This window comes from Bubalus bubalis, chromosome 19 (genome assembly GCF_019923935.1).
Source record: "Bubalus bubalis isolate 160015118507 breed Murrah chromosome 19, NDDB_SH_1, whole genome shotgun sequence".
Taxonomy (NCBI): Eukaryota; Metazoa; Chordata; class Mammalia; order Artiodactyla; family Bovidae; genus Bubalus; species Bubalus bubalis.
Genome location: NC_059175.1, coordinates 5,108,880 through 5,180,168, shown reverse-complemented (window position 1 = coordinate 5,180,168; position 71,289 = coordinate 5,108,880). Strand labels below are relative to the sequence as shown.

Below are 71,289 nucleotides of genomic sequence, written 5' to 3'. Positions count from 1 at the left end.
GGAACAACAGACTGGTTCCAAATTGGAAAAAGAGTACATCAAAGCTGTGGATTGTCACCCTGCTTATTTAACTTCTATGCAGAGCACATCATCTGAAATACAGGGTTGGATGACTCCCAAGCTGGAATCAAGATTTCTGGGAGAAATATCAGTAACCTCAGATAGGCAGATTACACTACTCTAATGGCAAAAAGCAAAGAGAAACTAAAGAGCCTCTTGATGAAGATGAAGAGGAGAGTGAGAAAGCTGGAGTAAAACTCAGCATTCAAAAAACGAATATCATGGCAAACAGATGAGGAAAAAATGAAAACGGTGACAGATTTTATTTTCTTGGGCTCGAAAATCACTGTGGACAGTGACTGTAGCCATGAAATTAAGACTCCTGCTCCTTGGAAGAAAAGCTATGACAAACCTAGAGAGCATATTAAAAACCAAAGACGTCACTTTGCTGACAAAGGTCCATATAGTCAAAGCTATGGTTTTTCCGGTAGTCATGCATGGACATGAGCGGTGGACCATTAAAAAGACTGAGTGCCGCAGAATTGATGCTTTCAAACTGTGGTGCTAGAGAAGACTCTCAAACTGTCCCTTGGACAGAAAGATCAAACAAGTCAATCCTAAAGGAAATCACCCCTGAATATTCATTGGAAGGACTGGTGCTGAAGCTGAAGCTCCAATAGTTTGGCCACCTGATGTGAAGAGCTGACTCATTGGAAAAGACCCTGATGCTGGGAAGGATTGAAGACAGGAGTAGAAAGGGACAACAAAGAATGCAATGGTTGGATGGCATCACCAACTGAATGGACATGAGTTCAAGCAAGCTCCAGGAGATGGTAAAGGACAGGGAAGCCTGACGTCCTGCTGTTCATGGGATTGCAAAGAGTCAGACACAACTGAGTGCCTCAACAACAAACAACAAGAATACATAGGAGACTATGTTAATTCCATTCATTTATTCATTTCACTGAGCCACTGGAAAACAACAACAACTGGGAGAGAAAAGTTTCTTTTCGCAGGAAGGTGAGGCTGGCCGCAGGATGCTGGAGCTGCTGAAGCAGCGTGCCATCACATGGGATCTGCCAGGGACCATCTTGCAGTGTATGGGGAGGGCTTGAGACAGGTGTGCCAACCGAAGTTATTTTTGCCAAAGTAGTTTGGGTTCAGGTTTCCCCCACTTCTTGTCAAAGAGATTCCAATGAACACTCCATTCTTGCAGCCGTCACAGTCAAACAGAAAGGACCCGCATGCAGCAAATAATTACACTTCAGTGTCATAAGGGGTAAAACAGAGGTGTACGTGGGGTATTTTGAAGAGAGGGGTTGGGTTCATTTTCTTGGAGGCAGATAAAGAAGTTCTGCAACATTTCCTGGAGGAGGGCCCCCCCACTCACATAGCTACCACGGGGCTAGTCACACTGACAGGCTCCGTATGTACCAATGCAAGAGATGACAGAGTCCTAGGACAAAACTGGTAGAGACCAGGTGACCCCGCTTTAAATCTGCCCCCTTCCTAACTTCCTTAATTCTGGAGTTTTTAGAACTGGCTGCCCTGGCATCTATCATACAGAAACAGAACCTCCTTAGCAAAAGCAGAGTCTTTTAATAGACCTCCAGAGGTTAATGGGCCTGCCAGATCTTTGACATTTATTGGATTTTACGAGCCAGCGGATACAACTCAGAGAGCCGATCAGATGTTCCAAATCAATGGCCCCTTGGGGTACTGTCTTCACACAGAACCACAGCAAGGTGACCTTGGATGCCTGAGTGGGGAATGAGCAGAGAGAGGAGGTCAGCTCCCAGGAACTGCTAAAGTTCAAGCCCTGCTCGGCGCCTGTGGCCTCCCTCCACCCAAGGTGCTTTGTCCACGGAGTGTGTAATCGTGCGTCCCTTCCACCTCACCCTGCCTGCACAGCCACAAGCACCAGTCTCCTTTTCAAAAGCCCCTCCCCAGGGAACTCTACCCAGTGCTCTGTGGTGACCTAAATGAGAAGGAAATCCAAGAAAAGGGGAGATATATGCAAACATACAGCTGAGTTACTCTGCTGTACGGCAAAAACTAACACAATATTATAAAGCAAGTATGCGGGTGCGTGCTCAGTCGCTCAGTTGTGTCCTACTCCGCGACTGCATGGACACAGCCTGCCAGGCTCCTCTGTCCATGGGATTTCCCTGACAAGAATACTGGAGTGGGTTGCCATATCTTACTCCAGGGGATCTTCCTGGCCCCGGGACTCAACCCGTGTCTCCTGCATTAGCAGGCAGATTCTTTACCACTGCATCACTTATATTCCAATAAAAATTAATTTTTAAAAATCCCTTGTTTTATTCTACAAACATTTATGGGAAAGCTTCATTATGATGTCACTTAATAAATGAACATTTCCAGGACTGCTACTCTGCACCAGGCACAGTTCAAGCAAAAGGGACCCAGAGAAGATTGCGACTTGTGCCTTGCCCTCCAGGAGCTTAGAGTCCTATGGGAGAGCCTTCCAGAAACCCAGAGTCTGTCTGTGCCCTGGCGCGGGCCTGGCAGGGGAAACCACAGAGAGAGCAAAGGCAGTAGAGAGGAAGGCATGCTGATCTGGCAGGATTAGGGCAGCCTCCCAAGCAGAGGGCATTCTGGCTGAGTTCTCAAAGCTATGAAGGAGCTCACCAGGCAGGGAAGAAGAAAAAGGGCATCCAGGTGTACAACATGGAAAACAAGGTATATAACAAATACAAAAGTGCAGAGACCGAAAGATTCTGTCACTGGGCCATGCAGACTATGGCAGGGACACGGTGCTTTCCTCCCTTAGCAAAAAAGAAAAAAAAAATCTCTCTCCCTCACTTTTCACATTTTTCTCAGCTTGGCAAAAAGAAAAACTTAAAGGCTGGAAAGGTCAGGGAAAAGATACTCTCTTACATTGCTAGCAGCAATGAAAATTACTATGGAGCTTTTCAGAAAGCAATTTGGCAATATCTGCCCAATTTAAAATACACATTAAAATGTTGTTGTTCAGTCGCCCAGTTGTGTCCGACTCTTTGCAACCGCATGGACTGCAGCATGCCAGGCCTCCCGGTTCCTCACCACCTCTCGAAGTTTGCCCAAGTTCATGTCCATTGCATCGGTGATACCATCCAGCCATCTCATCCTCTGATGCCCTCTTCTTCCGCCCTCAATCCTTCCCAGCATCAGGGACTTTTTCAATGCATCGGCTGTTTGCATCAGGTGACCAAAATACTGGAGCTTCAGCTTCAGCATCAGTCCTTCCAATGAGTATTCAGGGTTGATTTCCTTTGAGATCAACTGGTTTGATATCCTTTCTGTCCAAGAGACTCTCAGGAGTCTTCTCCAGCACAACAATTTGAAAGGATCAATTCTTTGGTGCTCTGCCTTCTTTTTGGTCCAGCTCTCACAACCATACATAAGCCCTGGGAAGACCACAGCCTTGACTAGCGGGACCTTTGTCGGCAGAGTAACGTCCCTGCTTTTCAGCACACTGTCTAAGTTTGTCACCGCTTTCCTGCCAAGAAGCAATCGTCTTCTGATTTCAGGCTGCAGTCACCATCCACAGTGATTTTAGAGCCCGAGAAGAGGAAATCTGTCGCTGCTTCCACCTTTCCCCCCTCTATTTGCCATGAAGGAATGGGGCCGGATGCCATGATCTTAATTCTTTTAATATTTAGTTTTAAGCCAGCTTTTTCACTCTCCTCCTTCACCCTCATCAACAGGTTCTTTAGCTCCTCTTCTGCCACTCTAATGGCAGAAAGCAAAGAGGAAATACATTTAAATATAAATATATTTTAAAATATATACCTGACATTTGACCCAGAAATTCCTTTGAGACTTGTGTGTGTGTACACACACACACACATATATTTATATTTAAACACACAAATAAAACACCAGTATGAAAGGCTATATTTACATTAATATTATCATAACACTGTTCACTGTGAGGCAATAAAAAGGAAATCACCCAAACAGCTATTAATAAGAGACTGGTTAAATAAAATATGTCATACCCATGCCATGAAATTCCATGGAGCCACAAAAAAGGCTGAGAGAGACCTCTCTAGTTACTGGCCTAAAAGAATAAGCCTGGTATATGGTAGAAGCTCTCTTCTGCAATGTAACTTGGGTAGGAGTTAGTCAGTTAAAAGTCATGCAAAAGACACATTGTTTTTTATATTTTTAAGCTTAAAACCTATGAATGAATATTTCTGGATTTTTAAATAATTTCTCCTCTTGTGTTAAACTGCAAAGTGTTGTCACAGATTCCTCCTATCCCCGTGTGCACATTCCTTTGTAACGTGACTGCTGTTTCTTTCATCAAGAGGTCATTTCCGTTTCCTACATCTTGAAGCTGGGATGACTTTGTGAGGTCCTTTTACCAACAGGATGGAGCAGAAGAGACTGGGTGGCTTAAACAGCAAACATTTCCTTCTCACATCTCTAGGAGCTGGAAGTCTGAGATCGGGGTGCCATCTTGGTCAGGTTCTGGTGAGAACCCTCCTCCTGCTTTGTAGAAGGCTGCCTTTTGCTGTGGGCTCACAGAGTGATGCAAGAGAAAGGGCTCTGGGACGCTAATCCCATCACCTCATCCAAACCTAGTTACATCCCAAAGACCCCGCTTCCACATACCATCATACTGGGGGTTAGGGCTTCAACATATGAATTTGCGAGGGACACAAACCTTCAATCCACAGCAATAGGTTATTATTGTTTTAAACCAAAACATTTTGTGGTGGTTTGTTACAAAGTAAAAGACACCATATTATTTCTGATCTTTACCATTGCCTTGATTGCAAATATTTTTAGAAAGCTACATTTGGCAAATCTTTCCTAAGCTTTTAACTTAATTTTCATAGAAACGAGATGCTCTTTCTTTTATATGCTCAGTGCATTGATTTATAAAATATCTAATTGCAGAGATACAGTTACAAGTGCAACAGCATAACCAGATTTAGAGACCCACACAACCTGACTCCTGTAAGCCCAGAAGTCAACAGAGGGAGAGAAGGGCTCCAACACACTAGAAGGGAGCCTGCTGGCCAAGAGCGTGTCCGCCCTCCAGAGACACCCAAGGATACGTTTACATGGGGAACAGAGAGCAAGGCGAATCCAGCAACTGTCTGTAATAGGAGTTGGTAAAAAAAAAAAAAGTCTTTATCCTATGGTTAGATAAGAAAAGCAACTACGGAGAAATTTATATATCGTGTCCCTATTTTAGAAAAACAAAAACAACATATTTATACATAATAGCAAGAGCATGAAAAGCTACGCATCAGACTGTTATTGTTACTTCAGGGGGATTAAAGGAGAAACAAAGAAGGGAAGAGAACCAGGAAGAAAAAGACAGAAAGTGCTCGTGACATTAAATAAAACTGAACACATACAGGCCATAATCATACTGATATCAATATGTAAAACTTGAATAGAAATACTAAAGGTAAAATGGACAAACAAAACGATGAAGAACAGTGAACAGATTTCAGCTGGAATTTCTCTTATTTAAAACAGTTTTTATAAAAAAAAAAAAAAACAGAAAAACAAAGCCATACTCTTAGATATGTGCTACAGTACTTGGTGATTGCTGTGCCAACAACATATTATTACATCCACTGGAAATCAGTTATCCCTGCTCTCTGTTTGCATGTTTTTGTGTATTTTTAATAATAGGCACTATATTCTAGCTGGCTTTATTTGCATACATTTTTATATTCTGTGATTTGATTATAAGGTGTTTGTGGGTAAAAGAATTGTCTTACACAACTGGGTATCTTGAAAATGTCTGTTCATAATAGGTGATCCGCGAACATTTGTTAGCTGAAAAGAAAAAAAAAGGGAAGGGTTTACTATGATGGCAAGTTACTGAGGGAGAGATTCAAGAAGTTGGAGAGTCTGACTTTTTTAACAGCCCTGAGTGAATGCACTGGTGGGAGTACCATAAATAACAGTAGGGCCAGACTCCCAAGTGCTTAAACAATGAGGAAACGTGCTCTCACATAACTAATATCCAGAGGAAGAGCAGCAGCAGTTCAGGACATTACATCCAGACTCCAATGCCCCAAAGAAAATAAGAATGGTTTCTTTCTCTTTCTTTCCTAGGAGTATAGAAAACTGTCCCAGAAACCCCCATCAGACTTTCTCTCATGTCTCATTGGCCAGATCTGAGTCACATGCCCAAGCCTAGACCAATCACTGGTAAGTGGAAGAGGGCTACCATGATTGGCCGAGACCATCCATAGATCAGTACAGGGTTCCCTATGCACATGGACAGCATGCAATTCTATCACATGAAAACTTACGTGGTTTTGACAGCATCTCAAGGGTCAACACTCTGTTCAACAAGACTTCACTTCTTATATATCTGCATGCCATGGCAAGGTTCAATCACTATCAATGTTTCTCAACACCCCCTCTGTTTCTATACTCATCTCATAATGCACCAGTAACTGCCGGGGTCCAGCCCCGGCTGATCCAGGGTATTCGAAGCGGGGACGGCGTCGGCGACTTATTTATTTATAAATATTTATCAAAGATTTAAAGAATAATAGAATGAGGATAGCTCAGTGAGGAAATTCAGTGGAGAAAAGAGGCTGAATAAAATTCCAAAGCAGGGTATAACGTCACCTACGAAGGCCGCAGGCGTCCTCCCGTTCTCCCGAAGGAGAAGAGACACTAAGGCCTCCCCGGTCAGATCTTAGAAGCCCAGGCAAAATTAGTAGGCTTGACGAGCTTCCCCGCCTCAGAGGAAAAATTCAGCCAGAAGGTGAAAGAAAGAACGACATGGGGAGACCAAATTTCAGTGAACAAGGCCCGCACTTTATTTTCCAAAGTAGTTTTTATACCTTAAGTTATGCATAGAGGATAATGGGGGAAGGGGTAGAGTCATGCAGCAAGCCAGGCTTTTTTCCTGTAAACTTATCATATGCAAAAGTTCAGGTGATAGACATCATCTTCTGGCCCGGAGGCCTGTTAACATTTTAAGAAACTTATCTTTCTCTAAAGGTGATTATTCCAAAGTCAGGCGCCAGCCTTCCAAAAGCATTGAACAAAGCTGCATTTTACATTTCTATACACCCATTATATCAATCAATACACTGCCAAGGACACAGTAGGTAAGGAGTATGGAGGCTTAGCAGCAAACATTGGCCCAACAAGTGAAAAACCCTTCACCAATACATTTTCTAATCAATCTTTTAACTACTCAAAGGAATCTGTGTTTAGGCAGTTTAGAACATCTCCTGCCTCTCACAGTTGGGAGGCTCTGAACAATCACATGTGGCCGGAAAAACCCATTCAGGCAGGCTAGAGGATTTCCAAAGGAGTTTGTAGGTTAAACACTGTCACACCCAGGAATTATTAACTGGAGCTGTGAGCTAACTCTTTTTTCAGAGAGAGGTAGTGGGGGACAGCCCCCCATAAAGTCAGAGGTGTAGGTGAAAGCACAAAGCAGAAAGTAGGCAGACTCTGGTTTTGGGGGTAGATGCTCGAGAATTTCCAGGGGGACTCCTGAGGCTCGATCCCGCCTTTGCGTATGCCGAGCCTCCTTCCTCATGACCTTTGTCATGGGCGGAGTGCCTCACGCTGGCTCCCGGAAGTGATAGAATTCCAGTTGAGCTATTCCAGATCCTCACTCAATATGCAATATGCCGGCTCCCAGCAAGTAACAAAGGGTTTGTGGAACAGCCCTGGTCAATGGATCACACTTTGAGTAACACTGGCCTAGACTAATCAGAATCTCTTTCTAGACTTGGAATGGGGTCAGCTTCCCCCAACTCATGTGGGGCAGGATGAAGAGCTGAGAAAGTCAGGGAAACGTTGGCAAGGCGTGAAGGTAGAAAGTAAGTTGGGTAGACAATTCACAGTGCTCCCTGCACCACACTTCAACAGCAGCTACTGGGTGTGACCAGGTGAGATCAGGTCACGTTCCATCCACAACTTTGAGCACAACTTACACACACTGAGATGGGGTCTTCTTCACTGGATCCCACTGCCTTGTCCTTCTCTGGGGCAGTATGAGTTAAGACTGTCACTCCTGAGCAACATCCAAGACTGAAAGCAAAGAGTCCGGTCCCAGTGGCTTGGAAGGGAGAAGAGGACTGTTTGGCGTATCTGGCCTGTGTCCGTTAGGATAGGTTAGGTTATGCTGCAAAAACAGAAAACTCCAGACCTCAGTGGATTATGACAACAAGAGTCAGTGGGCTATGTGTCCAGCAGAGTCCACTGACTCTGCTCCAGGACTTCCTCAGGACTCAGGATGATGGAGAGACCCTTACCTGCAGCATGGCTGCTTTTGTGGCAGAGAATAAATGAATATGCAGAACCGCACAATGACCCTTACAGCTGTCCCACAGAAGTCACACACTTCATTTCTCTCACGTTTCAGGTTGAAACAGGTCACATGGGCAAGCCTGATGTTAATGAAGCAGAAAAGTATCATCTTACCCAGGCGAGCAGGGAGTTCAGTCTCTCACGGCCCCTCTTCTGAGCCCGAGAGCCATTTCTGTGAAGAACAGCTCTCTCCTCACGTCATGTAGACTGAAAGTCCTTCCTGGCTGTGGACTCCATTATTACTTTGATGTGATCTTCCTCACAGAATAAATGCTTTGTGGTGACTTCCCAGTTAAATAAATACAGAGCTGGGAAGTGAAGACACTCTGGTAGGTTCCATCCAGATGTTTTCATAGCATCATTACAGTAACTTTCTAAAGGCAAGCACAACTGTTCCCCCTTTACAATGAGGGAAACTGAGGCTTAAAGATGGTGAATAACTTTCCCCAACTCTTAAATGATAATAACTATTATCTATCATTAATAGTATTTTAAAAAACTGCCTTTATCAAGAATTACTGTATATCACGCACTGTTATGTACTTCACTTGAATAATCTCATTTAAAGTTCAAAACAGTCTTATGACATAAATACTATCATTTTATTTATTCTAGTGAAGAGGAACTAAAAAGCCTCTTGATGAAAGTGAAAGAGGAGTGTGAAAAAGTTGGCTTAAAGCTCAACATTCAGAAAACGAAGATCATGGCATTTGGTCCCATCACTTCATGGGAAATAGATGGGGAAACAGTGGAAACAGTGTCAGATTTTATTTTTGGGGGCTCCAAAATCACTGCAGATGGTGATTGCAGCCATGAAATTAAAAGATGCTTACTCCTTGGAAGGAAAGTTACGACCAACCTAGACAGCATATTCAAAAGCAGAGACATTACTTTGCCAACAAAGGTCCATCTAGTCAAGGCTATGGTTTTTCCAATGGTCATGTATGGATGTGAGAGTTGGACCGTGAAGAAAGCTGAGCGCCGAAGAATTGATGCTTTTGAACTGTGGTGTTGGAGAAGACGCTTGAGAGTCCCTTGGACTGCAAGGAGGTCCAACCAGTCCATCCTAAAGGAGATCAGTCCTGAGTGTTCATTGGAAGGACTGATGCTAAAGCTGAAACTCCAATACTTTGGCCACCTCATGCAAAGAGTTGACTCATTGGAAAAGACCCTGATGCTGGGAGGGATTGGGGGCAGGAGGAGAAGGGGATGACAAGAGGATGAGATGGCTGGATGGCATCACCGACTCGAGTTTGAGTGAACTCCGGGAGTTGGTGATGGACAGGGAGGCCTGGCGTGCTGCAATTCATGAAGTCGCAAAGAGTTGGACACAACTGAGTGACTGAACTGAACTGAACTGTTAGGTGAAAAGACCATGGCTAAGAAAGGTAAAGTTGCTCAACTTGCAAAAAAGAAGCAGAGTCTGGTACTTTCCTGATGTCCAGTGATTGGGACTCTGTGCTTCCTCTACAGGGAGCTTGGGTTCAATCCCTGGTCAGGGAACTAAAATCCCACATACTACACAACATGGCCCCCAAATAAAATAATTTTTAAAAGGAGCAGAGTCCAAGCAGAACCCAGATCTGCTCAAGTCCAGAGCACACTACCTGTCAAGGATGAAGACCCACGTGAGGGCATCCCAGCCTCCCCGGATAAGGCAGGAAGGAATGCAGAAGATGGAGAGGAGAGGAAAGGGACTCCTGAGGAGGCAACAGGAGTGTAAGAACAGGCTGAGTGCCATGCGCACTCCAGAGCATTCCACTGCCGGCCCTGGTGTTCCCTGAGAGCCCTCTGTATCTCCTCTAATGTGTTATTTTTGCTTCCTGATCAGTTGGCCACAGGATTCCCTAACTGTGGTGAATGTATGCTGTTTTTCCTGCCCAGAATCCCTTCACTTGGAAACAGTACCCTGATTTCCTTTGGGTAACAGCTCCTCCCACTTGGGTCCATGTGGGTTTTAGTCATCTTGAATTAGGATTCTTTATTCTGTGCAGTCACCTGTGGCTTCTCATAGTTCTAGAAATGCCAGGCAGACAATCATGGTTTGGGGAAGGAGAAGGAGGGGCCAATGGCTGTCCCTCTCCAAACCCCATAGTACAGAGGCACAGGGTGGAGATGGGCAAATCTGTATAGAAGCCATTGGTAACTGAGTATTTATTTGGGTGGCTCATTTAAGGGTGAATTCACCATTTCATGAGTCTACCAGGTGGGCAAAGACCACTTCCCTTTACAAAAGCTGAAATTCACCTCCCAGCCTCCAGTACAGCTAGGTAGATGACACATGAGCTAGGCTACTATCAGACATCCCTTCTAGGGACATCAGCATTGGCACATTGGCACCAGTGACACAGAGAAGCAGGGACTGTATGGCAAAGATGACAGTCATGAGCCGAATCCTGTTCCCAGTGGCAACATCAGCCTGGGATGCACGGTCCAGCCCTGCTGGTGCCAGAGGCAGCATCTGAGACCAGCAGAAGAATAGCTGTGTGGTTTTGGAAGTTGTTTTCTAGCTAAGTGACTTTTCAAGCCTGGGTCTCTGGCCCTTGGAAGAACTCTGGAAGCCAGCCAACCAGCAACATTTAAGAAATCCTTTTATACTTCAACTGGCCAGGTTTGGTTCCTGTTTCTGAGCAGGGGCAGAGAATGCAGAGCCAGTCTTGAGCAAAAGGATGCAAGGACCGGTAAGGATCTCCGGAGCTCACCCTACGCGTCCTTGACTGCAGTCTGACCCCTGGAGACCAATGAAGAACTTGAATTTCTTACGCAATCCCAAGGGAAGGAGAGATGGAGCCAGGAGCGAGGTTCTAACCCTTCTGCTAAACTGGGCCACTGGGGGCTATGGTGTGCACGGTGAAATGACCTGTGACCCTTTCTGTGCACCAGGAGGGGAAAGTTAAACAACTCCCCTTCAATACCTTAATAAATACATCCCTGGATGTGAATTTTGGTTAGCTGTAGGAGGGAGGGGGTAAGGATGAGAAGAATGGGGACAATGGAACCTCCCCTGGCACCGAGGAAAGGGTGAATCCCTTGCCTACTCCACTCACGGGTTCTGGGGCTAAGTGAACTGGACATACGGGTTAAACGGGTCACCAAGGGCCCTTCAGGAAAAGGAAGACACAGCAGTCCTGGGGTTCAAAGAGTTCCTGGTTCCCCCTGGCTACAGGTCCTCCTGTGCCTGCACATACCACAGAGTCAGGCTTCCAGAAAGCCTGGGGCTTTAAGCAGGCAGAGTCTGGTGGATTCCAGACATTCTGAGCCACAGACGGCAGCCCCCATGCCCCCAGCTAGGAAAACCTTCCAAAGCTCTCTTGGAATTCGGCTTATTTGTCCGTAGGTTGTTTTGAGATTTGCAGTAGAGAATCAGGGTCTTAATTCAGAAAAGTCAGGAATATACATTTAAAATGCCAAAAAGCAAAAGCTCATTATTGCTATGCCAAGAGAGAGGCAGCCATCCCACACAGAACCCCTCAGCTCCAAATTTACAACTGCAGCCAACTTCTGAAGTTCAAGTCCTCCTACAAGGCTGGGGGCCCTGGCTGGAGGAGGAATTCAGTTGTGGTGGGGGGGGGGGGGTGGGCTGTGACTAAAATGTTCTAAAATTGATTGTTCTGATGTTTTCACAACTCTGTGACTAAACTGAAAACCATTAACTTGTATGCTTTAAAAGGCAGACTGTATAGTATGTGAATTACATCTCAATAAATCTGCCGCGATATAACACAAAAGGAGCACGAACAGGGTAGACTGGCTTTGACTCTCAGCTCTACTCTGGGTTAGCTGCGGGACGTAAAGCTAGTTCCCTAACCTGGCGGAGCCTGGTTCTGAAATCTCAAGTGATAAGAAATGATCAAGTTATACTTCTGTCCTGGACTCAATATGAAGAGGAGATGAGAAGCCGTCTGTGACACTGCCCAACTCAGTAAGTGGGTGCCTTATCAAATCCCGGTTACACACCAGACACTAGGGGCCCAGAGACGGATGAAGCTGCACTCCTGCCTTCACAGGGGAAACAGTTCAGGGTGGGAACCGGGCAGGGACCTTATAGTTGGTGCTATGATGTCAGTGCGCTGACTCGGAGGCCAGGCTGCGCAGGTGGGGCTGGCTGGAGGGCACATGGGACAGACTCGCCAGACACCTCCCCTGACCCACAAGCCCCGCAGCCTGGCACTGCCATCAGCCTCCTTGCTCCCGCCAAGGCACTGCTGGATCGGAATAGAGTCCTGGGCACCTACTTGGGTGCCTCTGTCCTGCCTGTCTCTCCACCGAGACTGGCAGCTCCATGAGAGCAGGGCCCTTGTCTGTCTTGGTTCTCAGTGACCCTATGTCCCGTACTTAGTAAACACTCCTTAAATATTTGCTGAATGAGAGAGAGAGCATCAGGATGATGCTTGCAGGAGGAGTAGGAACTCACCAAGGGAAGAAGCCTGGGTCCTCCGGACTGAGAGGACCAGAGACCATTCGGGGGAAGGGGAGGGCAGGGGCAGGGCAGTGGCAGGAGAGGAAGATGCACAGCCCCAAGACGAGACCTGCCCTTCACTCTGGACTATGGAGTTGCCCCCTCTCTGTCAACTCCAGTCTAGGAAAAACCCCCACAGATCGCAAGAGGAGTGTGGAGTGCAGTCCATGTGTTTCCATAGCAACCATCACCATGGCACCAGAGGCTAGGATCCAACTTCCGGCATTGCTGAGGCCCCTGGAGTGCCTGTTCCCCTTCCCTAAGCATCCTCCGGTTCACAACACAGAAAGGAGACACAGCTGAGCCCCACACAGGGGCTGTCCTAGGAGAGCTGCGGCCAGGTGCAGGACACAGGCTGTCAGGACTGCATGTCAGACACCTCACAGCAGACACACCTGCCAAGGGCAGAGGCAGCCTGAGTGTTTTTTACTAGGAGTTTCAATTTGCATCGCTCTGCTCAGGCAGGGGATGGGGAGTCCAGTCTGAACATGCAGCATGTGGCAGAGCCGACTTGCCTCCATGAGGGTGGGCAGGCTGGGGCACGAAGCTCAGGAGGCCTGGAAAGGTCCCAGGTCCCTCAGCACCCATCCCCACCGCCTTGTTGAGCCTCTGTACAATGTACCCATTCTGTACAATGGGAAAGACAATGATAGTACCAGCCCATCTCAGACATCAGAGAAACAAGCACAGTGCCTGACAGGTACTTGGTAAGTATCTAATAAGCAGCTTAGCAAACAATGGTAAGAAGTACTTCCATCTCCCAGGCAACAAAGCTACCTGTCCCCGTCTCCTTCCCTCTTCGCCCTCTTCCCTGCTCCCTGGTCTGTTCAAGCCCAGTTGTGTCACTTGAGCTTCAGATCATCTGTTCTCTGCCACACCCAGATCCCCAGAGGAGTAACCACAAGTTCCTGAGTCACAGACACAAGTTCTAATCCAGCCGCGGTGACTTGCTGGCCTTGTGACCCCAGGCAAGTTGAGTCATTTCTCAACTGCCTGCTTCCACTGAGATTTCTTTACTTGAGAGATGCAGAAACTCAACCAAACTGGCTTCAGCCCCAGAGAGCGATGAGGTTAGGGTTCCAAATTTAGCTAATAAAAATACAGGTTGCCCAGTTAAATCTGAATTTCAGATTAACCACAAATAACATTTTAGTCCAGGTACGTCTCAAATATTGTATGGGGGCACACGTGTACCAAAAAAAAAAAAAAAAAAAAACATTGTGTATCTGAAATCCAGAGTTAACTGACAGAGCTGGGTTTCATAACTCATGACACAGGCTGGATCTGGAAGTTCAAATAACATCATGAGGACCCTCTCTCTGTCTCTCTCTCTCCTCTCCCCGTTCCCACCTTGGGCTTTGCTTTCTGAAGCCTCAGGGAGGCTCGCTCCCTCCTTGAGGGGAATGGAGTACAACCACCACCTGGGCCCTCTCCTTAGGACGTGTGATGCAGAAGATGCTCCCTGCCTTCCAGGCCCCGCCTGCCACCCTGTCCACTTCTCATCCTGCGCCCACGCTGAGCCTGGACTTGCCCGGTGACCCCCCTTGTCTGCACGTGGCACTTAGGGCTTGCTCCCCTAGGCTTGCTATCTGTCAGGGCCCAGAACCCAGTGACCCGCTTCTCTCCCTTTCAACCACTGGCTCCTTCTCCCCACTCAGACCACAGTGGACACAGCAGCTCTTTGGAGGTGGCCTCTGACCAGGGCACCCACAGCCCGCTGTCTATCTCTTGGCCATTTTCACTCTGGACTTCAGTTTCTGGATCTGTGGGTTGAGGGGACTGGATTGAGCCAGAGACCGCAAACACCAGCGCTACGAGGGTTCAGGCCAGGATCTGAAATAGAAGCGGCAGCCCCGTTTGAAAGGGAGCAGACGCCACTCAGTGCTGCCCACCCCGTCAGGTAGGACAGCAGGCCCAGGGTCGCTAAGGCGCCAGCTTTTCCTAAAGAACAAGAAATCTAAATAGAAATGAAAAGAAAAACTCTGTTTTGAGGCCTGCGGCCTCTGCCCTAGGTGGACCAGCCCCGTGAGCGGAGCACGGCGCTCAGAGGCCTTTCCGGGAACCACCATGTAGACGCCTGCGGGGACTGTTTCAAGTGGCATTCTCCAGCCCCACCCAAACTCTGCAGCCAGCACCCAGGAATCTGCATTTCAGCAAGCATCCTCAGATGCTTACACTCACTAAAATTTGAGAGCTACAAACTCTGGATTTTCCATTTTAATAGGAAATTAAGCTCTTCGCTTGCGGCCATTAAGATGGGGGCAGGGGTGCTCTCCCACCTTGGCATTTTTCTCCCCAGCCAGGCCACTCCTCATCTCACTGCAGCTCTGGAACATAGCCCGCGAAGGCATCCAAGCTTTGTGGAACAGGAGTTCTTACCACCCGCCCATCCCTGGGCCGGTCATGTTGGCACAACCTGGAGGGCAGGGATGGCAGTCGAAAGCCTGAGACTCCAAGAGGGAGGTCGCTGGCCAAGGTCACAAGGCCATCGGCGGAGGAGCTAGGGTCCCCTAGGGAGCTTCCCACCAGGCCAAACTATGGAAGTGGTTCCCCCCAAATGGAAACAGGCGGAAAGTAATCATGGTGCTGAGAAGAAAGCTCCTCTTGCCTCCTGATAAGCTGCTAACACCTGCAGGGCAGAGCGCTAGTCCCCTCTGATCTGGAGGAGGCCACGGCAGGGCCCTGAGGTGGGGGAGCGGGGAGTGGCTCTGATAAGAGCAGATGGCTCTGGGGACAGGACAAGAGCGGCCGCAGGCATCAGCTCTGAAGGGCTCCCGCGGCCCTTGGCGGCCCACAGCACCTCACAGAAACAGCCGTGGTGGCTGCCCGCCTCTGTGCTTCACCTCCCAGCCCTCAGGCCCACTTCCCGCCAAGTCCAGCCCAAGTCCTGGGCATCTCATCACAGTCCTTAAGCAGCGTCAGGCCCTGACCTAAGACATGTGCGTCACAGTCTTGAGCACGGGAGGCCCCGCGCACCCGGCCGCCGGGGCCCACAGCACTGTGCCTTGGGCTCCCTCTTTTTCCGCTCACCTGGTAAGCGAGGCGCTGATTCAGAGTCGGCATCCATGGAGCACCTGCTGTGCGCCCTGTGCTGTGCTAGCGCGAGACTGAGTCAGTGTGTGCTGCTTTGAAAGGACAGAAGCGCCCCGCTGCCTGCTATGAACTCGGGATGGAGCAGGCGGAGAGGGAACTGTCACCTGGGGAGCCACCGGGGAACGTCTGGTGAAGGAAGTGGCCCTGGAGCCAGGATGGGAAAGGCGTGGGGGGTCCGGGGCGCAGACGGGCGAATACGGGAGCAGTCCCTGTGGCGCCAACTGTGTACAAAGCGACGGAGGCCGTTTCCAGCCCTGCCCGTCCTGCCTCCCCGACACGCCCTTCTGGCCCTTAAACCCAGGGCTCCACAAACTTCCGTCCTTCACGGAAACCCCTCACGTGTTTGCCATATCCCCGTATAACCTGTGCTCTTCTTTACGTCACATTTTTCCTTAAATCAACTCACCAATTTCTGTTTTATAAAATTTCTGTTTGGAGGGGAGGTGGATTGGCATACATACACTATTGATACTACGTACAAAATAGATAACTGATGAGAAACGACTGTATAGCTCAGGGAACTCAGTGCTCTGTGGTGACCAAAATAAGAAGGAAATCCAAAAAAGGGGGGGATACATGTAAACATATGCTATATGCTGAATTCACTTTGCTGTACAACAGAAACTAACTCAACGTTGTAAAGTTACTATACTCCAATAAAAATTAGTTTAAAAACTTAAAACCTTCCCGAAAAATAAAATAAAATTTATGTTAAGAAGAATCTTAACTTTACAGTAGCAATTGGAAAATAGGCTTCACATGCTATAGATGATCATCATAAAAATTTTGTTGCTGTTGTTCAGTTGTTCAGTCACGTTCAACTCTTTGCGACCCCATGGACTGCAGCACACCACGCTTCCCTGTCCTTCACTATCTCCCGGAGTTTGCTCAAACTCATGTCCACTGAGTCAGTGATGCCATCTGACCAGCTCATCCTCTGTCGCCCCCTTCTCCTCCTGCCCCCCAGTCTTTCCCAGCATCAGGGTCTTTTCCAAAGAGTTGCCTGTTTGGATCAGGTGGCCAAAGTACTGGAGTTTCAGCTTCAGCGTCAGTACTTCCAATGAATCTTCAGAGTTGCTTTCCTTTAGGATTGAGTGGTTTGATCTCCTTGCTGTACAAGGGACTCTCAAGAGTCTTTTCTAGCATCACAATTCAAAAGCATCAGTTCTTTGGTACTCAGCCTTCTTTATGGGTTCAACACTGATATCTGTACACGACTACTGGAAAAATAGTTTTCAATATACAGACATTTGTCTGCAAATAAAGCTACTGCAAACCTAGACAGCATATTAAAAAAACAACTATATGACTTCCCTGGTGGCACAGTGGATAAGAATCTCCTGCCAGTGCAGGGGACACAGGTTAGATCCCTGGTCCAAGAAGATTCCACATGCTGTAGAGCAACTAAGTCCATGCATTACAGCCATATTAAGCCCATGCTCTAGAGCCCACAGGCCACAACCACTGAGCCTGAATGCCACAACTACTGAAGCTTGTGTGCCTAGAACTTGTGCTCTGCAGGAAGAAAAACCACCACAATGATAAGCCTGTGCATGGCAACAAAGAGTGGGCCCCACTCGCCCTAACTAGAGAAAACCCGGGAAAGCAGTGAAGACCCAGCACAGCCAAAAGTTAAAAAATAAATAAAAATGACTTAAAAAAAAAAAAAGAAGCTAATGTTCAATAAAAAGTAATTTAAACAGCTTTAAAAACCTACCCTAAAATTAAAATAAGATATTTTAATAAAATGAAATTTATATTAAGAAGAATCTTCCTCTCACGGTAACAACTGGAAAACAGGTTTTACTTGCTATAGAGAGATGATCATCATAAAAATAAGAACACTGAAAGCAAGATAACATTCCTGACACCCAGCCAGGCTCCGCAGCCTTGAGAGGCGCTCAGTCTGCAGCCTGCTCTCTAGCTGTCATTAGAGAGAGACTAGCTGGCGTTAGGGAGGTGTCAGGGACACCGGAGCAGCGAGAGCTTCCTGACAGCATCGGGGTTGAGAGATGCTGTCTCTGATGCTTTTCCTGTGGCCCTCACTACAGGTGCCCAACAAACTACTGGTGTTCCCCACACCTAGAGAAGCTGGGTCCCAGCCAGAACCTGAGCCAAACCCCAACCATACACGTGTCTCCACGGTTCCCAGCAGCTGTAACTATGCTCACTGGAGACCCTGAACTTCATGGCTACGCCTGGGGCCTGCCATGGTGGGTGAGCACTTGGCAGAACAGCAGTACCCACAACCACCGCCTGGGCAGCACCGACCACCGTCAGAGTGAACATTTCTATATCCCCTATCATGTGCCAGGCCCTGTTCTAAGCATTTCCCTGCATTAAATCACTTCACCCTCACAAAAACTCTGATGACGATGGTGCCATGACTATTTCCACTTTATGGATGAGAAATCTGAAGCACAGAAAGGTTAAATACCTGCCCAAGAGCCATTCTATCCTTTCTACATATTGGATTTCCATATACAACTTCATTTTTCTATTCTTTCTTTCATCTAGCCTTTGAACAGATATGCATTGAGTATCTTCTGTGTTTCTTATGAAGCAATAATTATTTTTAAGTGAAATTTGCTGCCCAGCTCCCTGCGTCCTTTGACTCACATCCCCTGGTCCCTGCATCCTCAAATGGCCTGCAATTGCCTCCAGGGGCTGTGCTGTGGTGCCCAGCCTGGATGGCTCATCGGGACCCAGGCACCCATCCCTCTGGCTTCCGGGGTGTTGGCTACTGACAACTCCCACTGAGTCCTTCTCTGGGAATTGTGTGGACGTCGTTTCTAGTCCTTCCCCCTGGGGACAGTGGACAAGCAGGGACCGAGTACTGCGGAGGAACAAAACGGAACCCCCCTTGATTCATTCAATTCAGGATAACTCTGCAGGCCCCCGACCCCCCTGGGGATGGGCCGAGGCCTCCACTGCAGCCACATCCCAGCCCACCTTCTCCTGCGAGCCCTGCCCACCCTCCATCACAGGTGTGGTTCCTGAGTCCACTCTCCCGAACACCTCCTGCTACCTGAGAAACTCCACCGAAGATGCTGTCCAAAAGCATCTGCTCCCAACCAGCGCCGCAGAGCTCCATCTCCCCAGCGGTCCTTCCCCGGTAAGACCCAAGTGAAGGGAACCTGGGTGCATCTGACCTTCTCAAAGGGCCCTGAACCCCCAGGGTCCCCTCAGCCTCCACAAGCCCTGAAAGCCTTGGAGGTGGGTGGGTTTCTTTATTTCTGTGTTTTAATACATTCAGCTAATTAGCTTCATTCCCAGGCCCCATTACTCTTTCCTTGAGTGGATCAAGTGGATCATGGCCTCAACGCTGATGACAGGCAGGTGCTCAGGCCGCAGGGGAAGACACAGAGGGCAGCCCTGAGAAGGAGAGAGAAAGGAGACTGGATGGCGGGGAGTCAGGGAAAGGTCACTGCTCCCCGGCCTCTCTCCACCTTTGAGCAAGGAGGGTGGAATCAGCATTTCCCCTCCTGCAGGAGCCGCATCCCAGGCAGAGGAAGGCCCTAGGGCTAATGGTCCACCTTGACTCCTCTCAAGTGGCCCATCTTTAAAAATAGCCTACATCTGCCTCAGGCCTGACTCTACCATTTCTTACATTTAATCGCAAATTGCTGTCTCAGCAATTCTGCAGGCTTCTCAGTCTGCTCTAAACCCAACAGATAAAGGCAGACAAAGATGGAATCAGAACCTGCAGTCCGCAGAGGTGATCTGGGATGTGGGCTCACGGTAACCCTACTCAGCATAAGCGGTTTCCCAGACAGCTCGGCGGTAAAGAATCTGCCTGTAACGCAGGAGCTGCAGGTTCAATCCCTAGCTGGGGAAGATCCCCTGGAGAAGAGAATGGCTACAGACTCCAAGTATCCTTGCCTGGAGAATTCCATGAACAGAGGAGTCTGGCAGGCTACAGTCCATGGGGTTGCAAAGAGTTGGACATGACTGAGTGACTAACACTTTCAGTAGAACTTAGTCTGAGGCAGCTCCAAGGTCACCAAGTCCAGGCCCTGCTGAGAACCACAGGAGGGAGCGCCAGGCAGCCCAGATACAGTTCTTCAAAGAGCAGAGGGACAGAGTGACAAGGGGGCTGGCAGCCCGGCCTGCCAGCACTCCCAAAGACCCGACTCCACACCTAGTCAATGAGTACCTGCTACGTGCCAGCCCGTGACGCAGCAGCTCCCCGAAATCTCTGATCTTTACAGAGATTTAAAAATCACTGAGGACACCAAAGCACTTTTCCTTCTATTTTTCATAGAAGAAACTAAAGAATTACACTGAGATTCATTCATTCATTTAAAAATAATAATAACATGGTTACCAAAAGGTAAAGGAAGAGGGGAAGGATAAATTAGGAGTATGGGATTGACATACACACGCTACTATACATAAAATGGGCTTCCTAGGGGGCATTAGAACCTGCCTGCCATTGCAGAAGATGTAAGAGATGTGGCTTCAATCCCTGGGTTGGAAAGATCCCCTGAAGGAGGGCAACGGCAACCCACTCCAGTATTCTTGCCTGGAGAATCCCAGGGACAGGGGAGCCTGGTGGGCTACAATCCAGAGGATGGCAAAGAGTTGGACATGACTTAGCACTCACGCATACATAAAATAGACAAGGAACAAGATTTCACCGCATAGCACAGGGAACTATATTCAATATTTTGTGATAACTTATATGGAAAATAATCTGAAAAAATAATTATATATATATATAAACTGGGTCACTTTGCTGTATACCTGAAAAAAAAATAGATCAATTAAAACTCATTACAGCTTCACATATAACACATTTTATGAAAATAAACTATTTTACAGAATAAAGACATTTCATGAGAAGGTCATTGTTTCATATATTTGCAAGTCTCTTCAACGTCCAGCTTACGGAAGACAGCTGGATTCTCTGATCAGCTTCTACATTTGGTTTGTTCCAGTATCTTGTTCTGGTTTAAATGTATAGAGGAAATCTGGTCTCACACAGATTATGCAGCTGGAAAAGGGAAAAGTATTCTAATTGCCTTTACAGATAATGATGAATATTCTCTGGTTCTATACCAAAACTTGACGAGTGTGAAGGCTTGTTGAAACCACGTCAATGAACTCTTATATTCTGTCACATTAAAATTCACTGGTCTGTCTTCCACTGTGACTAGACCTTTTACCCAGGCATGATTTTATAACATTGTATAACATTGCTCATTTGAAAAAGATGGCCTCATTGACTCCTATAGATCTTCCAAATATTGACACATTATATTACACAGCATCAAAAATTCAAATCCATTAGTATCACCAGAGCTCTCATCAGAGACTGTTTCATGAGAAGCTGTCAAATTCAGAGCAGCAGATAAAAGTTTTCCAAACTTCTAATTTTCACTTAGCTTGAATTTTATTACCGGTGACAAATACTGCCTGTTGCTTTCCTCAAAGTGACAGGTTCACTTTGTTCATTTTTGAGAAAATATCTGCCAAATACTCAAATCTGAAAACCATGGTGCATCGGCTTTCTTTCGAGTAAAAATGGTGTGCCATGAAAAAAGCCACAAGTCCACAAGATAGTTAATTCACATGTGTTCTCCTTGACCTTACCTTCAACCAGTGTGTTCTGGTCTGCAGCAGAAGTGCCTTATATGTGCTTCCATTTTTTTACACAAATCATTAAAAAGACAGGTACTCAAGGGTGAGATGTCTATTGATAAAGTTAATCATATTACTGCTTTATTAAAGACATTCTTAAGTGAAGCTGGCATGTGAATGATAGTAAATGACACAATTCCTTGTACCCTTTGGTGCCACTTCCTTGATTGGTACTAAGACACCAGCAGTTTTACTACCACCAGTCCAAATATCAACAGGATACAAAATGCAAGCAATGTCCCAGGGTTTTTATGAAAACAGTTTTAGCTGGAGAGGCCCCTGAAAGAGTCTGGAGGATCCCTAGGAGTCTGCAGACCTGCTTCTGGAAACAGGTACAATAAAGAAAATAAACCACAGAGTTCATATTATTAGTAAATTATTAGTAAATACTGGCCACCATCATGGGACACCTACTATATACCTTGCACTTTATATACATTATCATCTTTTATTGGCGTATAATTGCTTTACAACATCGTGTTAGTCTCTGCGGTACAACAAAGTGAATCAGCTGTCGTGTACATATATTCCCTCCATCCTGCACCCTCCTCCCATCCCTTCACATTACATTTCAGTTCAGTTCAGTTCAGTCGCTCAGTCATGTCTGACTCTTTGCGACCCCATGAATCGCAGCATGCCAGGCCTCCCTGTCCACCACCATCTCCCGGAGTTCACTCAGACTCACGTCCATCGAGTCAGTGATGCCATCCAGCCATCTCATCCTCCGTCGTCCCCTTCTCCTCCTGCCCCCAATCCCTCCCAGCATCAGAGTCTTTTCCAATGAGTCAACTCTTCGCATGAGGTGGCCAAAGTATTGGAGTTTCAGCTTTAGCATCATTCCTTCCAAAGAAATCCCAGGGCTGATCTCCTTCAGAATGGACTGGGTTGGATCTCCTTGCAGCCCAAGGGACTCTCAAGCGTCTTCTCCAACACCACAGTTCAAAAGCATCAATTCTTCGGCGCTCAGCTTTCTTCACAGTCCAACTCTCACATCCATACATGACCACAGGAAAAACCATAGCCTTGACTAGATGGACCTTTGTTGGCAAAGTAATGTCTCTGCTTTTGAATATGCTATCTAGGTTGGTCATAACTTTTCTTCCAAGGAGTAAGCGTCTTTTAATTTCATGGCTGCAGTCACCATCTGCAGTGATTCTGGAGCCCAAAAAAATAAAGTCTGACACTGTTTCCACTGTTTCCCCATCTATTTCCCATGAAGTGATGGGACCGGATGCCATGACCTTAGTTTTCTGAATATTGAGCTTTAAGCCAACTTTTTCATGCTCTCTTTCACCTTCATCAAGAGGCTTTTGAGTTCCTCTTCACTTTCTGCCATAAGGGTGGTATCATCTGCATATCTGAGGTTATTGATATTTCTCCCGGCTATCTTGATTCCAGCTTGTGCTTCCTCCAGCCCAGTGTTTCTCATGATGTACTCTGCATATAAGTTAAATAAGCTGGGTGACAATATACAGCCTTGACGAACTCCTTTTCCTATTTGGAACCAGTCTGTTGCTCCATGTCCAGTTCTAACTGTTGCTTCCTGACCTGTATACAAATTTCTCAAGAGGCAGGTCAGGTGGTCTGGTATTTCCATCTCTTTCAGAATTTTCCACAGTTTATTGTGATCCACACAGTCAAAGGCTTTGGCATAGTCAATAAAGCAGAAATAGATGTTTTTCTGGAACTCTCTTGCTTTTTCGATGATCCAGCAGATGTTGGCAATTTGGTCTCTGGTTCCTCTGCCTTTTCTAAAGCCAGCTTGAACATCTGGAAGTTCATGGTTCACGTATTGCTGAAGCCTGGCTTGGAGAATTTTGAGCATTACTTTACTAGCGTGTGAGATGAGTGCAATTGTACGGTAGTTTGAGCATTCTTTGGCATTGCCTTTCTTTGGGATTGGAATGAAAACTGACTCACCTAGAGCCAGATATCCTGGAATGTGAAGTCAAGTGGGCCTTAGAAAGCATCACGACAAACAAAGCTAGTGGAGGTGATGGAATTCCAGTTGAGCCATTTCAAATCCTGAAAGATGATGCTGTGAAAGTGCTGCACTCACATTATATTTAACACTCTCCAAAAAGCTCTGAAATGCACCTAAGTATTCTCTTTATTTGGAGAAGTGGCACTTCCTGGTGGGGCTCCCCTGGTGGCTCAGAGGGTAAAGAATATGCATGTAATGCAGGAGACCCAGGTTCAATCCCTGGGTCAGAAAATCCCATGGACAGAGGAGCCTGGCAAACTACAGTCCATGGGGTCACAGAGTGGGACATGACTGAGCAACTAACACTTTTACTTTCAAAAACCTCTGAAATGCACGTAAGTATTCTCTTTATTTGGAGAAGTGGGGTGACTGACTCCAGGACAACATAGCAAATCTATGGGAAAGATCTAGATTAAAGCCAGACTTCCTGATTCCCAAGGCCACTTTTGTTCTTTCTACTTCTGCTAAGCCAAGAGGAAGAGCAGTGTTCTGGGCCCTGACTGCTTTGAATTTCAATAGTTTCCTACAGCTGACCAAAAAAGATCCAGTCCCTTCCACTTAGCATTCAAGGTTTCCCAACCCAGCTCCACCTCCCTTGTCCAGCCTGCCTTCTATGAATCCCCAGTCCAGCCATGCCAGGATCCTTCCTTTTCATCCAGACTTGTTTTGGGTCTTTTAGGAGCAGTGACCTCCAGCAGGAGCCCCTTCTCCCTCCCATCTTGATCGACTGTTGGACTCCTACCAATCTTTTCAGGCTCAGACAATCTCATCTTTCTAATCGTCTGCATCTCTTATTTGTGTTGACGTCAGGCAGCACGGTCTGCCCACAGCTGCTAATCAATTCATTCATCCACTCTTCAAACCTAATGACCCATCACTGGACTGCAGACTCCTTGATAGCTGGCACCACATTGGTCTAAGAAAATTATCTCTTGGGTCTTGTACTTAGAGCCTCCACTTCCTGCTCTGTAAAATGGGGATACTAGCACCCTACCTCAGAGAGCTGTGGGGAGGACTGCACTAATGAATGTCAAGTGTCTAGTAATCTGCCTGGCACATAGGAAGGATTCAATCAACACGAGCTGCTTTCATTACTGTCATCAAAATAATCACTCTTGTAAAATATCATGAAGGAAGACGGGGTGAGCACCTCCTACACCCAGCAGTTTCATGGTCCACTTTCCCATAATAATGGCAGGTCTGGTAACATGATGCATTTGAAGCCAATCTAGAAACAGGATAATATGTCCAGATATTTATTATTTTGGTCTTTCTGCAAGCAGTTCTATTCTGAGGGCTTATTCCGGTTGGTTCCCTGTGTTCTGTTCTTCATGCCTGCTGAAACTCCATGGATCTGGGAAGTCTGAAAATAACTGAACTAGGCCCTCCAGCCAGGTTGCAGAGAAGGCCCGGGGCACCCAGAGCCCTGACTGAGCCTGCAGTGGGGTTGGCTTTGTATCAGCTGAGCTGCCTTCCTCCTTCAGGTCCACCCAACCACCCTCTCTGGGCCCCGAGGAGGAGGCGTCCCTTCAGCCCCGCTGGGCACTCAAAACCGGAGACAGCGCCTTAAACTTTGATCTCTGCTGCTGTCACCCTCATCAGCAGGCTAGGAGGGCTCTTGGGCTCCGGGCTCTGCCCTGCCCCAAGCAGGCTGGCGGGCTGCTGTCAGTGCGATGGGTTTGTTTTTAAGGTTAGTGAGCAAAGCGCCCCAGGATGCCAGCTGCCTCGGGTTTGGCTACTCTCTTCTCGAGGTGTGATGTAATCTTGGCATTGTGTGAATTCTGAAGAAGGTAGGACGTGTGCGTGAGCTCCAAAGGGCGACACAAGTCAATCACTCATGTCGGGGCTCCCAGGTTCTATTTCCAAACAGGTTTCTGGCCTGCGGATACTGTTGTTAGAGACGGTGAACCACTCCATGCAAAGACCTGATGTCATTTCCAGCTCGTTTCATCATCTAAGGCTGGTACTGAAGTTCTGCCTGATGCCACGCAGGTACCATTTCTGTGGCCTTGGCTCAGCCACGGTCACCACAGTGATGCTTGTACTTTCTACACGCCAGCCACTGGGCGCAACTCTTCACTGCATTGTCTAGTTTCACACTGAGCACAGCCCTGGAGGGACTATGGATCTGTCTGACCAAGGAGGAAAGTGCAACTGCCAAAGGATACATCCTTTGTCCAAAAGACACATCCTTTGTCCAAAAGACACCACTGTTGGACCCAAGAACCAGAAATCAAGGCCAGTGTGATCAGATTCCACAGGGGTGAGGGCATTTGCTCTACCCCCACTTACTCCCGCCAATCTTCTTTGCTATTCATCACAGTTGGCTGAAATGAACTGGCAGAAACCTGACAGCAGCATTCTGGGGGAGTCTCTGCCTGCACCAGATCTTTTACCCATGCAGTATCTTATTTCCTCCTGGAAGAAAGAAAAAGCCTCGCAAGGCAGGGATTATCACCCCCAGTTTAGAGGAGAGGATTTGGAGGCTCAGCTTGTGGGCTGACTTGCCCAGGTCCACACTCAAAGTAGGATCCAGACACAAGCAAGTGTGAGCTCAGAGCCCAAGCCCTTCTTGCCACATTCACCGCTCCAGCTGTGTTAGGACACCTGGTCCTCCTGGGAGAGACAAGGGAACCTTTCCCAGACTGAATGGGCACGACTAACAGGTGTGCTCCTTGTCAGTGTGTGGAGAAGGGAGAGGAAAAGCCCGATACCAAAAAGATGTGGGGGCAGGGGGCTGCTGCGCAGGGGCGACAGGCAGAGACACAAGAAGGCAAGTCCCATGGTGCGGGAGCAGGGAATCTGGGGACAGACAAGCTGGTCCTATGCAAGACCATTCCTTCCATCAGAACCAGGATGTCTAGCCCTTTGACTCTGGATCTTTCCAAACTTCAGGACTCAGTTTAAGCAGCACACTGCCTGCAGAGCCTTCCTCCAGCCCACAGTGAGCCCAGTCTCCATGAGCAATTTTTGTCTGTGCCTCTAAATCTGTTTTTCAATTATGTACATACTGTAGTCTGTCTGGAGTGTCCTGAGATAGCAAGCCCCATCAGATGGGAGGTTCCCGTTGAGACAGGAAGTTATTAAGAGGGAGGGTACAGTCCCATTCGTTCCTTTTCTTGTATCTCACAGAGCCTAGAAGACTAGAATAAACAAATATAGGCTCAAATATACGTGGTATTGAACCATTCCCATTTTACAGATAAAAACAGAGGAACTCCTATAAATTGCGTCAGCGGCTCCAAGGTTATCGGATTTCCCTCTAACATTAAATCTCCTGATTGCTACTACGCCCCCAATCAAAGTCAAGCAAATGGACTAAGGACAGGGAAGAGTGGGAGAAGGAGGTAGGGGAGAGGAGGTGGGAGGAAGGGCAGAAAGACAAGGGTGGAGAGGGGAGGAGATGAGGAGGGAGGAGCAGGAGGGGGAGATGAGTGGGAGGAGGGGAGGAGATGAGTGGGAGGAGGGGGAGGAGATGAGTGGGAGGAGGGGGAGGAGATGAGTGGGAGGAGAGGGAGGAGATGAGTGGGAGGAGAGGGAGGAGATGAGTGGGAGGAGGGGGAGGAGATGAGTGGGAGGAGGGGGAGGAGACGAGTGGGAGGAGAGGGAGGAGCTGAGTGGGAGGAGGAGGAGATGAGTGGGAGGAGGGGAGGAGATGAGTGGGAGGAGGGGGAGGGGGAGGAGATGAGTGGGAGGAGAGGAAGGAGTTGAGTGGGAGGAGGGGAAGGAGATGAGTGGGAGGAGGGGAAGGGGATGAGTGGGAGGAGGGGAAGGAGATGAGTGGGAGGAGGGGGAGGAGATGACTGGGAGGAAGGGAGGAGATGAGTGGGAGGAGGGGAGGAGATGAGTGAGAGGAGGGGGAGGAGATGAGGAGGGAGGAGGGGGAGGGAGAGATGAGTGGGAGGAGGGGAGGAGATGAGTGGGAGGAGGGGAGGAGATGAGTGGGAGGAGGGGGAGGAGATGAGTGGGAGGAGGGGGAGGAGATGAGTGGGAGGAGGGGAAGAGATGAGTGGGAGGAGGGGAGGAGATGAGTGGGAGGAGGTGGAGATGAGTGAGAGGAGGGGAGGAGATGAGTGGGAGGAGGGGAGGAGATGAGTAGGGGGAGGAGATGAGTGGGAGAAGATGAGTGAGAGGAGGGGGAGGAGATGGCTGGGAGGAGGGAGAGGAGATGAGTGAGAGGAGGGGCAGAGGAAGGTTTTGATCTGGAATGGGACACAGCTTTAAACTGAAATGGGTGTAAAATCAGACTGGAGACAGAAATAGCACTCTTTTCTCAAGCATGAATTCTATTTTTCCCAATCTAAAATGAGATTTTTTTTGCCATTCAAACCTCCCCTTCTGTGCCTGCTTCACCAAGATGTAGATATAACTAACTTCATCGACTGTGGCAACCTAACCTGCCATAGAATGAACTACATCTGGGACTCTGTAAGTTAATCTCGACAGAAATCTGGCAACAAGGTCAAATCTTGAAGCAAAACAAAACAGACAGCTGGGAATTTGCAGCCCTGCCATGCCTCACGTGGCACAGCACAGACGGACCCTGAGAGGTGCTCCAAGCGGGGTGCAGGCAGGAATACTCTACTTCTAGCTAACATTTAACATCCTGGGGACCCCCGGACCCCCCACCACATAGCCTAACACTGGAGATGCTCCACAAGCATGTCACCTGTTCCTATCTCTGAGTTTATAACCACAGCCAACGACTGTCAGATTTCACCACTTTCATTAACATCAGGATTTGCAACTAATCTCAATATTGGCCATGTTTCAGATTTTCTCTACATGGTTTTCATATTTATTCTTTTGGGCAGTATTATTAGTAATGAGCCTCAGAGATGATATGGGCATTCTGGGGATTTATATTTATATAAATCCCATTTATATGGGACTGTGACTTACCTGAGCCTTAGCACCTGGACCATTTTGACCAAACTGGGTCTGTACCATATGCTGTATGTGTTGCTCTCGTGTTTTCTCTCACATATATTATGTTCCAATTTATGTATTTGTAGGTTTCCTTGTTTTGTGTGTCTTCACCTGCTTAAAAGTACTGACAGCCATGAGGACCAGAATCGCTGGCCTGCTCTTCACCATAGTTCCCTGGGTCTAGTATATAACCTGGCACTAATACAATGCCTGGTATATGGTAGGTACTTAACAAACATGTGTTGAATGAATGACTGAACGAATGGGGCTGGGTTACGTGTCTCTTAGCTCTTTTCAACAAGAAGAGCCTCAGGCTCCGTTCCACCAGAGGGTCTTTGGCTGCCTGACCCCAGCAGGCAGCCCTTTGTGAATCGGCTGGCGGTGCCCACACAGCGTTGGGACCCCAGATCCAACATTCAGGGTGGCTGCGGGTCCTCTGTTTGTGCAGCTGGGACCAAGGGAGACTGATCATGGGGGTGATCTCAGGCTGCAGGCCTGGACAACAGGCCCACCCTGGAGTTTACTTGACACCTGCCTCAGTCAGGACCCAGCTGGGGAAGGGCGTCTCCAATTCCGGCAGAACTGCCTGCACCCCTGGGAGTCAGCACCAGCGTGTGTGCCCCACACAGAGAACAGCAGGAGAGGCTGGCGACAGGCGGGAAGGCATATCTACTCCCCCGTAACCGGGCCCAGGGGTGACCCCAAGTTTGGGGAGACGCCCTTTGAGAAAGCAGGCCATGCATAATAATGATGGGACTACACCTTGATTCTGAATGATCTGTCCTTTAATGCACTTACAGCAGGTGCAGGGCAAAGCGGGGGCCGGAGACACTGGCAGAAGCACCCCGCTCCTACCACATGCTGGACTCTGGGCCCAACCCCAGTCCTCCAGGCTGCCTTCCTATGAAATGAGCTCTCTTGTGGCTTCCCAGAATGCATCTGCTCCTCCCTTCGGCAGTCCCGGTGCTCCATCAGCCTCAGCCACAAGCGCCCCTTAAGCAGTCCTGGCCCACCTCCATCAACCTCAGCCACAAGCGCCCCCTAAGCAGTCCTGGCCCACCTCCATCAGCCTCAGCCACAAGCGCCCCCTAAGCAGTCCTGGCCCACCTCCATCAGCCTCAGCCACAAGCGCCCCCTAACCAGTCTTGTCCCACCTCCATCAGCCACAAGCACCCTCTAAGCAGTCCTGTCCCACCTCCATCAGCCTCAGCCACAAGCGCCCCCTAAGCAGTCCTGGCCCACCTCCAAGCCTCCAAACTACTGCTTCCTTCCCAGGTTGCCCTTCCCTCAGGAGGTGGCTGCTCTTTCTTGCTATTTAGATCTAGGCTCAAACATTGCCCCCAAGAGACGCCTTCCCTGATCACCTACTGATCTGGGCCGCAGATGATTCTGACTTTGACGTTGTTTGTTTCTTGCTGGCTTATGAGCTTCAAGAACTGAGATCAGGTGCCCTTTTAGCTCAAACCCCAGCACAAGACGGCATGTGGAAGGCACTCGATAAATACTTGCGTGAACAGATGAGAGACTGGGAAACAGTCTCTGTGAACAAATGAGATGCTGGGAAAGGCTGAAGGCAGGAGGGGATGACAGAGGACAAGATGGGTCAGTAGACATGAGTTTGAGCACACTCAGGGAGACAGTGAAGGACAGAGAAGCCTGGCGTGCTGCAGTCGATGGAGTCGCAAAGAGTCGGACACGACTGAGCAACTGAACAAGAACAACGGAGAGGCTGACTGAGTGAATGCACATGCTCAGTTAAAACACAAAGGACCAGCCCAGCTTCCCAGGGTCCCTTCAATGCCAGGCCGGTCCAGTAACAAGACCAATCCCAGGATCTGTGGATGATGAGGTGGAAGCTCTTGAGAAGAGTCTCCCTACGTCAGGATGGGCTCTGGGTATATACCTAGTTAAGTGTTTCTTTTTATTGAACGTTGACTACCCGGCAAGCAGACATGGAGGTCTTTGTTTAATTCACAGCCTCCCTGTGCATGGTCACCATGGTGATTCCCACGTCAGGGATAAGGAGACACACTTGCGGATGTTAAGCAACTGGTTCGAGGTCTCTTGGCTATCAAGTCAGAGACCCCATTCAGCCTGGCCCCAGAGGCCCGCTGCTCAGACACCTCACTCTCCCGCTTCCCCACACCCCCCTACGTCAGTCCCCAAGTCTAGGGAGGGGATGGGGCAGGAACAAGAGCTCTCTGAACGAAGCCATTCCTACAAACATCCACCAGGACCTTGCTCTGTGTGAGTCCCAGGGCCCAGGGCAGAGGACACAGAGCCATGGGGCTGCCCCACCCTCCTGCAGCTGCGGGACACCCATGTCACAGGGAGTCACCCGACACGTGGTCTCCTGGAAAGCTTTTCCTTAATTAAGGGTAATCAAAATTCCTCTGGTTTTTGTGGATTTCTTAAAATTCCTCTAGTGGGGTGGGGAGGGTATGTGGAGTGAGTACTAATGTCTAAATTCAGCGGAGACCCTTGAGGTGGTGGGGGATGGGAGGGGGAGTCTGGCCAGACAGTAAGCTGACTGGGTAGGCTGGCCTCCCAGGCCTTGCCCCAGTTTGGAGCCATTTCCGCCCCCAAAGTCCTACTTCCCCCCTCTGCAGCCCCAAGCTCTGTACCTTGGCAGAGGGCCAGAGGGCACCTGCCTGGGGAAAAGTGCCCAGCTCAGCATTCGGTAGCAAGCCTTGGAGTACAGACACCAGCACCTCTGTTGAGACCCTAGAATTTTTTAATTTGAAGCCCAAAGTTTGCTCTCTCTCGTTCTCTCTCTCACTCCCTCTCATTCATTCATTCATTCCTGGCACGCTGCACACGCTCCCCTCCTCCCACACCCCAGCCCATTGTCATTCTGGTAGCATTTCAGCCTGCTGCAGGCGCGGGGAGGCTCCCTCTTCCACATTTCTCTGTTGAATCCCTGGCAAGGACAAAGCCGGTGGGAGCGAGATTCGGTGACTAGCTTTTCAGTTTCATGGCCGGACGTTGTCAGGACAGTACAGAGGAAACTGCCAACGATCCCGAGCGCGGCCCATGAATCTGGGGCAGAGCAGACAAGAACAAGGGAGCGCTTCAGCTGGGGTGGGGGTGCCGGCAGCCACTTAGATGAAAAAGTTCTCTTCTTCCAAATTTCTTTGATTCAGATTCTGTGCTAATTTAAAAAAAAAAAAAATCGATTCAGCAGTTTTCAGCCTTCCTCAATAAAGCATTTAGAGGGCTAAGAAAGAAAAAACAGAAACAGTTCTCCAGAGACCCTTCTCTATGGGGGGTGAGGACGAGTCGGTCACAGGTTGCTAGGAAGTGGGGGTTGTTAATTTGAGGAAGAGTTGTCATATTCCCGCGTTCTCTTTGCATCCTTGGATGATAGCACACGTGTATGTCCAGATGAAGGCACGCTGTCAAAATGAAAAGATCTGCATCCCAACCCCAAGCTCAGCCAACAGAGCTGCTGAGTGGCTGTGGGCTGGAGGCTCCCCCTCTCTCTCTGGACTCTCAAAATGGAGAGGATTGAATAGAACAACGCCTAATATCCTTTCCCACCTCTGTGCTTCTCTGCCTTTACCAAGCCCACCAGGAATCTTTTCATCCCCTCCAGTCTGAGGTCTCTGGTCTCCTGAGCAGAATCTCAGATGGGTTTGAATTGTAAGGACTGGTCTGTGACCTCCCGAGAGGTGAGTGACGGAACGGTGGCATCAGGAAGAATGGGTTTCATTTAACCTGTCGTGCCATCCAAGATTCCCCAGCTGGATATATTTGGGCAAGTTAACACAGAAGAATAACGTTGTGAACTTGCACTGGGGTTTTGTTTTATGGTTCCCAGAACTTCCTCAAATACATTCTCTTTCAAATACATGCCTCACAACTACCCTATAAGTGAGGTCCTATCATTGGCCCTTTTACAGATAAGAAAAGTGAGGTTCACATGCCCAAAAGGCTGACCAGAGCTCCTACCCAGCACTTTGGTTTGCTCTGACCTAAGACAGACAAAAGTTGCTCCCAGAGAAGCAATTTGTGCAAGGGAGAAAAGTCAGGCACATTTTGCCAGATCCTTCCTTCCAGCTCCTGGCTCCTGTGCCACCCCACACTGCCCTCTATTTGGTTGTATCCGTCCAAGGCTCTTAGTTGCAAGCAACATAAATGAAGTATGGGTGATTTAAACTGAAAGCAAATTTATTAAAGGATGCTGAGCAGCTCACAGATGAGACAGGAAGGGTGGAGAACGAGGCTTAGAAGGTAGGCAGGAATAAAGGGAAGTCACACAGCCAGAATCACGGCTCAAACTCTTGCCACGAAACCGGCCCAGCAACGTCAGCACTGCAGCTGCTACGAACAGGCTGGGGCACCACGGCTGCTGCTGTCTCTGCTAACCCTGGCCATGTGCCTGCACCCGAGCTGCAAGGGGAGCTGGGAAGGTGTGTACTGGGCACTCCCACCTTCCATAGGAAGGCTCTGCTGCCCAACAAATCTCACAGGGTGGAGGTTACCCCCAAAATAGGAAGGGTATTGAAATGCCAAGTGACCAAGCAGATGCTAAGTGTGCAGGTAAAGTCAGGTCAGGACAGGTAACAACAACAAAAAAATCCTAAATCTGAATGACTTTAAAACACCAAAGACTTATTTCTTGATCACTCTACAGCTCCATCAAGGGTCAGCTGAGGGCTCTGCTCTAGGTCATCCCGAGTCCAGGCTAATGGAGCATCCACCATCATTGCCAGAGAGACCTGGAGCAGTTATTACAGAGTTTAGTCCAGAAGTGACATCACTCTACTCCTGGCTCATTGGCTGGAACTAGTCACATGGCCCTGCCTTGGGGCCAGCATGTACAATACTGCCTTGGACCTAGAAGGCAGAGAGCTGAGAATACCTGGTGATGTCCACAGCCCACTAAATGGAACCTGCCAATCAGAGCCTTCCTCGGGAGGGAATAGAAGAAAATGGCACTAGAATGGAGGCAGGAGACCTGGGTTTCATTTTGAGTTGAGCCACTGGGACCTGTACCTTTCTCTAGCACCCCTAAAAATGGAGGAAACCCCCACTTTGAAGTGTGATCCCAGGAAGCAGTCCACTCAAATATTAGCAGCATGTGGCAGCAGCAAATGCTCAGCGCACAGCCCACCAATGAAGTCCTGGACGGGCTCGGAGAAGCCAGTGCCAGGAGCGGACCCAGGTTCCTGGAGCTCAGGCAGGAAGGCAACGTTGTCCTCACCCACAGGCTCTTCAGCGGCTGCACTGTCTCCCCAGAAAGAAAAGCACTTCTCGGTAGCCCCAGGATCCCTCTGGAAATAAACCTTCTGTGAGCAACAAGAGCTGAGATTTCTGTTGTGTTCACAGGCCTCTTGGGCCCCACTCTGTTTCAGCTGCAGAGAGGTGCCTGCTAGACTGAGCCCCAGGAAAGCAGGGAGTGGGGCACTGTGAGCGGCGTCTGCTGACTCCTGAGCGGCCTTGCGCCCCAGCCCTTCCTAAAGCTGCAAAGCTGACACTTCCAAAGGCGTGAGAGCAACTATTGGGACCACTGTGCCCCGTGACCCACAGACTAAACATTTAAGCTTCTTTCAAGATCCAGTCCTGGAAAAAGTGCAGGTGGAACTTCTGAGACAAGCGGGATTCATGGACACAGCAGAAACCACTAGTTCCTCCCGATACACACTTGCCACTTCTTCCTTAACAATAAGTACACCAATTTTTAACCAGGGGTTGTACCAGAGGTCCAGCTACACTTCCCAACCTGCTCCACAGTGCTCTAGAGCCTGGTGACTTAAGCAGCCCTCCTGGGTCAGAGCTTTCACGATGGCAGAGGAGCCTGGGAGGCTAAAGGTCATGGGCCTGCCCTGTCGGTCTTCCTCCAGACTTTTCCATGAGACAGACGAATTTCTGTTATTTTGTGGTTTATAATTACTATTGATAAAAGCAAAATTCAACTGTGCAAAGCTATTGTAGAGGCAGAAAAGTAACTCTTAATTACTCCTGCTTTGAAGGAGCATGGGGCTTGTTAAAAGTGTGACCTCATGTTCGGATGGCCTCTTTCATGGGCCTGGAACTGGGTTTGGAAGAGAGGGCTCGAGAGGCATCATCTGTGGGGCAACCTGTTAGGCAGGAGTATCCGGCATTTCACAGGCAAACCACGAGGCACGGAGAGAAGATGAGACGGAGCGAGTAAGGGAAGAGAGAAGGTGATGAGCTGGGACAGAGGCTGGTGTGCCCATGGGGAGAAACAGCTGATCATGAATCCCTCGGGACATATAAAGTCGTCTAAGAATCTAAGTCGTCTAAGGAATCAAGGTGCTGCATTTCACAAGAAAATCCGTAAACTAAAATGAACACAGTAGAGGCTGGAGTTCTGATGCAGTGGTGACCATGGAAAAGTTGCAGAAATTGTGTCGTGGGGTCAGGCTTGGACTTCTGCAGGGCCTAGGATAGTGGTGGTGGGCGGAGGGCGGGGTGGGCAGTGACAAGGAAGGAGTGAGCAGTCTGAGCCAGATCTCAAGGGGCAGGGACGCCCTAGCCAGCATCCACCCCATGAGATACTTCTTGCCGCTTCCTCATCCGTCTCCCTGCCCCCAGTCTTACCAGGTCCAATCACACCCCATGTTGTCCCACAGAAATCTTTGTCAATTTTCCATCTAGTACTCCTTCTGTCCTATTTAAAGCCCACTGTTTCCACTCCAAGGTCAAATTTAATTCCTGAAATGGTAGCATTTGAGCTCCCAGCTTATTTCATCCACCTCATCTCCTGCTGGTCCCCACTCCACCCCAAATACGTGCTCTGCAACCCCATGGGACTGGCATCCCTCTGCAGAATATATCCAATACTCTTCTAGATCCTGGGCCTCTGCTCAAGCTGGAACCTTCTGCCTGGGGCTCTGATCCTCTCTCCTCTCTATGTACTTATCCAGGAAAGGTCCTTTAGTTGCAACAGACATGAACTCTGGCTGGTTTAATCAGTAAAGTTATGCAGTAAGGAATATGGGGTGGGGCTTCCCTGATGGCTCAGTGGTAAAGACTATGCCTGCCGATGCAGGAGACAGGGGGTTTCAATTCCTGATCCAGGAAGATCCCACACGCCACAGGGCAACTGAGTCTGTGTGCCACGACTAAGGAGCCTGTGCTCTAGAGCCCAGGATCCACGAGTACTGAAGCCCGTGTGTCCTGGAGCCTGCGCTCAGCAGCAAGAGAAGCCATGCGGTGAGAAGCCCACACACCACAGTAGAGAGTAGCCCCTGCTGGCCACAACTAGAGAAAGTCCTGCACAACGAAGACTCAGCACAGCAGCCCCCGTCCAAAAAAAGGAATACGAGTGGCTCCTGGAATCCCTGGGAGGGCCAGAGATCCAAGCCTGGAGATGACGTGGACAGGAGTCACCCCTAAAATCACAGCACTGGACATTCCACGGAGATGCCACCGCCCCAATGCTGGGTCAGAACAGCATCAGGTGTCTCTGACATGGACTGGACAGATACTGGACACCCCTGTGGGACCCCCACCACGGCCCTCTGAAGGCAGGACACCACCTTCCGGCATGGAACATGCTTTCTTCACCTGCCACCTGCTGCACCAAGTGCCACAGTGGCCTCTAATAGCTGGAGTGGAAACCATATGCTTAGGAAGCGGGGAAATCAAGTCTCTGGGCTGCCAGGTAGAAGAGGTCTCCCCATCCTACAGAGACTCACAGGCGGGTATGGCCCAAATGAACAAACGTGTTCAAAGGCACTTCCATAAAGAAGGGCAACACCCACCACACTCATGAGGACCCTGCTTGAATGTCACCTTTTGTGGGACATCCCCACGGCTGACTTGAGCAGTTACCTGCACCCCTCTGTACCCTTGGCACCCACTTCCATTCTCAGGAACCACTATTGATGACCTCCCTCAAGGTATGAACGTGCTTCTCTTTACAGACAAGAGATGCAAGAGCCAGAGGGGAGATGTCAAGGATATTTTCAAGGGCACCATCAACTTAGGTATAAGTGGCCAGCTGGAAACAAGGGTGAGAGTTGGGAGTAGAGGTTGAGGTGGGGAGGTTGACAAAGAGAAGCTAAAAAACCAACATGCCAAAAAATAATCACCCTTTTGGGCTTGTTGATGGGGGTCCGAATTTTCTACCCAAACAGGCAAACGTTCCTGATCTGGACCCATTGTCAGAATCTCTTAGGAAACTTGTTATAAATGCAAATGGCCATGACCCACCTCTTGGCAATGATTCTGTAGATCTGAAGGATGGCTGGGCATCTATATTTTTAATGAGGTCCTCAGGGAATTTTGATGAACACCAAAGTTGAAGAAAGACTAACCAAAGACATCTATAAAGGTATACGTAGTGAACTAGGTGGATTTATAGTCATTCCTAGACATGATCTGAAGGGATGGGGCCCAGGAGAAGGAAGCTGATTCATTCACACTTTTAGCCAATCATTTGTTTGTTAGTTTCTATGTTCAGTCATTCCACAATAATGGATTTAGTGGAGCAATGTGGTCAGGTTTGTATCAGTCAGGATGGGCTAGATAATGCTGCAGTAAAAAACAACTCCACAATCTCAGTGGCTCAAAACAACCAAGGTTTATTTTTCAATCCTGCTGGTCCATTAGGGGCCAACTGGAGCCCCTACTCCATGACCTCTCATTTGGGCCCAGGATGATAGATCAGCCACTATCTCAAATTGTGCTGGTTATCATGGCAGGTGAAAGGAGAATTCTTGGAGGGTCTCATGTTAGTACTTAAATGTCCCAGAAGGGACACGAATCCCTTCCGCTTACAGCTCACTGGCCAGAACCAGTTACATGCCCCGCAACTAACCCTTTGGTTCAGGACTGCTGCACCTCCATACTACAGCAGGATAGGGCAGAGGATCTATCAGCAAGACAAAGCCTTCCCAGACACCCTCAGCTTCTATCTCCTCGGTCAGAACTGACACCTATGGTTACCCTTAGCAACCCAAGGAATCTGGGGCAGACACTTTAACAGGGCACACTGAAGCCCCAGAGAAAACTGGGTTTGGATGATAAAACAGGGAATGGATACTGGGCAGGCAACTAGAAGCAAATGATTCAACAGGGGAGTCACTGGAGAATGACAGGTAGCATTGTCTGTGTGAAAACCGAAGACAGACAGAATGGATCCAGATCCCAACAGCAGTAGCGTGGACGGCCCAACTGTGAGCCCGGCTTCCCTGAGGCCATCAATGTAGGGGCTGGCTAAGAGGCTCTCTATGTAATCAAAAGACCAAAACTAGCAAGTAGCAAGTATAATTCAAAATACATATTGGGACTTCCCCGGAAGTCCAGTTGCTAAGACTCCACCCTCCTAACCACGGGGCCAAGGTTCAACTCCTGACCAGGGAACTAGATTCCACATGTTGAGACTAAAAGATCCCGTCTGCTACAGTGAGGGCTTGGAGTGGCCAAATAAAAACAAATACTTAAAAAAAAAATTATAAAATAAACACATATTAATCAAGATTTCTGCCCCATAACAGACTACAACTGAGTACACTAGGAAGTTGTATCAAGGCCATATTATTAGCTATTAGCTATTGAGTGCCAACTATGTGTCAAGTTCTGCATACATACTATCTGTTTTACATCAACAAATGGCAAGTATTAATATGCTCATTTTACAGATGAGCAAACTGAGGCTCAGACTGGTTCATGGATGGTTCAAGGTCACACACATGATAAGAGAGGTTCCCAATCCAAACTCAACCCAGATTTCAAACTTCCCATTCTTTTCTTACATTATATCAGATCGCCTCTTCACTAAGCATCCTTTAGTAATAAGAATTTGAAATGACAATGTGCTAAAAACACTGCAGCCTGAAATGTTATCTAAGATGCACATTTGGTGGGAGAAGCAGTGATAGTATTGATTGGTGCTGAGGACACCTGCTTATCAAAGCCTTGTTTTCTGAGTGTGTGTTTGGATCCAGTCGGTCATTAGAGATGCTGGAAAACATCACAAAGAAATAAACAAAAAGCAGCCGAGATCCCTTGGTGCAGATGTAGCCAATATACTACAGACTGCCAATTTCGAGAAACGCCGTATATTGTCAATTAAAAAATGAACATCTGTATGGCCTAAGACTTAGTAAGGCTCTTTGGATGAACATACGGAAGCAAGGAGAAAAAGGGCCACACCATGAACATGAATGAGGACCAACAACCTGTCTAACCCAACTGGGCGTGGTGTCTAAATGCAGCCCCGGACTCTGGAATGCTCCTGAAAGACTGGAAGGATACCAAGGCAACCCACAGATTTTCCTCTAACCTTGGGGCCTGCTCTCAGCTCCAGGCTCCTAGTCCAGTTCAGTCATGCATTATGGACAGCTCACTGGATTGCACCTGACCCCTCTGTAAACACAGCCAGTATACTGATGATATTCTGCCATTTGGTGGAGGGCAGTATCAAAAATCTTGAATAGCCTGTTCCTATACTTAGAAGAGTTTTGCCAAGAGAACACACTGGTCATAGCAAACACCCTCTTCCAACAACACAGGAGAAGACTCTACACATGGACATCACCAGATGGTCAACACCAAAATCAGACTGATTATATTCTTTGCAACCAAAGACGGAGAAGTTCTATACAGTCAGCAAAAACAAGACCCGGAGCTGACTGTGGCTCAGATCATGAACTCCTTATTGCAAAATTCAGACTTAAATTGAAGAAAGTAGGGAAAACCACTAGACCATTCAGGTATGACCTAAATCAAATCCCTTAAGATTATACAGTGGAAGTGATTAATATATTCAAGGGATTAGACCTGATAGACAGAGTGCCTGAAGAACTATGGATGGAGGTTCATGACACTGTACAGGAGGCAGTGATCAAAACCATCCCCAAGAAAAAGAAACACAAAAAGGCAAAGTGGTTGTCTGAGGAGGGCTTACAAATAGCTGAGAAAAGAACAGAAGCTAAAGGCAAAGGAGAAAAAGAAAGATACCCAACTGAATGCAGAGTTCTAAAGAATAGCAAGGAGAGATAAGAAAGATTTCCTCAGCGATCAATGCAAAGAAATAGAGGAAAACAATAAAATGGGAAAGACTAGAGATCTCTTCAAGAAAATTAGTGATATCAAGGGAATATTTCATGCAAACATGGGCACAATAAAGGGCAGAAATGGTAGGGACCTAACAGAAGCAGAAGATATTAAGAAGAGGTGGCAAGAATACACAGAAGAACTGTACAAAAAAGATCTTCACGAACCAGATAATCATGATGATGTGATCACTCACCTAGAGCCAGACATCCTGGAGTCCAAAGTCAAGTGGACCTTAGGAAGCATCACTACGAACAAAGCTAGTGGAGGTGACGGAATTCCAGTTGAGCTATTTCAAATCCTAAAAGATGATGCTGTGAAAGTGCTACACTCAATATGCCAGCAAATTTGGAAAACTCAGCAGTGGCCACAGGACCAGAAAAGGTCAGTTTTCATTCCAATCCCAAAGAAGGGCAATGCCAAAGAATGTTCAAACTACCGCACAACTGCACTCATCTCACATGCTAGCAAAGTAATGCTCAAAATTCTCCAAGCCAGGCTTCAACAGTACATGAACCGCTAACTTCCAGATGTTTAAGCTGGATTTAGAAAAGGCAGAGGAACCAGAGATCAAATTGCCAACATCCGCTGGATCATAGAAAAAGCAAGAGAGTTCAAGAAAAACATCTAGTTCTGCTTTAGTGACTACGCCAAAGCCGCTGACTGTGTGGGTCAGGACAAACTGTGGAGAATTCTTGAAGAGATGGGAATACCAGACCACCTGTCCTGCCTCCTGAGAAACGTGTATGTAGGTCAAGAAGGAACAGTTAGAACTGAACGTGGAACAACAGACTGGTTCCAAATTGGGAAAGGAGTACATCAAGCCTGTATATTGTCACCATGCTTATTTAACTTATATGCAGAGTACATTACGCAAAATGCCGGGCTAGATGAAGCACAAGCTGGAATCTAGATTGCCAGGAGAAATATTAATAACCTCAGATATGCAGATGACAGCACACTTAAGGCAGAAAGCGAAGAGGAATTGAACAGCCTCTTGATGAAAGTAAAAGAGGAGAGTGAAACAGTTGGCTTAAAGCTCAACATTCGGAAAACGAAGATCATGGCATCTGGTCCCATCACTTCATGGCAAATAGATGGGGAAACAGTGGAAAAAGTGGCAGACTTTATTTTTGGGCTCCAAAATCACTGCAGATGGTGACTGAAGCCATGAAATCAAAAGACACTTACTCCTTGGAAGAAAAGTTCTGACCAACCTAGACAGCATATTCAAAAGCAGAGACATTACTTGGCCAACAAAAGTCCGTCTAGTCAAGGCTATGGTTTTTTCAGTAGTCATATACGGATGTGAGAGTTGGATCATAAAGAAAGTTGACCGCTGACGAATTGATGCTTTTGAACTGTGGTGTTGGAGAAGACTCTTGAGAGTCCCTTGGCCTGCAAGGAGATCAAACCAGTCAATCCTAAAGGAAATCAGTCCTGAATATTCATTGGAAGGACTGCTGTTGAAGCTGAAACTCCAAAACTTTGGCCACCTGATGCAAAGAACTGACACATCTGAAAAGACTCTGATGCTGGGAAAGATTGAAGGTGGGAGGAGAAGGGGACGACAGGATGAGATGGTTGGATGGCATCACCGACTCAATGGACATGAGTTTAAGCAAGCTCCGGGAGTTGGTAATGGACAGGGAAGTTTGGCGTGCTGCAGTCCATGGGGTTGCAAAGAGTCGGACACGACTGAGCAACTGGACTGAACTGATACTTAGAAGATGGTTAAGAATCTTCCTACAATGCAGGAGACCAGGGTTCAATCCCTGGGTTGGGAAGATCTCCTGGAGAAGGGAATGGCAACCCACTCCAGTATTCTTGCCTGGAGAATTCCATGGATAAAGGAGCCTAGAGGAATACAGTCCATGGGTCACAAAGAGCCAGACACAACTGAGCGACTAACATTACATTACATTATATACTTAGAAGAGCCAATTTCCCATTTATTCATTATTTTTGTTCATTCATCCATATTTACCAAGAGCCTATACGTACAGGCACTATTTAGGTGCTAAGGACACAATGATAAACAAAACAGACAAACCCTCCCTTCATGTAATTTAGAAGTTAGTAGAGGAGACACTGGTTAATTAAATAACTTCCCAACCCAAATGTAAACTTGTGACTGTATTATATTATCAACATTGGCTGGGGACCAGGAATTATGCTAACTAGAATGTCAAACTGAAGCTTCATCCTCGCCAGAGCCCTGAGGAACTAAGGCTCTGAGACATGAGGCGACTTTCCCAGTCACACCACCCCAAAGCGATGGAGCCGGGATTCCAGTCCAGTGTCATCTGATGCAGAAGCCCTCATGCGTGGCTGCTTTTTCATATCTCCCTTGGCAAATTATGGATCTCATTTCCAGTTTCTGCCCTCTCTCTTTTGGAGATCCAGGTTTAGCCTTGTAGTCGTTGACATAAAATATTCCAGTCCTTAATATGTACAATTCACTGGGCTCAGGCAATGTGCTACAGACAAACTGTAACAATGAGAGGCAACGATTATTTTTCCCTAAAGGATATCTGAAAATGAGATCACTACCTGGGCCAAAATTAAAACAATATCTGCGTAGAAATTTCGAAAGATCCTGGATTATTAATACAGCAATGGCGCTCCCTGGTGACAATCATTGTGTATTACATGTCTTTGCATTTTGGGTGTAGTGGAAACTTACTGCAACTCTGGATGAGTAATAAACCAGGAGAAGGGGACGACAGAGGATGAGATGATTGGATGGCATCACCGACTCAATGGACATGAATTTGAGCAAATTCTGGGAGATAGTGAAGGACGGGGAAGTCTGGTGTGCTGCAGTCCATGAGGTCACAGAGAGTCAAATACGACTTAGCAACTGCACAAGTCTTGATTACTTTCTCTTCATTCCCTTGACTCCACCACAACCCATTTATAGCGGTTCCAGACACAAGGTCACAGCTATAAGATTCAACCTGCTTTCACAGGTCAGAATTCTAGCAACTAGGATATGATACAAGGTCCTCATGAGACTGACAAACGATTAAACCATTTGCTGTCAGTCTCCAGGATCACTTACCCATTTGGTCATGATGGATTAATCCATCATCCCCTGCTTTTTCTGCAAGTGGTGGCTACAAATGACACCCTCCTCCACCCACCCCCAACACAGACTGTCTCTCTGACTTTACCCCATGGTTATAGGAAATGGACCAAAACGTACACGTCTGCTTTCAGCTAGGTATTGAGCTATGGGCTGGAAATGTGGTGATGAACAGCAGGCTGTGTGGCTCTAGAACTTTAGCCGTGGCAACAGGTGGCCAATTAACCTATAAATTATTCACTTTCAATTACAATAATTGTTACAAGAAAGAGGCTTTGAGAGTCTAAAAGTGAGATAAAACCAATTAGGTCAGAAGGTCAGAAAAGTTTACCCTGAGGAAAGAGTAAGATGTGCCTGTCAAAATGGAGAAGAGGCTGGCCAAAGTGATCAGAGAGTTTCGAGAAGAATGAACTTGGGGGCCCAGGCAGCCTGAACCCAGGCCTCTCCTGCGGCTAAAAGTGGGTGATAAGTGTGGGAACAATTAGGAGAAATAGTCATTAGGAAATCCCCAGGATGGCTGAAGTATTACGAGATAATGTTGGTTGTTAACTTAACCTTTGAGGAAGAGTGAACTTGAGTTAAAGGCTGAGTATAAACTATAACACCCCAATATTCATTTTAAGGGCTAAATGCTTTTAAATGGGAAATGCTGGAGTGGAGAGCATCCATAATAGAGAGATCTCTATTATTTCTTTTCTTAGGAGCCAAGGATATTGAAGAATTTATTATTTACATACCCTCCACCGCTTATGGAAGATGAAATAACAATGCCTAGGTTATGGGCAAGAGTTAGTCACTAACAGGCAAAAGCTGAAAGAAAGAGAGGACAGTGGTGGCAGTTCCAATGGTGAATTGTAGCTACAAAAAAAATTGAGAAAAAAAGCCTTACCTTTGATGTCAGCTAGCTCGCAAAATGTAGTACACCTTAGCTTAAACATCGCCAAGATTTGGATTCAGGAGACCTGACTTCAACCCCTCCTCTTCCACCTTTAGCTAGGTGATCATGGTAACAAACTCTGTGCCTCCATTTTTGGATCTGCAAAATAGTGATAATAACTGCTTTTTAGATTGTGAAGTAGTGTATATAAAGTACTTGGTATCATGCCTGTAATATTCCAATTACTCAACATTCACTTATTATTATTGTAGGCTTCCCAGGTGGCTCAATAGTAAAGAATCCACCTGCCAAAGCAGGGGACACAGGAAATGAGAGTTCTGTTCCCTGAGTGGGGAAGATCCCCTGGAGAAGGAAACAGCAACCCATTCCAGTATTCTTGCCTGGAAAATTCCATGGAGAGAGGAGTCTGGCAAGCCACAGTCCATGGGTGTTGCAAAGAGTCAGACACAACTGACCAAGCAAGCCAAAAAAAAAAAAAAACTATCCGGAAGGAAATACACACACACACACACACACACACAAACAAAATCAGGGAACTTTTTTACGGCACAATTTTCTGTTATTTTTCAATTTTCTAAAATAAGTATGTACTTCTACTAAAATCAGAAGGGGAAATAAAAACCACAATTTTTGAATAAAAGAAATGTGACTAGTCCACTGCTTCCCACATTTCCCAGATCATATTTGTTGCTCAAGAAGGGCGTGGGAATACATGTTAAAATCATGGATTCCCAGGCCACGACCTAGAAATACTGAATCAGAATCTCTAAGGGACAAACCTGTTAATCTATGCATTCAATCAGCCTAGGAGACGATTCTTACAATCAGGTACTCTGGGAATGCGCAGATTTAGAGCGAAGGGGCAGTACCGGGTGAGGGCGAGGAAGGCCAGCCCACGCTGCAGCAATCACTAGGGCCTACGCCTACAAGTCCCATCCTGTCCCGCAAACTGGAGACGCGAGCCCGGAGCCTGCCGGTAGATGTAGTTTCCGTCCGCCAGACCTCTGCCTATAAGAGAGCGAGAGCTGCCTGCCGGAAGACCTCCCGCCCCACAATGCAAAGGTCGGCGGTGACGTCATCCGGAGAGCGTCCGGGACGCGGCGGGCGGTTTCCGCCGCCTCCGGCAGCAGCTCTGCTACCTGAGAGACTGCTGCGTCCGCTGTCGACGCCGCCGCCGCCCCTTCCTCCTACGTCCCCGCCGCCGCCGCCGCCGCCTTCTCCTTTTCGGGCCCCTCCGCCACCTCTCCACGACCTAGGCCCTCTGTTCTTGAGAGGAAGCCTTACTCGGGCCCCTTGGCGGGCCGGGCGCGCAGCCATGGCTGACGGCGGGGGCGGCGGGGGCACCGGCGCGGTGGGCGGCGGCGGCGCGGGCCCGGCCTCGGCGGGGACGGCGGCGGGCGGCGGCGGGGCCGGAGGGAGCGGCGGCCCCATCAACCCGGCGTCACTGCCCCCGGGCGACCCGCAGCTCATCGCGCTCATCGTGGAGCAGCTCAAGAGCCGGGGTCTGTTTGACAGCTTCCGCCGGGACTGCCTGGCCGACGTGGACACCAAGGTCAGCTGAGGCGGCTTGGGCTCACGGGGGGCGGGCTGGGCGTGAGGCTGCAATGGCTGCAGCTTTGCATTTCCAAATCCGAGAGAAATACAAAAGGTACTTTTCAAATCTCAGCAGCGAGGAGACCGCTTGGGGCAGTATAGGAAGCTTTCTGAGGGATGTCCACGTGGGTTCGGCTTCCCGCCCCATCCTTGCTCTGTGCTGCTTAGCCCAACAGCATCTCTGAACTTGGGGACCCCGTACGGGTTTTACAACCTCGACCCTGTATTTCCCAAGATGAGACTCCTTTAAGCACAACAGTAGTAAATCTCAGTATGTTAACAACACTGGAGAAAACCGGGTAAGTAAGCAGGAATGGTTTGAATGCACAAACATCAGCCTTTCTTCCTTTTCTCTAGCTCAGTGATTTGCAGGCTTGAGTATGCAATTAATTAAGGTACATTTTCGTAGAAGCAGCACCCGTATTTTGTATTCCATCATTGGTTGAAAGATTCTCTGTTAGATCCTAATGCCATAGGTCAACCGGCCAATACTGTTTCACTTGACCTTGCCCAGATTCATTTGGGTTCAGTGAAGTCACCGGTGTTAAGTGTCAGACAAAGAGTGGTCACTGAAATCTTTTTTTACTCCCTTTTCAGAAGTTTCTCTCACAAGACTGGTTGTAGACATAGGAGGCTCTCTTACTGAATGGGCTCCTCTAGGGAAGTGATTTCTCTTTTCTGAGCCCAACATGGAAATCTTTTGCCTACCTCACAGGAAGATTGTGAGCTTAGAACTAGGCCTTAAAGATAGGTTATCCATTAAACATTTATTGGTGAGGTTTCTGGACACAGGGTCAAGCATGTCACTATCCTGTCCTCAACGTGTGTATTCTGGCGTAGAAAACTGCAGTGTAGACCAGATAATATGTATAGTAAGTAGCGTATACTGTTATTCTCCAAGATTAAAAAACTCACGGAGCAGTTCTCTCCTTGAAATGGGGTACTTAATTTTTCTTTTTTAACATACGTATTGACAGAACTTTCACGTTTTCCGGTCCTGGGTGCTCTCAGCTTCCCATCGCAAGTTCTCCACTATGTTTCTTATGTCTCATTAGGTTTTATGTGGCTTAACCGATGTAGTATACATTTGTTTTAGTCGGTATTGAGAATCTGTTGGGGTAGAGGGAATCGGAGCCTTCACCGCTTAACACCCCCTTAGATGTTCTTTCTGGTTGTCACCAGGTTGCTTTAGTTCTTGAGGTAGTGTGTCTCCAGGCACATCCTTTGTTGCTTTAGTCCCAGGTTTCTCACAGCGTGGTCCTTGGCTCATCAGCATCACCTAAGAACTTGTTAGATTTGCATATTGTTAGGCTCCACCCCAGACTGCAGATGTATGGAAGGGAATGTGTACTGCTGATGTTTGTAATTTACTTTGCAATGCATCCAAAATATAAATAAATAGAATGATAGGTTAAGAGAAAGTGGTAGTATAATAAAACGTTAGTGACAGGCACTGTAGATCTTTCACTTCATGAACTGAAGGGATTTTTCTATGTTGTCAGGGTCTGTTAAGGTTAGAGTTTGGTTGGTGACGTTAGCTGTCTTTTGTCCTTTTCAGTAACCAGTCCTACCTAAAACTGGGTGAATTATTTTGAATAGTAAAAGATACAGTATCAGGATTGATGGTTACAAGTGACAAATCTAACTCTAACTCCTGTGAGCAAAGGGGGAGAATCTATTGACTCGTGGGAGTCTAAGGAAGGATAGAATTTTTAAAACTGCCTGAAGGGTAGGGATGCATTTGGAACCAAGACTTCTCCACCAGGGCTATCTAACCCTATGTCACTGCAGAGCAGAGTCATCCATTTGGTTACTAGTACTTTTGGTTACATCTTACAGCTGCTTCCTCTCAAAATGTCTCCAGTTAAAGGAAAAAAAAAAAAAATCCCAGGAAATACCTACATTGTCTAAACGTGGGTCAGGCAGCCACCCCTGTGGCCAGGAGAATGTGGCACCCACTGCCCTATCCTTGTGAAGAAGGGAAGGTAATTACCAGGAAGAAGGGCTTGCTAGGTGGATAGTACATGGGTATCTGTGAATTTTAGTCCTCATCCATCGCCCTGCCTTTCTCTTTTCAGGTTTGGTGGAGAGTCTTTGTTTGTGAGTCATGGCCTTTGGGAAGAGCCCACTCACAGAACTGAGGCCTCTTGATTCCTTTGTCAGTGTCATATACCTGACTGTTAACAGACTTTTGCCAGAGTAACACTGCATAGTAAACCAGATCTCAGTGGCTTATAATAAGCGTTTGTTTGCATGCTGATGGGACTGCAAGTCAGCTAAAGTTCAGCTGATCTGGATAGACTTGGTGGCTCAGCTATAGGCAACCTGGGCTTAGGTCCAGCTGTGGTTGGGAGAAGATCTCTGCATGTGTAGTTTTCTTGCATCCCAGGCCCGAGGGACAGAGGTTGCAAAGAATAAACCCTCATAGGAGGTCACCAGAGCACCAGAGCCATGCCAGATGGCACAACCACATTAGGACTTCTTGTCAGAGACACAGTATTATCAAAGTGAAAGTCACTCAGCCGTGTCCAACCATACAATCCATGGAATTCTCCAGGCCAGAATACTGGAGTAGGTAGCCTTTCCCTTCTCCAGGCGATCTTCCCAACCCAGGAATCAAACCAGGGTCTCCTGCATCGCAGGCAGATTCTTTACCAGCTGAGCTACCAGACGCTTCATTGGCCAAAGAAAATCACACTGCTAAATGCAACCTCAAGGGGTAGGGAAGTGGTCCCTGGCCACAGCAGGAGGAGAGAGGCGTGAAGTGTGAAACGGCGAGGCACACTGTTACACCTGGTTTGGACAACAGCAGCTAATGGTGCCAGAAGGTCTTGGAGGCTCAGAATGCACATTGTGTTCACATGCATTCCTTGTGTTCATCCAGTTCCTTTCTGATTTTGTTCTCCTCATACTAGTTGGCCTTAGAGAGCAGTGCTGCCAGTCAGGCTCCTCTGGGGACTTAAGTTTTGCTTCCTGTCAGCCTCTCCCAGTGTTCCATAGACTTTGACTTCAGTCTGTGTTTGTGAGGGCTGGGTGGCTTCATTTTACACAGAGGCCTTGCTTGTTGCTGAGAATACCCTATGAGGTAAGTGGGGCAGTATTTGTTTTACAGATGGAAATAACTGAGACTCAGGTTGGTTGACTTGTTGAAAGTCAGAGAGCTAGTAAGCAGTAGAGCCAGGCTAGAACTCATTTCCTTTGATTTGGAAACGGCCTGGGTCTGACCTTGACTTTGCCACATTTTAGCCTTGTAGGCAAGTTGTTTACTTTTTCTAAACCTAAATCCTTGAACGTGAATGCAGAAGAGAACTAATAGGACCACCCTCATAGAGTTATCTGAAAAGTAAGCGGCTCAGTAGAGCCTCTGGCCTCAGACCTACCTGCCAGGTGGCGCTAGTCGTAAAGAACCTGCCTGCCAATGCAGGAGACATAAGAGACATGGGTTTGATCCCTGGGTCTGGAAGATCCCCTGGAGGAGGGCATGGCAACCCGCTCCACTATTCTTGCCTGGAGAATCCCATAGATAGAAGAGCCTGGCGGGCTGCAGTCCACAGGGTTGCAAAGAGTTGGACACAACTGAAGGGGCTTAGCACTCACACATGCATGCCCTAAAGTGGGCACATGTATTGGTCATTAGTCCACGCTCTGCTGTGCTGTATGGTGGCCTTCATGGAGTGTAATTAAGGACTTGAAATTCTGCATTCCTATGAAAATCTGTGATCTGAATGGCAAATTTATAAAAGTTTGATGTATGTAACTTCTGACCTTGACCCCCCCCCTTTTTTTTTTAATATTTTAGCCAGCTTACCAAAACCTGAGGCAAAAAGTGGATAATTTTGTGTCAACCCATCTGGACAAGCAGGAATGGAATCCCACGATGAACAAAAACCAATTGCGAAATGGTCTGAGGCAGAGTGTGGTTCAGTAAGTAAGCAGAATTGAAAGTGAAAAGGCAGTAACCACAAGTGTGACTCCAAAGGCCAGTGAAAGGCCCTGTTTGGTCAAGTGCATGGTCTGCAGCCCACCAGGCTCCTCTGTCCATGGGATTATCCTAGCAGGAATACTGGAGTAGGTTGCCATTTCCTCCTCCGGGAGATCTTCCCAACCCAGGGGTTGAACTTGTGTCTCCTGTGGCTCCTGCATTGGGAGGCAGATTCTTTACCACTGAGCCACCTGGGAAGCCCCAAGTGCATGGTACCTTCTAGCCAATATGACATACAAGTTGCAGCAGACCCCCCCCCCCCCCCCCCCGCCCCGGTTAAGTTCAAGTAAGCAAAGAACTCAGTTAAAATTCTTGACGCCTACAGAGGCCTCCTGTGCACGTCTCTACCAGGCAAGGTATTCCAAATTGTACAACATATTTCAGGCTCTTTGAAGTTTTCAGTGTAGCATGAACATACACTGAAGTTCATACCGATATATCAGTGTTTGAGCCTTGGGCAAGAACAGCTGGATCTTCTCAGAAGCCGGTGTGAGTTACACAGACTTTCTGAATCCACATGACCCCTCTAAAGTGTAATGGTAGTGTTCAAGAAGGCATGAGGTTTTATTAAAGTATATTCTTCATAATAGCAAACTGGACCTCAGTTAATGAGGTGCTATTGATTGCGCATCCAGGTGACTTCTGCGTGTCACTGGGCTCAAAAGTGGAGGTGGCTCCTGAAATCTGGTGTCCTGAGATCAGCTTTTTCTTTTTTGTTCTTAATACCAGTGCTTATGTTCAGGTTTTCTTGATCCACTCACTCTCCTGGAATATCTAAAAGCTTGTGATGCTTTCCTCTTTAAAAAGAGAAATGGTGGGGAATTGTGGCAAGTGAAAAAAAACAGTATCAAAAAGATACATGGTGCATGATTCCACTTGCATAACATTCGTGAACTGACATGTAATTATAGAGATGGAAAATAGATGAGTGATTGCTAGGGCTTAGGGTTGGGGGGATGTGAGTGTGGCTAGGAAAGGGTAGCTGAAAGAGGGTGGGATACAAGTGAGTAATTGTGGTTCATGAGGTTTCTTGCGATAAAATTGCACAGAGCCGCATATGCAGACACACAAATGCAGCTATAACTGGGATGTAAATGAGGTCGAGTACCCATGCCGGTTTTCTGGGGGGTTTTGCCCACCCCCTGCCTTTTCGGAGGTATTGTTGACATACAGCTTATTGGTTTCAGTTGTAATTAGTTTCAAGCATAATAATTCAATTCATGTATATTTTGAAATGATCACCACAATAACTAGTTAACATCCATCACCACATATGGTTACAGAATCTTCCCTCTTATGTTCCTGGCTTCAATATTGTACTGCGGTTGTGCATAGTACAAGCATTAGAGGTATCTGGGTAAGGAGTGCATGGACCTCCCTATGTATTTCTTTGCAACTTTCTATGAATATATAATTTCAAAATAGAAAGTTTTGTAAAGTAGAAAAGAATATTTATTAACATGCTGGCACTTTGAATATGGCTGATGAAATCTGAATCTTTCTAAATGTAACTAAAATTTATAAAAGCTCTCAAAGTTAGGGAAGAAGCATGATTCCAGAAGATGCCCAGTGCCTTGTCATTCTGGATTCATTACCCCATGGCCTTGTTCCTCTGGTGAGCAGACTGGCACAGGAGTCCTTCAAAAAGAAAGGGACAGTGGCTGCCACTCACAGAACAGTTGTTTCATATCTGGCACTGGTCCTTATATGAGTTATTGCTCAGTCTCAGTTCAGTCGCTCAGTCGTGTCCAACTCTTTGCAACCCCTGTCCATATCAACTCACAGAGTTGACTCAAACTCATGTCCATTGAGTCGGTGATGCCATCCAGCCATCCCATCCTCTGTCATCCCCTTCTCCTCCTGCCTTCAGTCTTTCCCAGCATCAGAATCTTTTCAAATGATTCAGTTATTCACATCAGATGGCCAGAGTATTGGAGTTTTTGCTTCAGCATCAGTCCTTCCAATGAATATTCAGGACTGATTTCCTTTAGGATGGACTGGTTGAATCTCCTTGCAGTCCAAGGGACTCTCAAGAGTCTTCTCCAACACCACAGTTCAAAAGCATCAGTTCTTCGGTGCTCAGCTTTCTTTATAGTCCAACTCTCACATCCATACATGACTACTGGAAAAACCATAGCCTTGACTAGGTGGACCTTTGTTGGCAAAGTAATGTCTCTGCTTTTTAATATGCTGTCTAGGTTAGTCATAACTTTTCTTCCAAGGAGTAAGCGTCTTTTAATTTCATGGCTGCAGTCACCATCTGCAGTGATTTTGCAGCCCCCCAAAATAAAGTTTCTCACTGTTTCCGTTGTTTCCCCATCCATTTGCCATGAAGTGATGGAACCAGATGCCATGATCTTTGTTTTCTGAATGCTGAGCTGTAAGCCAGCTTTTTCACTCTCCTCTTTCACTTTCATCAAGAGGCTCTTCAGTTCCTCTTCACTTTCCGCTATAAGTGCAGTGTCACCTGCATATCTGAGGTTATTGATATTTCTCCCAGCAGTCTTGATTCCAGCTTGTGCTTCATCCAGCCCAGCATTTCTCATGATGTACTCTGCATATGAGTTATTGGTAGTCCTTAAAAAAAAACTATTTGACAGCTTAAGTAACAAATCAGATGAAATTTTTTTAACCCTTCTAAAAGATTGGCAACCATATTAAGAAAATAAAGCACAAAATAATTTAAATATTTGAAAAGGTGCCATTAATGGCAAGAAGACTGTCAACATTACTGTTAATTTCTAATGCGTGTTGATATCATCCTTGAGGTATGCATGTGGCACTTCTCTCCATATACCTTTCACGTGAAATGTAACACAGAAAAGTGCTTACAACAGAAATGCAGTATAACAAATAATTAGAACATCCCTGTAGTCCCACCCAGGTTGAGAAATAGAATATTACCAGCACCCTGTAAACCCCACGCCCTACCCAACCCAGCCCCGCCTCCCACCTTTCCTGGTACCCATCCTCCTCTCAGAAGTTGACCATACTCCTCACTTGGATGGTCCTTATTTCCTTGCTTTTTTTTTTTTCATAGTTTTATCACCTATGTAATTATTCGCTGCTTTTCAATTTGATCTAGAATGTATTTAACCTGAAAACATGAATTTGGATGTCATACTGAGACATTTGTCTGTGATTCCTGCTAACATTTTGAATTTGAGGCAAATTCTGATGACGTTTTACATGAAGATTCACTCCTTAACCCTGCCAGTGCGACACCGCAGCCCTCAGCACTGGCTGGCCAGCCCTGCTGCTCAGGCCCAGACACTGTATCCTAGTCTCCAGCCTGGAGGAACCTATATGATAGTTGTTTGTTTCATCTTCTGTTTTAGGCACCTGACAATACTTCTTACTTCCTCCTGGCACTTTTAAAATCTCCAGAAAAGGGAGCTGTACTCTTGGTATTTTGTTTTCAATGGTCAGATTTTCACCTCCCATAAAGACATCTGGTCCCATCACTTCATGGCAAATAGATGGGGAAACAGTGTCAGACTTTATTTTTCTGGGCTCCAGAATCACTGCAGATGGTGATTGCAGCCATGAAATTAAAAGACGCTTACTCCTTGGAAGGAAAGTTACAACCAACCTAGATAGCATATTGAAAAGCAGAGACATTACTTTGCCAACAAAGGTCCGTCTAGTCAAGGCTATGGTTTTTCCAGTGGTCATGTATGGATGCGAGAGTTGGACTGTGAAGAAAGCTGAGTGCCAAAGAATTGATGCTTTTGAACAGTGGTGTTGGAGAAGACTCTTGAGAGTCCCTTGGACTTCAAGGAGATCCAACCAGTCCATCCTAAAAGAGATCAGTCCTGGGTGTTCATTGGAAGAACTGATGCTGAAGCTGAAACTCCAACACTTTGGCCACCTCATACAAAGAGCTGACTCATTGGAAAAGACCCTGATGCTGGGAGGGATTGGGGACAGGAGGAGAAGGGGACGACATAGGATGAGATGGCTAGATGGCATCACCGACTCGATGGACATGAGTTTGAGTGAACTCCGGGAGTTGGTGATGGACAGGGAGGCCTGGCGTGCTGTGATTTACGGGGTCGCAAAGAGTTGGACACGACTGAGCGACTGAACTGAACTGGAAAGACACCTGGGAACCTGACGCAGGAAGCAGGGTGATAGAGGTTGATAGTCCTTGGCTTGGACTAAGGCGAGGTGGCTTTGCTTCCCCGCTGACCCACAGGCTGCTACTGATCTGGGTGGTCCATGGGCGCGCATTGTCTACTGGGGTCTGTTCGCAGGTGCCCCTGTACTCTGATGGCAGTCCATTTACATCTAGGCTTCCTGTTGATAAGCTGTCTGTCACCACTGGGTTTAGGGAGCGCTTTATTGACTGCTCAGCCTAACCAGCTCAGGGCCTGTTTCTCATCTCACTCATCGCTGTGTGTGTGCTCAGTCGTCTCCTGGGCTGTGCTCTGACACACCATTTGCCCCATTACCTCAGGACCTGTTTTTACCCAAGCAAAACCTTGAATGGCCTAAGAACTCAAGTCTAAAGGAAAGTAAGTAAAACCTGTCTACCACACTTGTGAATGGTGTTTGAATATTTTAATCCTTTGAGGAGAACAATTCAGTTTGACCCTGCATGGACTATGTTCCAAACTCTTCAAACGTGATTGTTTCCTATGACCGTAGTCTTCCTTGCTACCCACCCCTAATGTTTGAATATAAACATTTTGACTAATTTTTGTTCTATTTCAAAAACCACTGGGGCTGTATTTTAGCCCCTTAGAAGCTTAGAAACAATCTATTTCTTGTCTGTTTACTTGTTTGCTTCCACGTTACCTTGTACGTAGCACAGCTTGAAGGCCTTTGAATTGCTGATGATGCTGTAAGCATTCCCAGCCCTGACTGGTTTGTGCTGTATAAGATTTGGGCTTGGTAGCCAGGTTGCTCGGAGAAGGCAATGGCACCCCAGTCCAGTACTCTTGCCTGGAAAGTCCCATGGATGGAGGAGCCTAGTAGGCTGCAGTCCGTGGGGTCGCGAAGAGTTGGACACGACTGAGCGACTTCACTTTCATTTTTCACTTTCATGCATTGGAGAAGGAAAGGGCAACTCATTCCAGTGTTCTTGCCTGGAGAATCCCAGGGACGGGGGAGCCTGGTGGGCTGCTGTCTATGGGGTCACACAGAGTCGGAGATGACTGAAGCGACTTAGCAGCAACAGCAGCCAGGTTGCTGCTGGGGCCCACTTTTGCTTTGATGTATAGAAGAATAGATATTGAGGGAAGTGGAGTCAAGTGGAAGGCATGCTGGCTTTGCTAGATTGAGGTTTTCAAATCTACCCATGGTGTCGATTCTTTGAACCATACTGTTACTCTTTGTCGTTGGGAGAGTTTTGTTTGGTTCTTTTGTACAAGGTTGCATTGAGAGTGGCTGAGATTGTGAATTAGGAATAATGACTTGCCTTCTAAAGACATCATGGCTTGAACCCTTTGTGTACCGTCCTTTGAAAGCGCTCTCTCACGGGGCTGTATCTTGGACCAGGTGGATACTTCTTGCTCTCTCCCATGACACTTGCAGGCTAAATAATGCAATAATCTGTTTGTCTTCTCAAGGTCAGGGATGTTGGAAGCTGGAGTGGACAGAATTATTTCCCAGGTGGTGGATCCCAAACTGAACCACATCTTCAGACCACAGATAGAACGAGCAATTCATGAGTTCCTGGCAGCCCAGAAAAAGGAAGCCGTGCCAGCACCGCCTCCAGAGCCTGAAAGCCAGGACCCTGCTGCTCCATCCCAGGACGCTTCCTAAGGTCAGTGTCCCGCCTTCTGTCCAGGACCATTCACCTCTGGCTTATAGACACAGAAAATGGGTAGAAAAGGGACAAGCCATTACCAAGGTTCACGTTTCTTATCTGTTCAGAAAAGTGTTTACTGCAAATGGATTTCATTTTGTTGTGAGTAATTTTTTACTGAGAACTAATTAGTAGCGTTTTCCTATGTCAGTGAGTGTGATTTTCTGTGCCAGCAGAGCTGAACATTTAAGCCATGAATAGATGCTTCATTAGAAACCAGCTGGGATGCTGGGTATGCACACACCAGATTCACATTAAAGTCTTGTTGTGAAATTGCCTAAATGAGTCTCTCCCCCGGACATGAGTTAACTTGGGCTTACAATTTGAATAAAACCAGTGGTGCATGCTAAAGTGCCTCCTCAGTGGTGCTCAGAACCCGCTTTACGCCCTCTTGGGTTTCCTTGTTTATTTATTAAGGATTTCAGTTTACCACTGTCAGTTACCATGGGATTCCTCTGCTATGAGCACCCTTTTTTCTTTTTTACATTTGAAATTTAATTTTAAAAATCAGCTCTAGATGCACAAAACAATGCTGTTTGCAGGGGTTGGGAGACATTAACAAACATATGCAGTTATCACAAATAAGCCGTGGTGGACTCAGCCATCGCAGGTAACCATCACGGTGTGCCTTCCCCCCTCATTCTACGTTGGTGTTCTCTTTGAAAGAGTCGTTAATGTGTCTGTTATTTTTGATTAGTAAACTAAGCATCAGGGAGTGAACAAAGCAAGAATATCAGGCTCGCATGGGGAACTCATGAGACAAATTGTCCCTTTGTACCTGTATTAGGAGAAAACCTCAATTCCATTATGGAGTGTAAAACATTCACTTCAAGTCTTTCTATCTACCTTAATTCCTTTGGGAACATGAAATTAAACATAACACAAAACAACATTTTGATTTGATTATCTTTCTTTTTAGAATATGCCTGACATGTTTTGGAAGCTCCGTTGAATTAATGGTGAAGAACTGGATTCAGTTACATAAGAGTACAACTTCAGAATGAAGACAGGCTGAAGTCCTCACTGACTTCAGAGTTCAATGTTGACTGTGGGGCAGTGTCCAGATAGAATAGGGAGCAAGTGGGGCTGTAGAAAAGTGGACCATGTGGGCCCCCATACTGTGCTGCCCCCCAGCCAGCCTGTCCAGGGGGTGACACCCAGTAGACACTACAGACATGTTAAGAAACACTACATCACTTTGGGGTTTGTCCTGAAGCAAACCTTTGTACTTGAACTTAGAGACTGTGTATGGATTTTAGGGTTTGTGCTTGAGGATAATCAGAAGCTACAGTGAAGGAACATAACCAGCCCTAAATATGCAGTTTCAAAGAATTGACAGTAAAGGTTAGCCAGGGGTGGTAGGGTTTTAACAATGCTTATTTGATACTCTCAGTTTCTGAGAGTTGCAAATCAGAGTTTACAAGCCACTAGCGTCAAATAGCTGTAAGGTCACTGCAACCCTCTTGTAGGTGACTTTTTAGCTTCTACTTCCTTTCCCCTGCAAGAGGGGTCAAAACACGGGACCCTGGAATGCCTGAAGAGATGCAGACTGAAGTGTAAGGAAAGACACTTGCAGGCTGTCTGTCAGGGCTTCTTCCTGTCCTGCAAGGGCTAGTGAGTTGGGTGTGTTTATTTTATTCTCATCTTTGTGCTTTTTTAGAAAGTGAATAAAGGGACTTGAGTTTTGTAATTAAATCATTTGATACTCTGAAACTTCAGCTAACTCTTAGACCCCAGGTACGGAGCATAACCTTTCTCCTCCGTCTGTGTGCCGTTCCTGTGCAAACACATGACTTGGTGGCAGTGAAGGGCTGGTGGACACACCTTGGAGCTACCATCGTCCTGCAGCTAGTGGGTGTACCTGGAAGCGGTCCTCTCTTTCCCGGACCATTGCCGGTCCTCCTCTTTAATTGACCAATGAACGGTCCTCCATGTACTCGTTCCCGAACTTGCAGAAGGGTCACCAGGGGATTTTAAACAACATGCAAAGTCTGATTCAGAAGTCAGAAAGACCTGAAAGTTTCTGACAAGTTCCAAGTGGCTTTCACTGCTGACCCTTGCCATTTTGCATCCCAAGCTTTGGATGATATCAAAATTTACTTCAAACTAAGAGTCTTTGGTTCTTAGTTGAGGCTTCTCCTGGATATTGTTACTCAGACTTTAACCTGTTCCACTTTTACCATCAATAACCACAAGTTAGGACTGCACTTCTGTGTTTAGCAGGATGTTTGGGCAGCATATGCCCTTGTTTTAAAGCAAGCTTACCCCATGTTTAGAGCAGATGGCAGTTCTGCAGTGTGTTCTGCTTCCAGGTAGAGCAGGTTGCTGCCCTTTTCAGTTTGGGATTCAACACCTGGGTCCTCAGTGACCAGAGACAGGCCCTCCAGTCAGTCCTCTTCACTAAGAGGCAGATACGGAAGGACTGCAGGCCTGTGCTCTGCAAGGAGGCCTCTCAGACCCGGACCCCACTGGTCAGGACCATGGGCCTCCTTCCCAGGGAGGCCTCTGTTCCAGAAGGGAGGTCTCAACAGAGCCCCCTCAACCCCACCAGCATTCTGCCCGTCCACCACTGGCCTCAACCTGCTGACCGGGCAGTATGAGCAACCCAGAGAAGCTTCTTCCTCTCCCCAGATTCACAAGTGACTGTGTTGTGCATATTTTTGGCAGACAGTTTTGGTCCGTCTCAGTTCTCTTTTTCCGTTATTATAGAAGGATGTACCAGTTAGTGAGAAATAACTCTGATTTTCACAGAATGTTAAATATGCCAAGATACCAAGGAGATTTTTTTAAAAAAAATCATTGTTATATCAACTAAGAGTCACCATAGACCAGAGAGAATTTTTTCAAATGAAATCATCAGATTACAGAAGTACCTAGACACATTACTACTCTTGGGACAGAAGGCTGACTTTGACTTAGCGGAGCCAAATTGAAATGGAAGTCGTTCCCACATTCCCTTGAGTAAAGGTAGTTAAGTGGGCAGCCAGGGAAAATGAGAGCAAACAGCACTTGGGGGGCTGGGACACCCAGAGCCGCCACCTCCCTCAAGAACTGGTCACCTGCTAAGCCTTTTTTCATTCTCACCGGAGTTGTCATGTTGAGTATTAAGCTTGCAGAGCCTAGAAAAATGATCTGTGTTCTGAGAAAAAGCGAAAATCCTCCCTGATGATGAGGCCACCAAAAACATCTCACCCCTAAGCACCCTTGTTCCAGCAAGCTCCTAAACAAGAAACTAGCTGTCTCAGACTTCAAGTCTTCTTTCTCTGTAGTTGGAAAAACCACTAACATTTGCAAAAGCCTCATGAAGCACAGAACTAACCTCTGTAAGACATCAACAAGCACCAGCCTTTAGGAGCCATCCAAGCCTTGGAGTCGTGGTGATATGAAGAACCCGATGTTCATGTTTGCGGCCCAGCTCTTTGACACAGGGCGGCGGCTCCCACTTTGACTAGAGACTGCTGCCCCCAGCAGCTTTCCAGTTACTAGCCTGAGCACTTCCTTGGCATCACCAAACCACCATGTCCACCCAGTTGTGACTGTATAACCCTTGGCTTACAGTGAAGTTTGTGGCTCCTAGATCAAGATTCTCAAGCATTGTTTCATCTTATTTCTGTCATTTAACCTTAGCTTCTATTTACTCAACTGGGGGTGTAGGGGTTCCCATGCATTTTGTAACACTGACTAGTAGTGTGGACTGAATAAATACCAGCAGATTCCTTACAGCAACACTTCTGAAAGCATAGCCACCCAGCCACCAGTGGGAAGCATCAGCATCTCCTGGAATTGTTAGAAACACAGCCCTGACCCCAGGTCTACTGATTCAGAGACTTACTGTGGGGAGGAGGGGCGGGTGGGGGTGGCAAGCAAGCCTTTCATACAATTCTGATGCAAACTAAAAATCATTTCTACTTTAGGAAACCTTTTTGGGAAGTTGGCAATGCTGACTGGTAATGACAGTTTAATTATATTAGTGGACACACATAGCACCTACATAGTGGGTAAATGTGTCTCTTGTTCCTAAGAAGCAAAACTATTTCTCTCTGGCTGATTCTGCCATTAGTCCCTTGCAAGGACCGTGCATTTGGCCTTTTTGGCTTAGAAATGTCTGCATGTAGTTTAAGGTCCCAAGCTTTCAAAAGCTTTAAGCCATCTTCTGTAGATGAGTTTGCTACAGTCCATGGGGTCGCAAAGAGTTGGACATGTCTGAGTGACTGAACAACAAAAACAGCAGAATTTTACCAGGTACTCTGCAGAAAAGCCTTCAGTGGCTCCTCAAGATAGAGAAGAGATGTCTGTAGAGACCCAGCAAAGGTCAGGGCCTGGCTTGTGCCTGAGGCTGGCACCAAGGTTCAGGCTTGGAAATTGCGCCTGGATTAGCACTGGCAGGAGGCCAGGCCCTGCCTCCTTGGCTGCGTGAAGGCTGCTGAAGAGGGGGTGGGAAGGAGACAGGAAAGCTGGCACAGCCAAGCTTTCTTTGGCGCTGTACATTGCACCCTGTCCATCACCTTACCATGGAGAAGCCAGGAGGGCAGCTTTTATGGTCTGGCTCCTGGGGACAGGCTCAGCTCCAGGCCGTGCAGTAATAATGACCCATCCTCTCAAAGTAGTAACGCTGCGGGAGACTTAGCCAGTCTTTCTGACTCCAGTCTCCCAGCTGCCATTTGGCCATCCTTCCCGAAATGTTGCTTTCATCAAGTATCCTCACTCACAAACCTTTGAAAGTAAGAATAAGTGAACTAGTTGCTTACCAGATGGCAGACATTTCCTTAGACACAACTTCATTCAATCCTCATAACCCTGTTATGTAGGGTCTCTCCTGACTTTTATGGATGAGGAAACCAAGACTTACTATTAAGCAGGGAACTATGAAGTATGGAAGCAAGGTTTGAACCCAAGCCTCTGTGAATTCAAAGCCTGTATTTTCCCCTCCCCCTCACCCTTTGCTACTCTGCCTCCCTGTTAATTAATAGAACAAGTTCAAATTTGTCAATGCTCCAGGGTCCACCCTTCATTCCAAAGGTAGCCTCAAATCGAGTCAACTTGACATCTCAACACAAGCCCTTAGTTCTAGCCAGCGTTTGTCCCTTGCACGTCACAGGGCAGAGTTTGCAAACTGCCAGGCCGCTCTGCTGCACCTCGAACCACGTTCTTTCGGCCAAGGAATTGTGACTATTGTCTCTTATCTTGTTTTCAACTATTTACCAATATTTCTAAATGGGGAGATTCCATATGGATCTGTATTTCTGACTCCTAAAGGAGAACGTCAAGGTTTAGAAATGCCTTTGTGTCCCACGGATAACAATCAGCCCGTGTGATGGCAGCTGACCATTTCAGATGGCAGGTGGGACGTGCGGGTGCCACTGGCTGGCCTCACCCATTTCCATCCCCCTAGTGGCCCCTGAGGACACAAGAGCTGGACGTACTTTCCCCAGAGGGTCATCATCTTGTGATTACTTTAAATTATTCAAAAACATCTCTTTAGCTATCTTCTAGACTTTAATTTTTCATAAAAGACAAGATGATTAAGTTACGTGAGTTGGGCTCTAGAATTCTCAAGATGGGAAGCAGCCTGAGGTTCCCTCACATCCCTGTCTGGGCGCCCACATAGGACCACCGGAGGCGGTGAGGGTGACGGCAGAGACGGCAGGGAGAGGTTGGTGGAGGTACGAGGAGGCACCAGCACCCAGCGTTCTCAGAAGCCTCAGAAGTGCCCGAGTGGCAGTGTCCTGGAGGAAAAGACAGAGGGAGGTGTGTCTGTAGTTAATCTGCATATGGACATGGAACACCAAACTGGTTCCAAATCAGGAAAGGAGTACGTCAAGGCTGTGTATTGTCACCCTGCTTATTTAACTTACATGCAGAGTAATCCGGAGAAGGCAGTGGCACCCCACTCCAGTACTCTTGCCTGGAAAATCCCATGGATGGAGGAGCCTGGCAGGCGCAGTCCAGGGGGTCGCTAAGAGTCAGACACGACTGAGTGACTTCACTTTCACTTTTCACTTTCATCCATTGGAGAAGGAAATGGCAACCCACTCCAGTGTTCTTGCCTGGAGAATCCCAGGGACGGGGGAGCCTGGTGGGCTGCCATCTATGGGGTCGCACAGAGTTGGACACTACTGAAGCGACTTAGCAGCAGCAGCAGCAGAGTACATCATGAGAAATGCTGGGCTGGAGGAAGCATAAGCTGGAATCAAAATTGCCGAGAGAAATATCAATAACCTCAGATATGCAGGTGACACTGCCCTTATGGCAGAAAGCAAAGAAGAACTAAAGAGCCTCTTGATGAAAGTGAAAGAGGAGAGTGAAAAAGTTGGCTTAAAGCTCAACATTCAGAAAACTAAGATCATGGCATCTGGTCCCATCACTTCATGGGAAATAGATGGGGAAACAGTGGAAACAGTGGCTGACTTTATTTTTCTGGGCTCCAAAATCACTGCAGATGGTGACTGAAGCCATGAAATTAAGACACTTGCTCCTTGGATGGAAAGTTATGACCAACCTAGATAGCATATTCAAAAGCAGAGACATTACTTTGCCAACAAAGGTCTGTCTAGTCAAGGCTATGGTTTTTCCTGTGGTCATGTATGGATGAGAGAGTTGGACTACAAAGAAAGCTGAGCACCAAAGAATTGATGCTTTTGAACTGTGGTGTTGGAGAAGACTCTTGAGTATCCCTTGGACTGCACGGAGATCCAACCAGTCCATCCTAAAGGAGATCAGTCCTGAGTGTTCATTGGAAGGACTGTTGTTGAAGCTGAAACTCCAATACTTTAGCCACCTAATGCAGAGAGCTGACTCGTTTGAAAAGACCCTGATGCTGGGGAAAATTGAAGGAGGAAAGAGAAGGGGACGACAGAGGATCAGATGGTTGGATGGCATCACCGACTCAATGGACTTGAGTTTGAGTAAACTCTGGGAGCTGGTGATGGACAGGGAGGCCTGGCGTGCTGCAGTCCATGGGATCGCAAAGAGTCGGATACAACTGAGCAACTGAACTGAACTGAACTGAACTGAATCTGTGTATGCAGCTTAACATTTTGTAAATGAGGGTGAAGGGTAGCAAAAATGCCACCCCAAACTATGACTGCAGGCGTTGAGGATATGCCACCACAAAATAGGCTGCTTTGTACATTATTTTGAGTGGTTGGCACTTGAACAGCAAATACAGGGAGATGCTTTTTCTGAACTCCTCTTATCTGGCTCAAGACAGATCCTCCCAAAGGAACTCAGTTGTCACAGAGGCCCCCTCTTTGGTGACTAGATGGATTGATCCAGCTATTTATTTCTCTCATTTATTTAAAGCAGCAACGCCTGTATGTGGGAAGACATCCCAAGGGTACAAATGGGTTTAACAGGAGAAGTTTTCCGCCTTGTCCCTTAAGTACCCCAGAGACCATCACTGTTACCTGGGTCTATACAGATCCCTCCAGAGATGATCTGTGCATATAGAAGCATGTCTTTATATGCTTATATAAGGTTTTCATGTCTTTAACTGGGACACACTCTACCTCTCTAACTGTCTGCAGAAGAAGTTCCTAGAAAGGGGAAGAGAGCTGGCTGGGTGCTGAGTAGTTCTTGGAAGTTGGGGGAGGGAGTGCTGGGGAAAATGGCAGCCACCCACAGAGCTGTGAATTTGATGCAATGATGTGGAAGGATCAGAATAAGAGGAGGTGCCCTGTTTTGAGAACGCGCTATGTGCTGCCCACTACAGCCACGACTTGAGGGGCTTCCGTGCAGGGTCTCTGACTCTGCAGTATGAAGACAGTGCCCTTGTCCCCAGTAACAAAGAAAGAGACAAGCACTCACCTGAGATTTCAGGAACAAGTGTCAGAGCTGAGAAGTTGTTCGCTTTCAAAGCCTGACTTTTTCTCCTCCAGTTTCTTTTATTGTGGGAAAATAGGCAAACTGTGAAATTTACCATCTCAACCATTCGTTCAATGACAATATGTACCTTCATCTTGTTCTGCAAACATCGCCACCATCCACCTCCAGAATTTTTGCCTTCCCCAACTGAAACTCTATGTTCTTTAAACAATAACTCCCCACTCCCCCTGCCCCCAGCCACTGGCACCCACCATTCTACTTTGTCTCTGCGTTTGACTGCTCTAAGAACTTCATATAAGTGGAATCATACAGTATTTGTCCTATCGTAACTGACATTTCACCTAGCATAAGGTCATTAAAGTCCATCTAGGCTGTAGCATGTGTCAGAATCTCCATCCTTTTTAAGGCTATATAATATTCCATGGCATATACACAACACATTTTGCAAAATGTAGCTTTCAACCACAGCACTGAACAAACATGCCTCTCAGTAGATGTTTAACGAGTTTTTTGAAAAAACTTTTTCCTTTTCCTTTGAAATGATTTCAAACTTATGGAAAAATTGTAAGAATAGTACGAAAAACTCTTTCCTGAACCACTGGAGAGAGGTGGTTGACCTGATGTCCCATCTCCCCCAAATACTTCAGCATGTAATTCCTACAAATAAGGACAGTGTACTACAAAGCCACAGTAAGGGCGACAGGAAATTAACATTAATACAATACTACTGTTAACCCACAGACCTTCTGTTTTGCCAACTGTCCTGATTAGAGAAAGGATTCGGTTTAGAATCAAACACTACCTTTAGTTGTCATATCTCCTTCAATTCCTTCAATCTGGAATAGTTCTTTTTAAAGACAATGGGCCAGACCTTTTATAGAACAGTCCTTGGGTCTGTCTGATAATTCCTTGTGGTTAGATTCAGACTCTGCATCTTGAGCAGGAATATTACAGAAGTGAAGCTGTGTTCTTTCCACAGCACCCTATTAGATGCATGATTTAGATTTGTCCTTTGCTGGTGACTTCCCTGGTGGCTCAGACGGTAAAGTGTCTGTCTACAATGCAGGAGACCCGGGTTCGATCCCTGGGTCGGGAAGATCCCTTGGAGAAGGAAATGGCAATCCACTCCAGTACTATTCCCTGGAAAATCCCATGGACAGAGGAGCCTGGTGGGCTACAGTCCATGGGGTCACAAAGAATCGGACACGACTGAGCAACTTCACTTTCACTTTTGCTGGTGATGTTCACCTTGATCACTTGATTAAAGATGTGTCTTTCAGATTGCTGTTTTGTCCCTTTGTGGTTAATATTTTGTGGGGAGGTACTTTTAGACTTTGTAAATATTCTGTTCTACGATAAGTACCAAATGGTAATTTTTAGTTCCATCATTCCCTCTACAGTTACTAGTTGACATCCTACTGCAATGAAAACCTTTTCTTGTCCTCATTTATTCTTTTATTTATTTCTATTTGTGTTGATCCATGGATTCCTATTTAATCAATGTGTTCTATATTTTAGTCTTATTTCTTTTGATGCTCAAACTGTCCCAGATTTGGCCAGGGGGTGGCCCTCCATGCTGTTTTTTGTGTCTGTGTGACATTTCTCCACCTCTCTTTGGCACTTCCTTTCTGACACCAGAAGATGCCCCAAGCTCATCATGTACAGTCCCTGCCCCCAACTTGGAATCTGCCATTTTTCCAAGGAGGCTTGATCCTCTGGCTGGTATTTAAAAATCAAATCTGAGAGCTAGACATGCCTCTGCTCCCAGACCCTCTTGGGATTCAACTAGTTTCCTTCCTTTAACTGTAATTATTTTTCCACCACTTTCCCATTATCCTAAACACAGTAACAAGGGATCAGTGCCACTATTTGGAACCCCTCTCCCATCACTGTCAGCACCTCAAGCCCCTATGGATGCCCCTGACCCTGTCCTGGCTCCAACACCACACCCTGATCCTTGGCCCCCACTCTCTCCATGCACACTCACCTTGCTCAGTCCCACCTGGTGGCCCTGTGACTATTTGCAAACCCTTGACCTCACCGATACTCCAAGGTCCTATGGTATGAATGGGCCAGGGGGTGGTGATAAGCAAGAAACGGCTGGAGCGGTGAATCAAACGCACACACGTGACAGCCCCTGCCTGGCAGAGCAGGCGGCTCAGCTGACTTCCGGCTTATCCGCAGGAGGAAACAGTAGGCGCCCCCCTGGACGGTACAGATCAGCAGAGAGAGGCTTGGGGGTCAAGCTCACTCTTTCTTTTCCCTTTGTTCTTGCTGTCTCGTCACCCCCACCCTGGCCCCGTCAGCGTTTTGGGTCTCTTGCTGTGGCTCAGTGTCGGCCCCTCGGGTGGCAGGCCACACGTCTTTCTGATGCCGGCTTATTTCTTATCACCAAGCTAGACCACCTGGTACATGCCAAATTTGGCAAAAGTCCACAAGCTGCGGAAACTAACAGAAACTTACTTATATTCCATAAGTTATTCATAAGCTGGGATTTTACCGGTGTTCCTTCCTAGCACAAATCTCTTCCTCGACACGTGGCAAGCGTGGGTGAAAACTCAGAGAACACTGTTGGCTACAGTCGCCATTCAGTCATTCCACTTTTCCTCGTAAAGTGCACGCTGGGAACACCTTGTGGTTTGCAGTCGTCAGATGAGTCCCATGTGATCTGGAGACCCAGGACCGCTTCTCTCCAGCCTTGGCCCAGCCTCCCACCTCCTTACAAGTCCCCAAGGAGATGTTTGCACAGTTGACATTGGCAGAGTGATCCTTTGTGATCAGCAAAGCCTCTGGCCCTACACCCTGACACAGAACTCCAGGGAGACAAGCTGGACCACATCCGGGGCTGCGTTCACCCCAGCCAGCTCGCAGATGGCACGGCCTTGAACCAAAGCCAGCCTGCAGAGGGCGGCTCTGCCCGCTGCCCTGCGCTACACCCGAGTCTTGGAAGCCCAGGGAGGCACAGACCTCTCCTGCCTGAGGCAGAGGAAGAGAAGGAGAAAGGGGAGCAGGCGAGGCCCAGGGCACACAGCTGGGTTCCGGGAGCGAGAGAGGGAGGGACGCGGGAAAACGGAGAGGCCCTTCCAGGGCCGTGTTCTCATCACATGCCTCCAGAGCAGACAAGCAGGAGGTGGAGGAGGCAGGGACGCCTCTGTGTCCATTCTTGTCTCATACGGTGGCAGAGTAAGGCAATGACCCAGGGCACTGGGCCTGTGCGTGGAGACTAGTGACTCCGTGCTAGACCCACAGCTTTGCTTAGACCCTGGAACTGACCTATTTTTGCCAGGGCTGGTCCCCCCCAACACAGTCAGCCGAGGCCTCCAGGGGCGGGTTCAACTCCAGGGCAGAGTGGAGCAGGGGGAGGGGCCCTTCCACCAACCTGACAAGAGCTGTTGTAAGAGCGGGAAAAGGAGACGCGTGGTTCCCAGAGACTGCCCCGGCGATGGTCTTTAGGTGCTGTCGCGTGAGACTGTGAACGTGTGGCCCATCCATGCGTGAGGAGTGGCACAGCTACATCCTAGAGGGACAGACTCACCTCACTCAACCACTGCTTCTGTCATCCGCAGCTTTCTTGTCCTTTATTCCATAGACTCTGAGATGTGGCGCTCTGCTCTGTGGGGATAGACAAAGGATAGGCTAGAAACACTGGAGAAGGCAGGGGCACCCCACTCCAGTACTCTTGCCTGGAAAATCCCATGGACTGGGGCGCCTGGTGGGCAGCAGTCCATGGGGTCGCCAAGTCGGACACGACTGAGCGACTTCACTTTCACTTTTCACCTTCATGCATTGGAGAAGGAAATGGCAACCCACTCCAGTGTTCTTGCCTGGAGGATCCCAGGGACAGGGGAGCCTGGTGGGCTGCCGTCTATGGGGTCACACAGAGTCGGACATGACTGAAGTGACTTAGCAGCAGCAGGAAAGGAATAGGAATGGGAGAGGAGACACTCATCCCTTGCATGCATTGTGTGCTTAGTCATTTCAGGCGTGTCTGACTGTTTGCCACCCAGTGGACTGTAGCCCACCAGGCTCCTCTGTCCATGGGATTCTCCAGGCAAGAATACTGGAGTGGGTTGCTGTGCCCTCCTCCAGAGGATCTTCCCGACCCAGGGATCAAACCTGCGTCTCCTACACTGCAGGTGGACTCTTTACCGCTGAGCCACGAAGGAAGCCCTCATGTCCCTCAGTTCGCCCTTTTCCATTCTTTATCAAGTGTGATAAAGGACCTGCAGAGCACCTGTCCATGCAGGGCACGTAGTAAGCGCTCACTAAAACTGTAATTGCTCACAGTAACAGTAGCAGCTACACGTGTCGTTGCTAAGGATCCATTTAACCAGAGTGCAGAGCAGCCATCACACCCCCCTTTTACAGAAATGGAAGCCCAGGGCCAGCCCAGAGCTAGCTGACGGAACCAAGCAGCCTGGTTGCCCGCTGCCCTAAGGACAGCAGAGCCAGGGCAAGGAGGTCAGGGAGCCCAGCTCAAGGCATGGAACTAGAACAAGATCCAAAAGAGGAGGGAAAAGAGACTTTGGAGGGCAGGGGTGTGGATGCAGCCTGGGCCCGAGGAGGGCTGGAGACAGGTCCCGGCAGTTTGGGGGGATGCAGAAGACAGGAGGCGGCGGCCACCAGTCTGGACTCTGGAGGGAAACCCAACTCGGTGAATGCACCGCACAGACCCCTCAGTAGCCAGGACCTGAGGCAGACCCTCCTAACTTCCTGAGCCTCTGTTTTCTCATCAGTAACATGGGCAGATAGGGCGGTTCCTACCTCATGGAGCTGCTGATGAGAGAATGTGCAGCATCCAGATGGCGCTAATGATGAAGAACCCACTTGCCAATTCAGGAGATAGAAGAGACACAGGTTTGACCCCTGGGTCGGGAAGATCCCCTGGAGGAGGGTATGGCAACCCACTCCAGTATTCTTGCTTGGAGAATCCCATGGACAGAGGAGCCTGCTGGGCTATAGTCCAGGGGATTGCAAAGAGTGGGACATGACTCAAGCATGACTAGGTTATGACTAAGTCATGCATGTGTGCAAGACTTAGCATGCACACACACAGGCACGCAGCTCTTAATAATCACCTGGAGCCAAACAGAGATGACAGACCCATCCTTTCTGGATCCACCCCATGGTCACGCCAGAAGACCGAACCACCAGGACGCTGCCATGCATTTTCCTAAAGGAAAAGTTTTCGTCAGAAGAAAGCTGCTTGGCCCACCCACCAGGCTCATTCCCACACAATTTGGAGGAGCTGGGTAACGCCCTAGCTTTGTCACTTCCTACCTGTGTGTCCATGGGCAAGTAAGTGACTGGTCCTCTCTGAACATCAGTCTCCCCATCTACAAAATTGCCTTGAAGACTATAGAAATTCTTTAAACAGAAACTACTGGTATTAAAAACAATTTTTAAAGCATGTATATACAGGTATAACTGAGTTACTCTGCTGTACAGCAGAAATTAACACAACACTAAATCAGCTGTGTACTTTGCTGCTCAGTTGTGTCCGACTCTTTGTGACCCCAAGAACTGAAGCACATCATGTACCTCTGTCCGTGGATCCTCCAGGATCCAAGTATACTCCAAGAATACTAGAGTGGGTTGTCATTCCCAACTCCAGAGGATCTTCCTGACTCAAGGATCAAACCCACATCTCTTGTGTTTCTTACACAGACAGGCGGATTGTTTACCACTGAGCCAGCTGGGAAGCCAATAAAAAAATAAATTTAAAAAGGAAGTATTGGTATTAATTTTATCTGGGGAGGCAAAATAACCAAGCTGGAGATAACACAGTCTTCTGACTTTAGAGAGATCAGGCCAAACCCCAGCTTCTCTAAAAAGTAGCTGAGCAGCCTTGGACAGGTTTCTCAGCCTCTCGGCCTGCTTCCCTGTGTGGAGGAAATTACTGAGATAATGCCTGGGAAACCCTCAGTACCATCTAGTATGTAGTAAGAACTTACAAAATAGCGGTCATTATTATGGCCCGTTTCACTCTCGGTCTGAACCAGATCCTGGCCTGACCTCAACTTGTATCTCACTCTGCTTTCACCCCGAATTTTGCAACCGAGTGTAGCTTGAATGCTAGTTTTGTGGGGCAGCCACCCAGGCCCAACCACAGTGTTGGTCTCATCAGTTCCACCTCCATAAACAGACAGAGGTGGTGTGAGTAAACACGTGCTCTCTGCTGGCCCTGGAGGCCACCAGCCTCGAAGGAGGCCAGGTGGAGGGTGGCAGCCTGCTTTGATGGAAATAAAGACTGAGCCCAGGAACAGAGCAGGCCACGAAAGGCCCTTGGCCACGCAAGGCAGCACACGGGGTGCTGAAACCAGAGGCATATGGGCTGAGTCCCCCTCATCTATCTCACCCCACCACTGGCTGGCCCTGGCACCATCCCAGCCTCCCCAGAGCCAGCATCTGTCTCTCAGCGCCCCCTGGGCCCCCAAGAGTGACCACAGCAGCAGTTTTGACCAAAGTCCACACCCCAGGCACACACAGCATCTCATGAACACCCTCCCTACCCCAGCTGATGGCTGCCATCATTGAAGAGGAAACCGAGTCTCAGTAAGACGACCTACCCCAAATCACAGAGCTGGAGGGATGCCTGGAGTCAGAATCCCATGTGGCTCCACACCCCAGCTTTCACCCTGCTCCCTGCTGGAAAATCGCCCCTGCCTGCCCTGGAGTCAACCCCCAGAGTCACTCCAGCTCCGCTGACCCTGCCTTTGCCCGAACCAAGCAAACTCCACCACCCTCAGTGAAGCAAGCACGTTTGCTGAAAGGCTCCACAGATGGAAACAGAAAGAAGAATCCAAGTGGGAAGTGTTTCTCTGAAGGACAAGGGCATGGATGGAGCACGTCTCAGGACTTCACACACTGCTTTGCAAGCACTCACTCACTTCACCCTCAAAACCACCCAATCGGGTCTGCAGTCTTATCCTCATTCTACAACTGAAGGAGTAGAGACTAGAGGTTAAGTAAGGTGCCCAAGGATCACATCACTCTTGAGTGGTGGGGCTGAGCGTGCACCGGGGGCTGGGACGCTGATGTGGTGAGGACACAGATGCCTTCCCCTCTGTGGGGCCGCTGCCCTGTGTGGACCTGGCCCAGCCCGGGTGATCACCCAAGTCTGGTCATCGAATAGACCCACAAGTAAACGTATTACTTCTGAGGCCCCTTGAAGTTCTAGGACAGTATAGGTGTAGAAAGCATGGATTCTGGAGCCACACCACCTAGATTCCTCACCCCGGCTGCCCCCAAGCAGCCATGTGTTCTCGAGTGAGTTACTTCATTCTCCCGTCCCTCACCTTTTCCGTCTTTAAAATGGGAGTTACAATAGTGCCCGCCTCAGAGGGCTGATATGAGGAGCCAGTGAGTCGTCAGCATTTGTGACACTCTTAGAACATCACCTGGCACAAAACCAATTCCAACAAAGTGTTCATTAAGTTTAGAAAAAAATGTATGTATGTATTGTTGACTGAAAAAAAATGCACAGTCTAAAAGTTGAGAGTTATGTTTTGTTCAGGGGACATTTTTAGAACTTCAAGCCTAGGAGACAGCATCTCAGGTAAAGCTAGGAAAACTGTTTTGAAGAGGAAGGGGGGAAACCAGGATATATAGGCGTTTCTGCAACAAAACCAGATAATCAGAACAAAAGATTCCTGTTAGTAAAAGGACACGAGGTATCTCAAGTTAAAGAATTTAGTGCTCCTCTATGTATAGGAAGATGCAAAACTCTGGGCTCACAGACATGCTTCCTTTGATGTGCACTCAGCCCTCTCGGGCCAGCATCCTGTTTTCTTATCCAAAGTTTCCTCAGGTGTACCATGCAAGGGTGGCCGCAATTTGATACCCACTAGATGGGCTTGGCAGTGGGTAGCCCCTTTGTCTCCACCCTGAGGTCCCTCAGGGCTCACCTTCCAGGCAGCTGTCATGTAATGGCCTGAAGATGGCAACATCCTTTGTTTACTGATTTGGTTACCAGTTTAGTTTTATATATATATTTGGCTGTGCTGGGTCTTCAAACCGAGGTGCAAGGATTTCTCTAGTTGTAGAGCATGGGCACACAGGCTTAGCGGCCCCACGACATGTGGGATCCTAGTTCCCTGACCAGGGATCAACCCTGAGTCCCCTGCATTGCAAGTCGAATTCTTAACCACTGGGCCACCACCAGGGAAGTCCCATGTACATATGTGCACGCGCACGCGTGTGTGTGTGTGTGTGTGTGGTTATAACTCTACTGCATAGCTGTCTTAATTTTTTTTGGTTGAAGGTGACATTGTGTGAAGGTTTAAAATTAGACAGTTGTCTAAGCTAGTAACTGACCTGATAAAAAACATTACCTCTTGGTTTCTTGTGGAGTTAGATACCTTTGCACAAACTCTGAATTTATATTCTGTTTTACTTCAGAGATGGGCCTCAGGCCTTGATCAGGAACATTTGAGGGGAGGATGTTCCCCATTAATCTTGGCACTGGAGCCACTTTGCTCCCTTTCTGTTTAAGGTGAAACAACATGAAAAGGATAGTTTTAAATGCCAAAGTTGAGAACGCTGTGTTGCTAGGGAAAAGCTCAGAACAGAGCTCCTCAAAAGCCTTCAGGTGAAGATTAAAATGGAAATGACCAAAGGGAGCTAGAAAAGGGC

General features: G+C 47.6%; 1 protein-coding gene and 2 long non-coding RNA genes across 3 annotated transcripts in view; 1 reads left to right on the top strand and 2 right to left on the bottom strand.

The window, feature by feature from the left end:
- LOC102414236 overlaps nucleotides 1-16,705 on the bottom strand; it is a 20,072-nt gene extending 3,367 nt beyond the window's left edge. The window contains exons 1-4 of the long non-coding RNA XR_003105021.3: nucleotides 15,809-16,705; nucleotides 8,265-8,399; nucleotides 7,944-8,134; nucleotides 5,751-5,808 (exon numbers count right to left, since the gene is read on the bottom strand). This is a non-coding gene — a long non-coding RNA (uncharacterized LOC102414236). The remainder of the gene's footprint in view (nucleotides 1-5,750; nucleotides 5,809-7,943; nucleotides 8,135-8,264; nucleotides 8,400-15,808) is intronic.
- A 14,438-nt stretch (nucleotides 16,706-31,143) lies between these two features.
- Nucleotides 31,144-44,387, bottom strand: LOC102414453. The gene is made up of 3 exons (XR_327581.3): nucleotides 44,224-44,387; nucleotides 43,436-43,582; nucleotides 31,144-31,578 (listed from the first exon to the last, which is right to left on the bottom strand). It is a non-coding gene; the product is annotated as an uncharacterized LOC102414453 (long non-coding RNA).
- A 105-nt stretch (nucleotides 44,388-44,492) lies between these two features.
- On the top strand, nucleotides 44,493-56,526 carry BOD1 (biorientation of chromosomes in cell division 1). The gene is made up of 4 exons (XM_006058709.4): nucleotides 44,493-44,996; nucleotides 48,837-48,961; nucleotides 54,593-54,789; nucleotides 55,751-56,526. The coding sequence occupies exons 1-3, from the start codon at nucleotides 44,499-44,501 to the stop codon at nucleotides 54,786-54,788; spliced, it is 819 nt and encodes a 272-aa protein (XP_006058771.4). The 5' UTR covers nucleotides 44,493-44,498; the 3' UTR covers nucleotide 54,789; nucleotides 55,751-56,526.
- Nucleotides 56,527-71,289: the final 14,763 nt, after the last annotated feature.

Bases quoted from the DNA above. Each gene is read 5' to 3' on its own strand.
- BOD1 (XM_006058709.4), top strand. From the start codon at position 44,499: ATGCAAAGGTCGGCGGTGACGTCATCCGGAGAGCGTCCGGGACGCGGC. The intron at 44,997-48,836 runs GTCAGCTGAGGC...TTAATATTTTAG, and splicing joins TGGCCGACGTGGACACCAAG to CCAGCTTACCAAAACCTGAG. The intron at 48,962-54,592 runs GTAAGTAAGCAG...TGTCTTCTCAAG, and splicing joins CTGAGGCAGAGTGTGGTTCA to GTCAGGGATGTTGGAAGCTG.